Source organism: Prionailurus bengalensis, chromosome B2, assembly GCF_016509475.1.
Source record: "Prionailurus bengalensis isolate Pbe53 chromosome B2, Fcat_Pben_1.1_paternal_pri, whole genome shotgun sequence".
Classification (NCBI taxonomy): Eukaryota; Metazoa; Chordata; class Mammalia; order Carnivora; family Felidae; genus Prionailurus; species Prionailurus bengalensis.
The window spans coordinates 20,233,947-20,306,035 of NC_057349.1; the positions used below are offsets into that span (position 1 = coordinate 20,233,947).

The 72,089-nt window shown below is 38.2% G+C and overlaps 1 protein-coding gene and 1 pseudogene across 5 annotated transcripts; both read left to right on the forward strand.

Annotated features, from left to right (window-relative positions):
• The first annotated feature begins 32,183 nt into the window (after window positions 1-32,183).
• Window positions 32,184-60,206, forward strand: SLC35B3 (solute carrier family 35 member B3). 5 transcript variants are annotated; one of them, XM_043590849.1, is made up of 13 exons: window positions 32,194-32,268; window positions 34,064-34,189; window positions 36,406-36,545; window positions 37,090-37,200; window positions 38,050-38,343; window positions 40,821-40,942; window positions 44,537-44,691; window positions 45,970-46,077; window positions 51,085-51,182; window positions 53,151-53,243; window positions 53,653-53,764; window positions 56,989-57,058; window positions 58,386-60,206. In XM_043590849.1, exons 5-13 carry the CDS (start codon window positions 38,143-38,145, stop codon window positions 58,534-58,536), a joined length of 1,110 nt encoding a protein of 369 aa, XP_043446784.1. In that variant the 5' UTR covers window positions 32,194-32,268; window positions 34,064-34,189; window positions 36,406-36,545; window positions 37,090-37,200; window positions 38,050-38,142; the 3' UTR covers window positions 58,537-60,206. The 5 variants fall into 5 exon arrangements, with proteins under 5 accessions (XP_043446785.1, XP_043446784.1, XP_043446783.1 ...); XM_043590848.1 differs by lacking the exon at window positions 37,090-37,200; XM_043590850.1 differs by lacking the exons at window positions 34,064-34,189; window positions 37,090-37,200 and having other exon boundaries at window positions 32,184-32,268.
• Window positions 45,972-48,170, forward strand: LOC122489251 (annotated as a pseudogene).
• Window positions 60,207-72,089: the final 11,883 nt, after the last annotated feature.

Consider the following 72,089-nt stretch of genomic DNA (forward strand, 5'->3'; position numbering starts at 1 on the left):
TAAACATAAGTGCCAAGCTAGGAGAACATATTTGTAACACATAAAACTCAAAAGAAGTTATATAGAGAATAATTCAAAAACTCTTGTGAAATCAAGGTGAAAAACGCAAACAACCTAAGAAAAAAACATTTGGACAGGCACTTTACAGAAGGGAAAAAAATAGCAACAGATGATAGATAGATGATAGGTAGATAGATAGATGATGGGTAGGTAGATAGATAGATAGATAGATAGATAGATAGATCGACCAAAAAAGTGTTCATTAGTAATCAGAGAAATAAAACTTAGGCATAATGCAATATTGCTTTATACCCATGGACAGAAAAGCAATTTTTGAGTTCAGACAATACAGTGATGGCAAAATGTAGAGCCGCAACATCTCCCACATACTGCTGACTGGCACATAAATAGGTACAATCACTTTGGAAAACAGTTGGACATTTCCTGGTCATTTAAACACGTCCCCACCCTATGATTCAGCAACGCCACTAGTTAGTAAATACTCGGGAGAAAGTCTTGCACATACATACAGGATATGTATACAAACATGGTCATAGCAGCATTGCTCATAGTCGCAAAACCTGAAATGGTGTAATATCAGTCAACAGAATGGAAAAATAACGTGTTCTATCATATAACTGAATATTAGACAGTAGTCAAAATAAATTAACTATAGGTACTTACATTAACAGATAAATCTCAAGAACATGACACTGAACAAAGAGAGCAAGTTAGAGAAAATAACATCCAATTTTTTTCATTAGATAAATGTCATAAACAAGTAAGACAAAATAATATATTATTCACAAAGATAGGACAACTATAAAGAAAGACAAGGGAAAGATGAATACGAAACCTTGGTTCTGTTACCATTTAAAGGAAGGGAGAATGTGCAGCAAATGAAATCAAGGAGGATTATAACAAAAAGAATACCAAAGCAATATTTTACTTCTTGAACTGGATAAAAGATTCATAATGACTCTCATTATTATTCTTTACACTGGACATCAATTTTTATGTATTCTTTTGTATGCATAATATTTAACAATAAAAACCTTAACAAAAAAATAAGAAGCCAAGAACAAAAAACACATTTTGAATTTAGAAAAAAAAAGGGACTCACAATCAGACATTAAAACTTTTCTAAAATTATCAATTTTAGGAATAGGATTGGAATAGACAAACCGAAGGATTAGTACAGATAACCTAGGAATAAAAAAGAACCTAGAAACATGTATGTGGAAACTTGTGATCTGATAGCGGGGCATGGGAAATTTCTGAAAATAGGGTTCATTAATTAGAGATGGGAAAATACACACACAAAAAACAATGTTAATTTTTTTTTCTTGGCATAAATTACATCTCGTTCTGTAGGACAGGGAGAGTGAGTGGTTAAGTGCCCCATCACTGGGGTCAGATGGCTACATTCCAATCCCTCCTCAGGTACACTAGAATCCAAGGTCAGGACAGGTCACCTTGCCCCTCTACAGCTCACCTCACCCATCAGTAAAATGGAGATGATACAGTGATAGTACTCAACTCCTTGTCTTGTTAAGATTGAGTAAAATAATCCATTCCAAGTGTCTCCTTTGGATGAAAGCTACTTTAGCTTGCTTCCAAAATCATTTAACATCACGTTCCTGAAATTAAGAAGTTAATTTGATGAGGGGAGGGACACGGTTTTCAAAACCATTATTTGTTACTTTTCTGTCTCAATCAACAGCCTTTGAGTTTGAAGAGCTTGAAAGTAGCAATTATGCCTATTCAACATCATACATTCAGTACCTAACACAGAACTTGCCATGAGATAGATGCTTAATAAATATGCATTGTGTTGCGCTGGTTTGAATTAAGAAGTGAAGGGAAAGTAGCATTGCTATAAAAAGGGAAAGAGTCAACGTGGGTGCTGGAAAATGCCACAGCTTTTCAGGACTGTGTGGAGAAAACAAAGCAGTGTTTTAAAGGCCAAATTTAATGGATTCCCAAGGTTATGCTACTGTGAAATTATACTACTGTGAAACAGGAATTAGAATCAGTCAATCCAAAATGTAAAATACCATGGAAGATAAGGTAATAAAACATAGTATACTTTAAATGAATAGTCCAATTAGCCAAACACCAGGGAGAACTTAAATCAGAATGTAACTTTATATGAGCAGAACAAAGAGCAACTATTAATACTGACAAGTAAAAAGGACCAAAAAAAAGGGGCGGGAGGAGAGGGAAGTATAGTAATTATGTAATAATATGCCATCTCATAGGAAACCTAATCACCAAAGAAATAGCCTAATGCATAACATAACTCCTTCGCAAGATACTTAAATATATATAATCCATAATTAAAATAATTCAAATCAGCAGAAATCAAACCTACTGAAAAATCATATGTCAATTTTCAAAGAATAATATCTGTACTAAATTAGCAGGTGTCGTAGCAGAATAAAGTTCGGAGCTGCTTAATTTTATAATACGTTGATAGTCACCTATTTAAAGTTTTAGCAAAATAGGCATAAACGAAATATATCACTTAATTGGCATTATTATTGAAAATACTAAAGAAAATATTTTATTTTAAAATGGACATCAGAAACAGTGTTTCAGGTGACATAAAGGGTTTCATAATTTTTCATCTAAAAATGTGATATAAATATACCATATATAAAAATTTGTAGCAAAATTTTCGAAATACTTTGTCTTCTTTTAGAAATATATAGCCAAGAGGTTTAAATGTCAGGCGAATTATGATGAGATACTTCTTTATCCTCCAAAAAAAGGATATTTTCAATTTCATGACCAAGAAGAGATTCTAAAAAGCTCTGTTTCTTTTTGCTTTTTCATTATCATTCCAAAAATGATTGACCGTATATCAAAACTGGATCTTCCAAGCTATTACATTTCACCATCTGGTTAACCTTATCAGTAAAGCACTAGAAAACAAACCTCACACATTAGAATTTCATCCACTCTGCAGAGTTATCCTGATCATAAAGAGTTGCCCAAAACTGAGATAAATTATTATGGAGACCAGAAATGGGTTACATTAACTATACATGATTGAATTCAACTAGAAGAATGGCCCCTATAACAAACCCTAAGGTCTAATGCTGCTGGTGGTGCATGTGCAGAACAGAAATGCTGGTCGTTCAGCTCATGTTTACCCAATACAGCATAAGTACACTTACAATATATCCAGATACAAAGACATTTAGAGTTTTTGAGTTTTTAGCAATAATTATGCCTCATCCGCAAAGGCATCTCAATGTTCTGTACCACCCACACGCACTTCTCCAATGTTTCCAGACCAAATCAGATTAGACACAAAAATGATCATGATCCTAGAATTATGTCAAAACTAATGGCCCATAAGTAACAGCAACAACTCATGAAAACTGTAGAATTGAGTTTAGATTTAGGACGAGAGCCCAAAGCACTATCCACACTGCAGTCCTAGGAAATACATACTTTAGCCTGAAGAATTAATAAAATGGTCCCGGAAGATTTTACTGAAATTAAATGGAAGATAGCACCCAATATTCCTATATCATTTTCATCTTTGCCTGTATTAAGGTCAGGAAAGAAGTGGCTTTACAAGCGAAAGGTGGCACAAAGAAATTATCTGTGATCTGAAATATTCTGGGGAACACACACAAAGAAGGCAAGGTGCAAATGTGATAGTGAATGTCCATGTTGTTTACTTTGGAGAATGCAATTATCATGGCTGTGGTTATGATTTTTGGTAGTTCAAAAGCTACCTTATGATTTCCCTACACACAATATGAAATTAAGTTTGGTGTTTTGCCCACAAGAGTATTCATGTCACTCCTGACAGTTTTTTTTTCTCCTTTCATTCCCACAGAATGCCAAGAACTTCCAAAATGCATTACCATGCAAATGTCTTGGGTGACTTTACTACACATTTATATTGCAAGGTAATCAATAAATTATTATTTCAATATTTATTGGAATCTCAGAATAAGAAAGAAGATAGATTACACAAATTCATCTTCTGTGATTAATGGATGTTCCAGCAGAAGGCATACACTGATGGAGTAGGTCAGTATGCAGACTATATTACTGAATATTTCAACCCGGGTTGTAAATATAGTATCTGTTTCTCTTAGGGACTGTCACACTGAGTGCAGTATAAAAGGCAATAAATTTCAACAGATTAATTAACTCTTTGGTTACTGGGGCTGTGTGTCACCTATCCTGGCACCTAATAAAAATTCCTTTAATGCCAAGACATAAAGAAGGGCCTCTTTGGAAATGAGTTATTAACAGCATTTCGTGAATAGATGGAGAAATTGTAACCGAGCCATTTAAGTGTCATAAAGTGCAGCAAAGGCTGCTGGAGGCCTCTGAGGGACGCCAGGCAATACCATAACAATCAAATCTGAGATGGAAGAGGGATTGAGCTGTCCACTCAGAATTTTTATATTGTCAAAGAGCAGCGAGGAAATAATGTGATCAAGAAGTGAATTAACCTTGTGTGTGAAAGAAAGGGGATGATCTGATGGAAAAGGCAGTAAAGTAAAAATCACTCCATAATGCCTGCATTGCAGGCGAGTCATGAGGGGCTCCTAATGTCTGCAGGCTGTCAGAGAACGGATCCAGACCTCTAAGTACTCTAAACCCATTACCTGCATTAGCCTGTAATTGGAATACATTTATTCATGCTTTTTGAGTTCTTCAGGGTCTACGTCGTGTATACCCACAGAGCATTAATTCCTATAAATGTTCTATCTTTGCAGACTCCTGCAAACACGTAGACAGTCCTGGGTGGGAATTAACATTCACTGAAGCAAGAGAGGAAGAAAGTGCTGGGCACGGAGTAAAAGATCTGGATATACACCTTCTATTTCATACTATATTGTTCCATTTGGCACCTTGGCTGCCTCCTCCAAATATTCTTTGGATGTTTTCTGATGAACGGCCAGCTACCATGTTTTTCAGATTTTTACATTTCAAGGCAAGAGTTCCGACAAGCAGAAAATAATAAATACCAAGTACTAACCAGGTGTGTTTTTATTAACGTTTGCATAACTATCTTTCAAAATGTAAATTTCACCTTCTCACTTGAGATTGATTCTCAATATATGACACTTTTTAACAAGTTCTACAGAAAACCCAAAAGGCATATAGAAACAATGATATAATTTAAATCAATCATTTTCCCCCCTAAAGACGGCACCTTTATCCTAGGTTACTTAGTAGAACCAAACCCAGCAAATATCAGGAAGTAGATGCCCGGCACATAGAGCAGGCACTGCTCTGAACACCTTACATATATTAACTCAGGTCACCTTGAAGACCATCCTGTGAGGTGGGTACTTTTATTACTATCTCCATTTATAAATTAGGGAGGCAGAGCACCGAGAGGATAAGGAAATTCCTGAAGGCCACACAGCTGATTTGAACCCCAACAATTTGTCTCTAGGTGTCTGGATTCTTAGCCACTTTGCAAAATTGCCTCACCAAAAACCAGTCACTAGATCCAGCATACTACTTAAATGACTCTCCCCAAACAATGAATATCCTATTTGTACTATAATAATTAATTAAGCTTTAAATTACATATGAGTGTGTGTGTGTGTGTGTGTGTGTGTGTGTGTGTGTGTGTGTGTTGTTCTCAGGGATTTTACACCTTCAGCTGGTCTTCATTCCTTCTATATATCAATCATTCTCTTTTTCTATAAAGGAAAATTCCTATTAGCATCTAGATATCTAGATGTGCTCTAGTCTTCTGACTTTATCCTCTGTCTCCTGGATCCCACATCCCCTTAGCGCTTACCTTTGCTCCTTCGTGGCAAATCTTCTCTAAGGAGTTGTATTTGCATGCTGTCTCTACTTACTCATGTCCTATGCATTCTCCAACAGAGAGTTCTATTCCACTCCACAGACACTGCAGTGCTAAATCCAAAGGTCACCTTCATGTCTTGCTTTTCTTTGACCTTTTGGCAAACAGGACATACTTAACCATTCCCTCCTTCTGCCTTTGTGTCTTCTAGGACACCACTGTCAGCCCTCTCTCCTACCTCCTGCACTCCTGGGCTTTCTTGTACCCAGTTCCGAGATATTGAGGTTTTCAGATTCCCTCACACTACCACAAAAACCAAGCAAGAAAGAGAGAGAGAGAGAGAGAGAGAGAGAGAGAGAGAGAGACCACGTTCCATCTAGTTGCTTAAGCCAGAAATCTAGGTATCTTCTAAAGCCCCTGCTTTCTCCATCTCATTTGCCAGATGTTGGCTTAAGGGCAATATTTTATCCAGTTCTGGCCACCAAGTGTGAAGGAAAGATTTTCCATATCTAAAAAACGACACACAGGAGGAAATGAAAGACATCTCTCATCCAGGTGATGGCTGACACCACAGCTACAGCTTTGTGGTTCTATGAGGAGACATCACTGACACGACAAGGAGGACAGAGCAGAAAGTGGCAAGCACCTGGGTACTGGATTGTCTCAGAATTGACCAATCCTGGAGCCGCTCTACATCTGGGCATCTTCTTATGTACTACAACACAATCCTCATGATTTAAGACGGTCTTAGTTGGATCTTACGTTATTTGAAGCCAAAAGCAATCTGACCAACACATTCCTTCTCTATCAGTTAGCTGCATAACAAATCACCTCAAAATTTAAGGGTTCAAAACAACAATAAGTGTGTATGTCTCACAATTACTATGGGTTATGAAGTCAGAACTGGCATAGTTGGGTCGTCCTGGCTTGGGATCACCCATGAGGTTGTAGACGGATGTGATGTTGACTAGGGCTGCAAGTCAACTGAAGGCTTGGCAGGGGCAGATGAATCTAATTCCAAAACAGTTCATTAAAAAGCATCACATTCACAACTTGGTGCTGGCTGTTGGCAGGGGCCTCAGTTCCTTCCCAGAGGGAATTCTCCACAGGTCGCTGAGACACAATATGGTAGCCAACTCCTTTCAGAATGATCAATCCAAGAGCGAGAAAACCAGCCAAGTGGAAACGATTCTTTTCTCTTTTTTTTTTTTTTTATGACTATGCCTCAGAAGTCACATGGTATCACTTCTGCCACATTCTATTCATTAGACGAGAATCCCTACGTTTAGCCCAGATTTAAGGGAGGAAATTAGGCTCCATTTTAGGAAAGGAAAAGATATGCGGACATATTTTAAAACAATCACATGAACATTTTCTCACTGAATTCTATTCCCAGTGATTTTCTTTCAACTCCTAGGATTTCCTAGATTCCTTTCTACCTCAGAGCTCTTACACATGTGAACATGATTGCTCCTCCCTTGAATTTCTTCTTTTCAGGCCCTTTAGGCTGGCCATCTCTTTCTCACATGGCTTCCCCATCACATTAGATCCAGTCTTAGCCTTCATAATACTTTCCACAATTTATAATTGTTTTATTTGATTGCATTTACTTTTTTTTTCTTTTGGTTGGTCTGTATTCACTCACTGGAAAGTATATTTCCTTGATGGAAGGGATATCTTTGTCTGGTTTACCATTATACACCTCAGTGTCTAACACAGTATCATCTGACAGGTAGTAGGTACTCAAAAATGGTGAGTGAATGAATGAATACATGAATAAGAAAAACCTGGGTATGCATCCAGAAAATATTTTTAAAGAGTGGCATTAGTACAACCATTCACAGGAAGATGTCCAAGGTGACAAGGTGCTTAGGAAGTTTAATATGGAGAGAGACATTATAGCTACATTTTGAATATTCAGAGGACTATCAATGGGGAAAAGATTAGATTTATTCTTTATGATTCATGGGCTATAATTAGAACGAATGGGCAGAAATTATGGGAAAACAGAGTTTAGTTCAATAAAAGGAAGGCCTTTCCAATAATTAGAGTTCCCTAAAAAGTGAAACCCATGTACTTATAAGAAAATAATCTATCACTCCCAATGTTCAAACATATGCTCTAAGACCACTTGCCTTCAGTGATAGAGAAGAAATTCAGATATCAGACACCAACCAGACCAGGTGACAATAAGCTCTCATGGTACATTTTAAAACTCTGTAATATAGAACTTAACAAAATATATATTAAAAACTGTCATGTGGGGCACCTGGGTGGCTCAGTTGGTTGAGGGTCCAACTCTTGATTTTGGCTCAGGTCGTGATCCCAGAGTCATGGGATTGAGTCCCGTGTCAGGCTCTGTGCTGAATGTGGAGCCTGCTTGAGATTCTCTCTCTCTCTCTCTCTCTCTCTCTCTCTCTCTCTCTCTGTCTCTATCTCTCTCCTTCTGCCCCTCTCCCCCACTCTCAATCTCTCTCTCTCTCTAAAACAAAACAAAACAAAAACAAAAAAACGCTGTCTAGCAAACATTTTTTGTAAGAAGGAATAATAAAATAAAAAACCATAGAAAAAACTTTCTATCTATACTCTCATACTTTTGGAGATCTTGATTATGGAAAATGAAATCTTTAATGTTTGGTTTTATAATATGAAAGAGAGAATGCTTATTTTCCTTCTTTCAAGTGTTTATTTAAATTCTAGCTAGTTAACATACACGGTAATATTAGTTTCATGTGTAAAGTTTACTGATTCAACACATATACAACTCCCAGTGCTCATCACAACAAGAATACTCTTAATCCCCATAACCTATTAAACACATCCCCCTACCCACCTCCCCTCTGCTAACCACTGGTTTGTTCTCTAGAGTTAAGAGTCTGTTTCTTGGTTATCCTCTCTCTTTTCCCCGCTATGATTGTTTGTTTTGTTTCTTAGATTCCACATATGAGTGACTTATTCCACTTAGCCGAATACTCTCTAGCTCCATCCACATCATTGCAAATGGCAAGATTCCATTCTTTTTCATGGCCAAGTCATATTCCATTGTATATATAAACCACCTCTACTTTATCCATTCGTCAGTTGATGGACACTTAGGCTCCTTCCATAATTTGGCTATTGTCGATACTGCTGCTATAAAGATCAGGGTGCATGTATCCCTTTGAAATAGTATTTTTGCCTTCTTTGGGTAAATATCTACTAGTTCTAGTAGAGGATCAAAGATTAGCTCTATTTTTAACTTTTTGAGGAACCTTCATACTATCGTCCATAGTAGCTGTACCAGTTTGCATTTCCACCAACAGCACAAGAGTGTTGCCCTTTCTCCACATCTGTGCCAACACCTCTTGTCTCTTGTGCTGTTGATTTTAGCCATTCTAACAGGTGCGAGGCGACATCTTATTGTATTTTTGATTTGTATTTCCCTGATGATGAGTGATGCCGAACATCTTTTCATGTGTCTGTTAGCTATCTGTATGTCTTCCTTGGAAAAATGTCTATTCATGTACTCTGTCCATTTTTTATTGTTTGTTTTAATTGTCTGTTTTTTGGGTGTTGAGTTTTATAAGCTCATAATATTTTGGATACTAACCCTTTATCAGATATGTTATTTGCAAATATCTTCTCCCATTCCATAGGTTGTGTTTTAGATTTGTTGATTGTTTCCTTTACTGTGCAGAAGCATTCTATTTTGATGAAGTCCCAATAGTTTATTTTTTATTTTGTTTCCCTTGCCTCAGGAGACGTATCTATAAAGAAGTTGCTATGGCCTGTGTCAAAGAGGTTACTGCCTATGTTCTTCTCTGGGGTTTTAATGGTTTCCTGTCTCACATTTAGGTCTTTAATCCATTTTGAATTTATATTATGTATGGTGTAAGAAAGGGTCCAGTTTCATTCGTTTGAATGTTGCTGTCCAGTTTTCCCAACACCATTTGTTGAAGAGACTGTCTTTTTTCCATTGGATATTCTTTCCTGCCTTGTTGAAGATTAATTGACCATATAGTTGTGGGTTCATTTATGGATTTTCTATTCTGTTCCCTTGATCTATGTGTCTATTTTTGTGCCATTACCATTTGTAATATAACTTGAAATCCGGAATTCTGATACTTGCAGTGTCACTTTTCTTTTTAAACATTGCTTTGGCTATTTAGGATCTTTTGTGTTTCCATACAAATTTTAGGATTGTTTGTTCTGGCTCTGTAAAAAATGCTGGTGGTATTTTGATAGGATTGCATTAAATGTGTAGATGGCTTTGGGTAGCATAGACATTTTAACAATATTTGTTGCTCCAATCTGTAGGCATGGAATGTGTCTTTGTGACTTCTTCAGTTTCTTTTGTCAGTGTTTTACAGTTTTCAGAATACAGCTTGTTTCACCTCTTTGGTTAGGTTTATTCCTAAGTATCTCATTGTTTTTGGTGCAATTGTAAATGAGATTGATTCCTTGATTTCTATTTCTACTGCTTATTTTTGGTATATAAAGATGCAAAAGATATCTATACATTGATTTTGTATCCTGCCAGCAGGAGGAAGGAAATGATGAAGACTAGAGCATAAATAAATGATAGAGAAGCTAACAAAAGAAAAAATAGAACAGGTCAATGGAAACCAAAAACTGGTTCTTTGAAAAAATCAATAAAATTTATAAACCCCTAGCCAGACTTATAAAAAAGAAAAGAGAACATACCCAAATAAATAAAATTACAGGTGAGAGAGGAGACATAATAACCAACGCCACAGAAATACAAACAATTATTTGTATTTCTACAAATACAAATTTCTACAAAAAAAAAAAAACTACATGCCAACAAATTGAACGACCTAGAAGAAACAGATAAATTCCTAGAAACATATAAAGTATCAAAACTGAAACAGAAAGAAATAGAAAACTTGAACAGTCCAATAACCAACAAACAAATGGAATCAATAATCAAAAATCTCCCAAAAAACGCCAGTCCAGGGCCTGATGGCTTCACAGGTGAATTCTACCAAACATATAGAGAACAGTTAATACCTATTCTTCTCAAACTATTCCAAAAAATAGAAAAGAGAGGAAAACTTCCAAATTCATTCTATGAAGCCAGCATACCCTGATACCAAAACCAGATAAAGACTCCACTAAAAAAGAGAACTATAGGCCAAAATCCCTGATGAACATAGATGAAGAATTCTCAATAAAATATTACCAAACTGAATCTAAAAGTACATTAAAAGCATCATTCACCACAATCAAGTAGGATTTATTTCTGAGTGCAAGTGTAGTTCAATATTCACATAATAATCAATGTGATAAACCACATGAATAAAAGAAAGGATAAGAACCATATGATCTTTTCAATTGATGCAGAAAAATATCTGACAAAGTACAATATCCATTCATGATAAAAACCCTCAACAAAGTATGGTTAGAGGGAACATACGTCAACATAATAAAGGCCATCTATAAAAGACCCACAGCCAGTATCCTCAACTGGGAAAACTGAGAGCTTTCCCCCTATGGTCAGGAACAAGACAGGGATGTCTACTCTCACCACTGTTATTTAACATAGTACTGGAAGTCCTAGCCACAGCAATAAGACAACAACAAAATAATAAAAGGCATCCAAATTGGCAAGAAAGGAGGATAACTTTCACTATTTGCAGGCAACATGATATTCTCTATATAAAGACACCACAAAAAATTTTTAGAATACACGAATTCAGCAAAGTCACGGGATACAAAATCAACATACAGAAATCTGTTGCATTTTTGTACACCAATAATGAAGCAGCAGAAAAAGAAATCAAGGAATCAACCCCATTTACAGTTGCATCAATAACTATAAGATAACGAGCAACAAACCGAACCAAAAAGGTGAAAGACTTGTATCTGAAAACTATAAAACACTGATGAAACAAATTGAAGATGATACAAGCCATGGAAACACATTCTATGATCGTGGACTGGAAGAACAAGTGTTGTCAAAAATGTCTGTATTACCCAAGACGATCTACACATTTAATGTAATCTCTATCAAAATGCATGTTTATTTTCAAAATCTAAATATTGTCACATATTGATTTGATATTGATCTCAGAGCTAGAGATTTTATTTTTTTAATGGTTATTTATTTTTCAGAGAGAGAGAGAGAGAGAGAGAGAGGATGAGCAAGGGAAGGGCAGAGAGAGGAGGGACAGAAGATCCGAAGCAAGGACCACATTCTCAGCAGCCAGCCAATATGGCGGTCGAACTCACAAACCATAAGATCATAACCTGAGCCAAAGTCCGACACTCAACTGATTTGAGCCACCCAGGCACCCCAGAGCTAGACATTTTAACTAAATGGTTCACTATATTTTCTAATGTCTTTTGTTTCTGGAAGTAATAAATACACTAGCTATAGTTTTTATTCCTATATTTAATTAACCTTTAAACGTTGTATAAAGGAAAACAATATTCTTTAGTTTAGGCTCTCAATGGGTGAATAATGCAGTAGATCCCTACACTAGAATATTATTCAGCAATAAAAAGAAATGAGCTATCAATCCATGAAAAGACATGGAGGAAACTTAAATTAAACATGTTACTCAGTGAAAGAAGCCAATCTGAAAAGGCCACATACTAGTATGATTCTAACTATATGACATTCTGGAAAAAGCCAAAGTTTTGTGAGGGAGGTAAGGAGGAATGATTAAGTGGCACACAGGGAATTGTTCGGGCAATGACACTATTCTGTATGATACTGTAATTGTGGATACATGACGTGTCGTTATACATGTGTCCCAAGTCCATGGACACCAAGAGCAAATCCTAACGCAAACTATGGACATTACTTAGATAATGTATCAATATTGCCTCATCAACAGTAATAAATATATCACTCTATACAGGAGGTTAATAATAAGGGAAACTGTGGGAGAGGTATATAGGAACTCATTGTATGTATGCAAAAAATACAAAGTATATAATGTATAGCACACATATTATACACTATATATATAATATATATTATATATTATATATTATAATAATATTATATAAATAATATAAATATTATTATATAAAATATTATATAATTAATATATTATATATTATTATAATTATATATTCTATATATTGAATAACAAAAGATTGTAATAATTTAGTGTAAATTCTATGGCATTAAGTATTAAGGTATCTAAAGCCAGAGCAGGGAACAGACAGAGACAATGAGGTATACAAAAGCAGACCCCAAATGTGAAAAATTGTAGAACTTGGAGGAAAATTGATAAAAAGGACAAAGTGTCAGCCGGTGAAGCAAAACAAATGAAGATTTAGAAGGAGAGAGGTGCCTGGGTGGTTCAGTCAGTTGAGTATCTGACTTCGGTTCAGGTCATGATCTCACAGTTTGTGGGTTCAAGCCCTACATCAGATCTGTGCTGACAGCTCAGAGCCTGGAGCCTGCTTTGGATTCTGTGTGTCCTCTTCTCTCTGCTCCACCCCCCCCACCGCTTGCAATCTGTCTCTCAAAAATGAATAAACATTAAAAAACTTCAAGGGGGGCACCTGGGCAGCTCAGTTGGTTAAGCAACTGACTTTTGGTTGATGCTCAGGTTATGATCTCACAGTTTGTGAGTTCGAGCCCCATATCGGGCTCTGCACTAACAGCTCTAAGCCTACTTGGGATTCTTTCTCTCTCTGTTTTTCTCTGCCCCTCCCCTGCTCTCCCTCTCTCTCTCTCTCTCTCTCTCTCTCTCTCTCTCTCTCTTTCTCAAAATAAATTTTAAAAAATTTTAATAAAATTTTAAAATTTTTAAAAAGGAGAAACACTATTAGGAGTGCACTCCTACTGATAGTAAACATTGTAAACATTCATAGAGGATGGTGAAGAAATTGGCTTTGACTGAGCTTGTGATTTATTGATGTATTCAACAAATATTTATTTGAGCACCACTGTGATAGGATGCTACAGAATTTCCAGATGTATTAGACATCAACTCTGCTCTCAAGAAGCTTGCTGCAAACTGAGAATTACAGGATTTTGTTACCTAAAACTAGATCAGGAAACTAGTCTGCCCTGTTTTCCTACTCACTGTATGGGCACTAAGATTGGCATATACAGCCAAGTGCTTTTAATGGGGAAAATTATGTCCACATGGACTGTCCCTTTCAGCACAGAAATGGTCCTGTTTGGGTCTGAAATGTTTCTTACATTTTTCTATCGTTTTTAACACAAAGGACATTCTATTACACTTATCTGTTAGTATGTAAGAAATCTGTAACCATTACCTCTGCCCACAATTGTGAGCTGCTGTTGGCATTGTTGATCTGTCGGTATGGCTCCTTCTACAGGGACATGTGTGACCCAAAAGGAGCAGTCTTAGCCATGGAACAGCCCCAAGGGCTTGGCACTCTCAGGAGCACTGCTCTGGAAGGCAGCATGTCAGGGCTGGGAACTCCCATGTATAATACAGTGATCCCTTGTATAAAATCATCCCAGAAAAAAGGCCATTCTAGTCCCTGTTGTGCATTGCATGAGACAACCCATTTCATTTTGGAATGAGAAATGATGCATTCTATCTCTTAGTTCTAGGACTGCCTTCCAGAGCCACATAAGCCTAATTCCTTTTTCTGTAACAGACTTTTAATGATCTGAGGGCGATAACTGAATGCCCATTTATTTCAATGAGTCTGCTTTATGTCACAGTTTCTACACCTTCATCCACATCATAGTCCCTCTCTTCTTCATCAAAATTTTTGTTGAAGCCCAAAGTTTAAGCTTCTAAAATGCCCTCAGACGCTTGTCCCCTCCCTTCTTCCTCCCACAATCAGTTTGAAAAGAACAGTTGGTGAGGGGCCTGGGTGACTCAGTCGGTTAAGCATCCAACCTCAGCTCAGGTCGTGATCTCACAGTTCATGGGTTTGAGCCCCGCGTCGGGCTCTGTGCTGACAGCTCAGAGCCTGGAGCCTGCGTCGGGTTCTGTGTCTTTCTCGCTCTCTGCCTCTCCCCCACTCGCACTCTGTCTCTCTCTCTCTCTCTAAAAAATAAACAGTAAAAAAATAAATAAATAAAAGAACACTTGGTCATACGGAACATGTCATGATTAAGTGCATGATTACTGGATAGACCTAAAATTACAGGTAATGTAAATATGCATGAATAAAACATAAGTGTAAGAACCACAGATATAAAAAAATAAATATACACAAATAGACAGAAAAAAAAACAAGTTATATGTTTTATATATCCTGTGCCCCCATTTTGGTTGCGCCTAGGGAACCTCTAAGATATCACGGATGAAAAAAGCCAGGTGCATAAAATATATATGATACTACCACCTTAAGTTTCATAAAGGAAAAATTATGCATGTGTGTATACTTCTTCTGTATAATATAGCTGGAAGCATATTAAGATACTGGTGGCATTGGTTGCCTTAGGAGGGGGAACTAAGTGAACGAGACCCATGGCGTGTGATCAACTTTTCACTACATATGCTTTTGCAACTTTTGAAATGTTAACTCTATGGATATATATACAGACATAAATAACATTAAAACTTAAAGAAGGCAATAAGTAAAGAAATATTTAAAAAAAGAATCCCAAAGCAGCGCCTGGGTGGCTCAGTTGGTTAAGCACCCAACTTCTGTTCAGATGCTTCTGCTTCATGATCTCACGATTCGGGAGTTCGAGCCCCACATCGGGATCTATGCTGACAGCCTGGAGCCTGCTTCGGATTCTGTGCCTCCCTCTCTCTCTGCCCCTCCCCTGCTCACGTTCTGTCTCTCTTTCAAAAATAAATAAACATTAAAAAACATTTTAAGAATCCCATAAATGTCGGAATAAAACATGCCTGGGGCATTTTCTCTGACAAATAGTCTGAAGCCTTGCCTAGTAATGAACCACAAGGGAAAATGAAATAATCCGAGTTGAGTTCAATCCCCAAATTGCTGACTCTTTTCCAAGATTCCCTACATATACATGGAAACGTAGGAGTAAAGTAATCCTCTTGCTTGATACTCAAAATCACATTTCTATATTAAATATCATTACCTTTACATTTTCGTGTCTTTGTATATTTCAAGCACCCAGAATTACATTGTGCAGGTATGTCCTGGTTGGACGTTTCAAGAAAATTTAAAACTATGGCATTGCTGCCCATTTCAGCAACGTCAGTAACTAATGTGTTCAATAATTTAATGAGATTAACAATGAGATATACATGTTTAAAGACATGGCAAAATAATCTTCAGATTGTACTGTCTCATAAACCAGCTATAAAATAATTTCTTCCATTGTTGAGGTTCAGAATATGACTGAATGACTATAAAATATTCCAATTGCTCTTAGTAAGTCACAAACCAATGAATAATGCACTTCAGATGTCCATGGCCAACCCAGCCAATCCAGGAGTTTGTAATCTGAAATAATTCAATAATAGGTTTGGGAACCATTCACTCAACTACATGTATTACAGACCAATCGTATAAAGAACCATGCCAGCTACATATCAAGTTATACACGGAAGCATTAGGAGTCATTAAACATACTCCATCCAAACTTCCTCATATACAAATCTGTTAATTTAGCACATATTCATTGAATGCCACTATAAGGCAAGCACTGTAACAGGCAGAGACGAAAAATACATGTTAAATAATACGCCCTATGGTCACTGCCTTCTAAAAGCTCACAACTCAGTAAGGAATGGGGGGCGGGAGGAAGAGAGAGAGGCAGAAAGGGAGAAAGAGAGAGAGACAAGCACAAACACTGCAAAACACTATGATTTCTGCTCTACTAGAAACCAACAGATGTGATTCATAAGAATTGCAGTGGCCCAAGACAGGGAAATGTTCATCTACTTGGCAAAGAGAGGAAGGGTGAGAGATCTTTAGAGGATCTACTTCTCGCTGTTAACAGAACATGGGAATGGCAGAGCCTTCAATCAAATTGAAATCTCTGGAGGGGAGCCTGGGTGGCTCTGCTGGTTAAGCATCTGACTCGATTTCAGCTCAGGTCATGATCTCATGGTTTCATGAATTTGAGCCCCACGTCAGGCTCTGCCTGACAGTGCAGAGCCTGTTTGGAACCCTCCCTCTCTCCCTCTCTTTCTCTATCTCTCTCTCTCGAAATAAATAAATAAGTCACTTTTTAAAAAAAATATCTCTGTATTTCCAATAGTATTCATTTTCCACACTGTCCCTAACAGGATGACCAAAGATTATCAATACTTACAGCTGTAGCACACACACACAGGAGTGAGATTTAATGTAAGCCATGTTTTCAAGCTGTGTCTTGCTAACAATTACCTGCTTCATGGAATTAAAAAAGATCTTTTGAACAACTCAAACCTTTGCCAAAAGCGTTTATGACTTACACACGTGCATTGTGTGATATATGTTATGTGTGCACATGTAGTTTCACATAGAAGTTAACAGATACGCATAGCTAGCATTAAGTGTTATTTCAAACCACAAGTCCAATTCAGCTTATTTATAATCACTTTGGTACTGAAAGCTTATTAACTAACCAGCTGTCAGGCAGTGTTGCTACAAAACTCTTATCCCAGCAGGACGTGTAGATTGGAAACAAGGACGAATCTTTTCATTATTGCTGTGTCTCTTATTTAATGGAATGTGTTTCAGAGGGATTATCTGGTTTAATGGAGCTAATTCAATATAAAACTGAGTTGGCTACTTGGAATGTCCAAATAGCCTGTTCTCGTCAAATGTGTGCAAAGCAGTGAAAACCTCTGTTACATTTGACAAGAGGTGAAGTATAATAATGACACTATATTCATGTGTCGGAGGCATTAGTAATAATAATGGATGAGGGTCAGTGAATATTCCCACCCATGGTAATGAGAAGGTGAAGCTTGTACACGGCTGTTGGTATTCTCAAAGCTCCCATCAAGAATGGCCTTTAAAGACAAATACCATATGATTTCTCTTCTATGTGGAATTCGAGAAACAAAACAGATGACTATAGAGGAAGGAAAAAAAGAGAGAGTGAGGGAGGCAAATCATAAGAGACTCTTAACTACAGAGAACAAACTGAGGGTTGATGGAGGGAGGTGGGTGACTAGACGGGTGATGGGCATTAAGAGGGGCACTTGTTGGGATGAGCACTGGGTATTGTATACAAGAGACAAATCACTAATTTCTACTCCCCAAACCAATGTTACCACATATCTTAACTAATTAGAATTTAAATAAAACCTTGGGGGGGGGGGAGAATGGCTTTTAAGAACATTGAAGTATTATTTGTTAAAGTGATGTCTGTGCGTCTTCCTAGAATCAGGTATTCATCACAGAGGTTCTATTCAGCAGTGTACCCTTGGAAATGGGGCTTGTGTGTAATGTTTAAGCACATCATGGCGCTAACAAGGTTCATTCCTCAGTTCCTCAGCCTTTTACGCTGTCACACATGCGGATGAAACTTCTGTCATCTCATGAGCCTGATTTTATTCCATCATCTTTAGGAAACTTAAGACAAACATCAGAACAACAGTAAGGAAGAACACCATATTCTACATCACAGCATGCTAAAGTACAATAAGCCAAAATGCTACAATTTTTCTCCAAGCTGTGTTGGTCCCCAGGCTTTTTTATTTGGTGGATCCAATAGACTGTGGTCACAAGAAGCTGTCTAAGTAAATTTCTCTTTTCATATTCGTTCAATTGCAGATAATACTACAAGTCTAAATGAATGAAAGCTGGTCGTTTTATTTCTAAAAGAATTTATATTGCTAAGACCTAAATCACATTAAAATAATCATACACAGTGTAAGCAAACAGAAATATATACATAGAATACATATGAAATGAAAATTTAGTTCATGAAAAATTATTGTGATGAAATCAAACTCAAAGCCACTGAATCACACATAACTTAGTTGTGATGAAAATTAATTGCGGGGAGCCTGAGTGTCTCAGTTGGTTAAGCATCCAACTTTGACTCAGGTCATGATCTTGAGGTTCGTGAGTTCAAGCCCCACGTTGGTCTCTGTGCTGACAACTCCAAGCCTGGAGCCTGCTTTGGATTCTGTGTCTCCCTCTCTCTGCCCCTCCCCCACTCACACTCTGTGTCGCTCAAAAATAAACACTAAAAATTTAAAAAAAAAGAATAACAAGAGAGCGTATGAATATCTTAAGCAGATACCTATGTAGACCATGATGTTTTCAATACAAAAGGAAAATAAGGGGTTATAAATAAGGTTATAAGGTTAATAAATAAGGAAAGTAAGGTTATAAATTTATCATTTTTTTGGACTGCTTTTCTGGTCATTGATTATGAAATTTCATTTAAGCTTTTAATCCAAAAGAAGTAATTATTTCTTTAAATCTTATGTACAATATCTTAATATACTAAGGAAAATAGTCATGTCACATACGTCTCCAGACTTCATTTAATTATATTTATTTAACTGTAGAAACTTCTTCTCCGGAGTACAGAGAAAATAAAAGTAAGTGAAAACGTATCTCTCTGTCATGAATTGGTCCAATTAATACTAGTCATAAACAGAAATAGCATAGAATAGAAAAAGTTCCCCCTAGCTCTATGATTCTTTGTTTCTTTGAACTGCAAAAATACAGTGTATTTAGAAAGTACTTTTTATGTCAATTATACATGGGTATTATTTCATATATTATAATATTAAATATATCTGTATATTATACTATTAGTTTCTTGGCAGACCTTTGGAATGCATTTTGCATGCCGATTTAAGATTTTTACTTATTTCTAAGTATTAAAGGTAACAAATTGCCTCAAACCACAATTACAATTAGCCAAATATTAGCATGACTTTCACAAATCAGGCTAGAATAATAAAATCTTTCAACTTATTTATTACAGAAGTCAGTAGAAAAAAGATCTAAAATAACAAACCATAATAGAATTTATAGACAAATCAAGGCTTTGATACGAACTATAAACTTTTACTTATTCAATTGTATCAGTGAATCAAAACATCATTTCCATAAAGCATCTAGGGAAAAAACTGTTGATAAATATTTCCTTTTAATAGTTCTCCCCTTGATATGGGTACAAGACTAATTTGTCCGGCACTAGATTTTGCCAAGTAGCAACTGTTTTAACCCTGCTGGAATACTGTCTCCTAAAACAGCAACATAGGAGGCTCCTGAGTTGCACAATGTACGGTTGCACATATCCAAAATTCAAAGTTCTTTATATCTCATGAGGACCATTTCTACTGAATTCATTTGAAAATAGAAAGCAATCGCTTTAAGCCAGGAATTTAAGTTTACCTTGTTTGAAAATAACGTACCTCTAGTTGTTGAATGGTCACGATCTGTGTCCAGAAAACATAGATGCAATAAAAACAAAACTGCACAAGAATAACACCTATCTTTGGTATGTGGAATTACAAATTAGATACTTCATTTGTTTTTTTATTTAAAATTTTTTTATGTTTATTTATTTTTGAGACAGAGAGAAACAGAGCATGAGTGGGGGAGGAGCAGAGAGAGAGGGAGACACAGAATCCGAAGAAGGCTCCAGGCTCCAAGCTGTCAGCACAGAGCCGGATACAGGGCTCGAACCCACCAACTGTGAGATCATGACCTGAGCCGAAGTCGGACGCTTAACCGACTGAGCCACCCAGGCACCCCTAGATACTTCATTTGTAACTAATTCCTTCCAATGAGGTATCTATGTTGTTCCCACAGCCCCTTCTTAGCCAGATCATCCTCTCTTCTCTCTCCTTCCTCCCTTCAGCTCCTGAATTTTCTCTAGCACTTTAAACTCCGTTTCCCCTCCAAATATACCATCAGAATTAATTAAAATGCTCTAAAACTACTCTAATACAGTAGCCAACAGTCATGTGCTACCTGAAATGCAGCTAGTCTGAACTGAGATGTGCTGGAAGTATAAAATTGACACTCAGTTTTCAAGACTTTATGTAGAAAATATAATGTCCACCTAATCAGACCCCCTCCACCTCCCCCTAAGGGAAGGTGACCTTCTCTGAAAAGATCCTTTCTTTTGTTTTGCTAATAATTTCCTGGCCTGACCCTTCTTCCTATAAAAACCTTCCATTTTGTACAACTCCTCCAGGAGTTCCCTTCCAGGTGCTGCATGGGATGCTGCACAATTCATGAATGGCTTAATAAAGCCAATTAGATCTTCAAATTTGAAAATTCAAATTCAAATTTGAATTTCTGCTGAGTTGAATTTTGTTCAACAATATTGATTACATGTTGAAATGACACTCTCTTGTCTATATTGGGTTAAATGAAAAATTATTAAAATTAATTTCACTTTTTCCATTTCACCTTTTTAGTGTAACTAGCAGGAAATTTAAAATTGCATATGTAGGGGTGCCCGGGAGGCTCAGTCCATTAAGTGTCCAACTTCGGGTCAGGTCATGATCTCATGGTCAGTAAGTTCAAGCCCTGCATTGGGCTCTGTTGACAGCTCAGAGACTGGAGCCTGCTTCAGATTCTGTGTCTCCCTCTCTCTCTGCCCCTCCCCCACTCACACTCTGTCTCTCTCTCTCTCTCTCTCTCAAAAATACATAAACATTAAAAAAATAATAAATAAATAAATAAAATGCATATGTAGTGTACGTTATATTTCTAGTGGCACTGCTCTAAGAAGTAAAAGAAACTGAATATTAAAAAGACCAACCCTCTAGGGATGTCAGGGTAGCCTAGTTGGTTTGAGCCCCTTCTGACTCTTGATGGCTCAGTTCTTGATCTCAGGGTTTTGAGCGGAAGCCCCACATTGGCCCCCCACACTGGGTGTGATGCCTACTTAAAAAAAAAAACAAAAACAAAAAACAGACCGACCCACCATAGAAAGCATTTTAGGAATAATCTTATAAGGGTCTTATCAAATTACTTATTACAAAAAAAAAAAAAAACTCTGTCCAAAAAGGATTCGCAAACTAGGGGCTGAACAAGTAAAATATTTCTCCATCCCATTACACGTGTGAATTCTTCATGTACAATTTTGCACCACACAAATTATTAATGCTGAGAAAGAAAGGGTATGGGGGCCAATGTCCACAAGTGGCCCAGCTCTGCAAACCTCTGTGCTTTTGGGAAAGAGCAGAGCAAACCTTGTAGCCCTGGAAGTCAAACATCCTCCAGGGGAATTGAATGCATAACCAGAGCCTTATTAACATAGCCTACAGTTCCCATCACACCCTATAGCTAATTTTCTTATCATTAATACTAATCACACTGTAATTACTTGTGCAAGTAACTATCTCCAGCACAAGACTATGAGCTTTGTGAGAGCAAGAATCCACATCTGTCTTCCTCACGGACATGTCCACAACGCCAGGCAGCATGTATAATAAGGGCTCAATCACTATTTACTAAATGAATGTTTGGTAAAAATTGAATCAAGTAGTTTTTCTGTTCAGTGCACTGGAAGCCACATATCTACCAATGAGTGGCCTAGCTTGAAAATGCTATCAAAGCTTCTCTTTATGGCAGAGATAGAAAAGAGGCAACTGATAATAATAATACAGAAATGATGATATAGTGCAGGCAGCTAGCTAGGTATGTGCAGAGAACTGGATTCTCTGACCATGAAAAAGACAGAAATCACCAACTACCTCCTCACTGAAGTCAGGGAAAACCTGGGGGAGCTCACATGAGCTCTTCCCTATAATCGCTGCCCTAAAGTAACCAATAACTTCATTGTAATACATTTGCAGTGAGGTTTTGACCCTCCCTGCAGGGGATGACTGCTGTGACAATTCCAACAAGGACCATGAAGGGCCAAAATCTCACCCTCCCGACTAGTAGGAGAGATCTCTTAGATGACTGGAGGCAACCTCAGTCAGAGACTGCCCTAATTTGTACCCATAACCCATACGAGTATAAAAAATAAGACAACCCTGGGCCTGCCCAATCGCCCACTTTGAGAGCGCACTTTCACTCTGGCCACTATTAAAGGATTGCTTGCTTGCAAGTTTGGCTCTGAATTCTTTCTTGGCCAAACTCAGGAACCAAGTCCAGAGAACAGGACTCACCAGTAACAATGATATATTAATATTAATAATTAATAATTGATATAATATTTAATATATGAATATAATAATTAACAATAAAAGTGTTTTTTTAATATTTTTTTAACATTTATTTATTTTTTGAGAGACAGAGCATGAGCAGGGGAGGTGCAGAGAGAGGGAGACACAGAATCAGAAGCAGGCTCCAGGCTCCAAGCTGTCAGCACAGAGCCCAACGCAGAGCTTGAACTCACGAGCTGTGAGATCATGACCTGAGCTGAAGTCAGTCGCCTAACCAACTGAGCCACCCAGGCGCCCCTACGATAAAAGTGCTTTTAATAAAAATGATAATAGGGACACCTAGGTGGCTCAATCAGTTGAGTGTCCAACTCTTGATTTTGGCTCAGGTCATGATCTCAGGATCATGGGATCAAGCATCGAGCTCCATATTGAGCATGGAGTCTGCTCGGGATTCTCTCTCTCTCTCCCACTGCCCTTCTCCCCCATTCACTCTCTCTCTCTCTAAATAAAAAAGTTAATAATAATAATAATAATAAAGCTAACATTTACTGAGGGCTTACCAGGTGATACCCATTGTGCTAACCATTTGGCAACATTTCATCCTTTTTCACTTAACACTACAACTAACCAGATGAGTACTATTATCATCATTTTACACACTGGAAGACTGGAATTTAGAAGATTTAAGTAATTTGCCCAAAGATACCCAACAAGCAAGTACTAGTAAAAGGATATAAATTTAGTCTGATTCTAGAACTTAAGTCTTAACACTATGCAAGATGATTCCCAGGACATTTGAGAATCTGAGAAGCAAAACGCCTCCCAAAATTGTCCTGAGGGATAGAATGCAGGAGTATCTATCCATAGGTGTCCATCCCCCAATGGAGGGTCATTGCTCTGTCAGGCCTCTGCCGCATCAGAAAAACAGAAAGCAAAAAACACAACGTAAGCTTGAGGCCAGACACTGGCAGCAATAAGTGATCCGGTGAGATTGAGAAGACATATGCATCTCTACAGAATATCTAATTCCCAAGGCTTAGTAGAATCAGCGAGAGAACCCGCTGCAGCAACTTATGCTGAGGCCATAGTTGACAGCCATCTTCTTCCTCTTCCAACTTTCATTCTAGATATATTTCGCCCTTGGCCAGCACCACAGATGACTGCTTACCTAGTGGGGTGACTGAGACATTTGAGCCTTTAGTTGCTTTGCCCTCATGAGGCTATTATTGCTGTAGTTGCCTTGTAGTTGCCTTGTATTGCCTTGTAGTTGCCTTCAAGTTCCATGCCTTGACTGGGCATGGAAACACCAAGAAACACCTCAATGAATCCCCTAGCTTTGTAGACACAGATTCTCCTTGTCCTCACTAAATAGAGTAGCATTTGTAATGAACAGGTCTGAGAAGAATCCAGGTCTCTTCTCCACCTGTTCGCCCCACTAGTATGAGGTACCCAACTAATCAAGCTGTAGTTATAACTTCAGTTTCAGTGGCTCCTCTTATGGTCTCTGGTAGGAGAGTTCTTCTGTGGAGATTAGAACCTCTAGTAGAAGACTAGGAAGCAGAAATTCTGCAGTTAAGTCACTGGGAGGCAGTGTGAGAAAGGCCAATATTATTTCCACTTCTTGGTTCCCAGACTCATATATTCAAGCTCTTTGGGGGCACAAGATCATATCTATCAGCTGTTTTTGTTTTGTGCATGTAAGTATCCGGGATGATGGCCTTCCAATTCGATCAGGATTCCTGAGTGGGAGATATGATGGACCATGCCAATGTCCTATTAGGCCAGCTGCCTCCAGGGGATGCAATATACAGTAGGACCCATATAACCCATGGTCGTGTACCCATTGTGACACCTCTTTACCATAAAGTCGGTCCCTTACTCAAAGGCAATGTGTCAGAAAATCAGGTATCTTGTAAGTCCATCAGATTGTAGTGCTGGCAGAGGCATTGGGAACAGGACCAATCCATAACAAGGAAGGTGTCAATTCCTAAAGGATAAATCCCTTCACTCTCCAGGAAAGACGGGCTTTTCTGTAATCAATCAAGTGGCTGGCTGCTCTCCTTTCAGGATTTACTATCAATCTTTGCTGCTGACACACTGGATATTCCAAGAGCTATACAAGCTTTAGTAAGCAGGAGCTTTTGCTGTGGAGCCAGACATGCACCCCATCCTTAACATCATGGCTCCTCTGTTCATGAGAGTATCAGGCAAGCACTGAATCAGCTGAGGACAAAGGCTAACTAATACACATTGGACTTGCTTGCTGAGTGCCTCCTCTGTGATAAAGATTCTATATGGGGCATAAAAATAATATATAAAGGTTCATGAACTTTGTGCAGACACCCTTAGATCTATCCACATGCCTCCTCCAAAGCTCCTTGTCTCCAATCTGCTGATTTTGTACCATCTTCACCCCTGACCAGAAATAGACACTAATTAGGAGGGAGCGGCCATTTCTCCCTCCATACTAAGTAGACAATCAAGTGCTCACAGCTCCGTCCAATGGGGGCATTTCACCCAAATGTCTTCTTAGGGCCATCCCTGAGTAGGGCTACAGAAAAACAATACATTGTCAGCTCAAACCAAGCTATTTAGCCAACCAATGCATGTATAAGGTCTGTGTTGTTGCTCTTGCTATTGTTGTCTCTTTCATTACTTCATCTTCAGAAGCCTGTCCTAAAGCCATAGATGTGAGCTGACTGAGAGGCACTGGGGCAATAGAGGTAAGTGATATCTAACTTACTTTGCCCTCTGGACCTCCTCAGGCCTGATCCTTAATGTACCATTTTGCTCTTACAGCAGATTGCTGTTCTACTTGCCTAACCTTATGACTCAGTGGGTCTGAATTTGACAACAGCTAGCTCATGATGGGCACCAGTGCTTTCATAGCCACTTGATATCCCACAGAGATAACCCAGTCTCTACCAGCCCCCAGGAGTATTGCAGGAGCTTATCAAAATCAAGCAGTTTTCTGTAGTCTACACCTTGGATCTTCTATTGTTTTCCAGAGGTTCCAGTTAACATTGTTATCTACAATAGATGCCTCCAGCCCCAATGAATCTACTGGGTCACACAGGTCAAGTGCAGAAAAGTTTATACTTCAGTACTGCCTGGATCTGCTACAGAGCAGATCTGGGCCACATTCAGAGCTGAAGGTTTTTTGAGTCATCTAATGAATGGATTGAAGCAGCATTCCTAAATGTGGTATATGTGGCCTCCCAAATCAAGGAGTCATCAGTGCAATTTCTCTCTCTCTCTCTCTCCCTCTCTCTTTCTCTCTCTCTCCCTTCAATAGGGACTGCAAAGTGCAATACATTTTCCTTCACTTGAAAGGATGTAGCCAGTGCTTCTGTGCCCCATGACATGACATTCCATCAGCAAATCTCTGACTTAAGCCACAGCTTTGTTGAACATGTTTGTGGGAGCTCAGATTCACTTTTCACTTGCAATCTTTCAGCTCAAGCAGACTCTGTGAGTCTCTCTGCTTCCTGCCCCAGGGTCTCCCCTGAAACTATCGGTGTCTTTTAGACAGGGCTCATGTATGTTCTGAAATCCAAACTCCGGTCCTAAACACATTGCATTCCTGAGAGAACTGAGCGCTGTTGTCTGGAGCAACCACCTCTATATGAACCCCAGTACTCCCTCTCCTCATTCTCCCTCTTCCTCTCCTTCTTGTTTGCCCTCTGCTTCCTGAGATGGCTTTCCAAAGAAATTACCTGCACACAAGTTCTTGTCTCAGGTCTTATTTCAGGTGAAACCAAACTAAGAGAGGATGCCACCAGCTCCTAAATCATTAGATGCCCCCAAGTCAGGCAGATTCTAAATCCTCATAGGTTTTATCTCTCACTCTCTGGCACTCTCCCTAGAATATCTTCCTAGAATATCCAGCACTTGCCTCCTGTTATCTCTGTCCAATGAGCATGATGTCAATGATATAGATAGAGGACATCATGACAGTCAAGGTTCCTGCAGGACTCCATATTGACGGAAAGCAGAAAAGTTATCCTATCCCTGGAAAAAGACAGTGAATATGTACTTAAGTATTTTTCATAAAGGAGTGAAGTGCTTTTGTTCTGCTTTATGGATGGGACATTTGCCAGCTCAATAACCATATAACAAGTATGAAAGGCTGTTTTAGCTATTTTAATAAAAATATCACATCTGGCACAAGAGCAGCTGTTATTGGAGCTATCGCTTGGTTAAGTTTCCAAAATCTACCAAAATACACCATGCTACTACTAATTTTTTCAAATACCAAAAGATGAATTGAATGGGTTATGACAGAGATCATCATCTCTACATTTTTTAAGTGTTTACTGATGCAATCTCTACAACCCCTCTCGGGTGCAATAAGCTTCTGGTTTTTTATTCTGGTTCAGGGAGGAGAAATGATTTCAGGAGCTTTACCTTGGCCCTTCCTAGCATAAGAACTCTTACAACAGGTCAGAGAGGGATCTATCAGTTGCTAAGCATGTCAGTACCAATTATACCTGGGGGAATCCATAGACGCAGTGGACACACTATGACGCAGATTTAGTCCCTGTGTAATTCACTTTCCACAGTGTGCTTCTCCTTGGGAAAATGGCTTTTGGTCCCTTGGGGAATGTGTTGGGAACATTTATTGTAGGTAATTTGTAGTGGCATTGCAGGGTTCTTCCTCAAGGGACCTGGCTTCCCCCTCACTTGATGGGTCTGAATGTGAGGTTACTCGTATTAAGGCAGTTAATGTCAGCCTTTTGCTCACTACTTCTTCTGTTTGTTTTTATGGCTACTCAAGGTGAACAATATGCTTAAATACACATCTGCCTTACCGTTAGAAAGACTTTGACTGTGAGCCTGCAGACCAAGGCAACCCGATGCCACTCTGGTTTTGCTACTAGTTTTAGTAATTGCATCCACCTTCTGTTGGCTAAATGCTACCACAGGGCTTTTGCTCTTCTGGAATCCTCTCACCCCTGTCATCTTCCGCTGATTATTCGGGATCCTTGTTCCATGGAAGCATCTCCTACTTCAGCCTGGGCTTATAGAGGACCCTAAACTTCTCAAAGAATATTCATTATTGCTTTATTGAAGGCAGTGCCCACCTAGCCTTCCCAGGCAATATAGTCACATGTCGGGTTCTTTTTTCTCCCATTAAAAATTCACTCCAAAAATACCACCTCCCTGATTCCTTCCTCAATATTCTGTCAAGACCATTTTGCCAACCCTGTTTCATTTACTGGGGGCTTCCACTGCATTTAAGCTTCAATGAACCATCTCAGCAGGGCATGGGGACTGCCTCTAGTTGACCTTGCCCAGCTATTAAATTGAATCATGGAGATTACTAATATGTCATTAAACCCTCCATTATCCAGCCTGATATTTTGTCCCCTTTCCCTACCCCACAAAGTCCAATACCTGCAATAACCACTCCCAGATTCTAGCCTGTGTCCTCTGGATTGCTGCCGGTTCTTATCAGCTAGATCTAGTGATTCTTTGGGTGACAAAACCATTTCCTGCCAAAGAAGGGACTGCACTTCCCCACTAAGGCTATAATAAGAGCCCACCTTAATTTTTAGTCTGGAGGCAATGAGGAGAGATTGGAGCAGATCTTGATGATAAGCATGACCCTGTCAAGCACCTGTCTCTGATAAGGTCTTTTCATGGTCTTCAGGTGGGGGTGGGAGTGATTTTCCCTAAACAAGGGTGTGTGTGTTGGAGGTGGGGGGCAGGGGTAAGGGTTGCTTCTACTAACCCAAAGGGATTAAGGGAGTTTCCAGGTTTAAGGTTCCCAAGATCACCCACGTAACTTTCCCCTTCTTAGTCTCAGGATCCTTCTTCTCCCCTGACCCTAACATTAGAGACCCGTCAAAGATACACATTGGATTACCAAGCAGCTCTGCCACCCTTAGAATTAAATCTTGAACATGATTTTAGCACCCTGTCCTGTGGCTGCAAGAGATGAGGGTCTCCTTAAATGCTGATACATCTCCCAGTGAGCCCTGAGCTGAGAGCTGGCTGACCATGAAAGTTTAAAAAAAAAAAAAAAAAGCCAGCAAATTCTGCCATCTTCTAAGTGTCCTTATCTCTTCCCACTCAAATGCTAGAGCTACCATGCAGACCAGTGTTTTATCTTCACCTTCTGTCCACCACATCTAAGAAGAGCCTTAGTGATGGTGATACCCCAGCACACCCGGACGTATCGGTGTCGCCATCTGACTAGTGAGTCACCTGAGGGGCTGCATTTGAGACTTTCTTCCTACACTAACTTTCTTAGCTTGGTTTCCCTAAAAAGCGTAACCCAAGACAGCTGCATGTGTGTGCCCAGGCCATCTGGAAGATGATCCCAGTGAGAAGCAGTGCAGGAATGAAAGGAAGGTATAGGAAATGGTCTAAGAACGCAGTTTGAAAGTTGCTGCTCTGGGCAACCAGGATACAGTTTCCCCAGGACCTCTTGAGAAGCGCACAGAATGGCCCTCCAGAACTGCCTCACTAAAGGGTAAGAGCAGGAGGCTTTACCCATCGGGGACTGTCACCCGTTGGTTGAAGGACAACCCAGGAGTGAGTTGTTGTCATGGGAGTTAGCAAACTTTTAGAGGAGACTCCGGGCAGACAGCAAAGAATGATAGAGAAAGGAAGCCATCAGGGAAAAGTGACAAGTTTGCATGAAACCGACCCCACAACCAAGTCCAAAATTGGAGGTGATGCTCAGAACATGAGTCAAGACACCACAGGCTTTTGGCACAATAGGACTATGAATTTCTTAGGAGTCGACAGTCAGTTCATTGCTGCACATCTTCAGTTTCCCACGGTGGTCATCACTAGGGCATCACAATGATGTAATGGAGTCAGTACTTGTTAAAAACTGACTCAGTAACAAGTACTACCCAGTCTGTCATTCACCTCACATCTGACATGTAAAAATATTGCACTGGCTGTATTTCTTTGCTAGGGCTGTCATAACAAAATACCAGAGAATGGGTGGCTTAAGCCACAGAAATTTATTTCCTCAGAGTTCTGGAGGCTAGAAGTTCGGGATCAAGGTACTAGTAGGATTGGTGTCTTCTGAGGCTCCTCTCCTCTCTCTGGCTGTCTTCACATGACCCTCCCTCTGTACATGTCTGTCCCCAGATCCACCCCCCCCCTTTTTTTTTGACAACTGCTACATTTCACCTTTTCTCCTCTTTTCTGCTTTCTGTTAAATGATTGCTGTTCTTCCTTTAAATGTGTTTAGTGATTCCCTGAACAGTCATCCAGGTAGATAATATGCAAACCCCAGCTTGTCCAAGAAAAATAGCTATGAGTCCTCCACCAGCTTCCATAGCCTCCTGGATGCAGACCTCTTGATTCCCAATTCCCTGGGTTGTTTTTCTGGTTTGGTTTGGGTTGGTCTGGTTTGGGTTTTGAGGATGTCCAGACATTAAATTCCATGTCATTTTCAGTATTTTCTTTTTCATAGCTTAAAACAAATTCCAACTATGCTCTAAATGTATTTGCCAGTCCGTCTGGAATTGATAATAGCTAACGGATACAATCTAGGAAGGATGGAATTTGCTAGTAAAGAGGGAAATGATACATGAGCCTTCGGTGAGGCAAGGCTGAATTTTCACACACCAGCTATTAGCTGCTTTCCTGTCTTAGTTTTGCTCGTGGAGATCAGCATATTAGCATTACTGTAAATCCGATTACTGCCTGTTTAATGTCTCTGTTTATTTTGGTTGATTCTGCTCGGACTGCCTTCCCTCCCCTTTCCCCCATTTCAAAGCCATTGGAATCCTCATCATCTAGGTTCTTCCCTTTAGAAGAAGCCTTCATAAGCCATGCCAGCCAATACTTTACTTTTTCTGGATTTCCATACTCCTGTCCTAACCCTCATTTGGCACTGCATCTTGGTAATTCACTCAGCAACTGAGTGCAGACTGTACCAAGCACTCTGTTCTAGATGATGGCAATACAGCTGTGACTGAGACAAAATCTCTGCTCTCATAATACATGGGGGAGGCGCAAACAGCAAGCTGCTGAATGGAAACTGGAAGTAGAGAAATAAAGGGGAAGTAGAAAGTCCTGTCAGAAAGGCTATGGTAATTGTCCAGGCAGAAGTAGAGGGTAACTTATGATGTCCCTTGTACAATAAGTTGTTCTATGCTGACATTTACCTTTTCTTTTGTGCCCACAACTCCTTGAGGGCAAGGAACCCATACTTGTAATTTATGGATTATGTATACAAACTCTGCATATGCCCATTTAATAGGTGCTCAATAAAGAACTGTTGTTCAAATGCCTTTAAGTCCACATTATTCAGGTAACAGTATGGCATCGTTAATGGCTTTGTCATTTACTGTCTCAGTGGGAAATTAAAATTCTCTAAGTCCTAATTTCAACATTTATAAAATGCTGATAACACTGACCTTGTACCAGGTTGGTAAGGATTAAATAAAAATGCCTAGCCACACTCACCTCGCTTATACTAGGAGATATCTGCCAGTCTTTGATATAAACCCTCACACCCAAGACAAAATACAAATGTTGCCCTTTCTGTATAATGCCTGTGAAATTGTCAAAGCTGTGCGAAACTGACTTGATGTTAACATATACATTAATCCAATCCATCCCTCTATGGGTATCCAAATCATGCACTCAAAAAATGTTCTGGCTTCCTTACAGTAATCTTTGCCTTCCGGGCCACCTTAGTGTTACCTAAAGCTATCGCAGCTATCCCATCTTGGGGTTCATGTCATTACATCTCAGCGACCGCAGATGTAACCCTAAATGCAGGATAAATGTTTAGTGTTGATGGCTGGCAAAGCTACGGGATGTATGTACATTCTGAGCAGTAAGTGACATTGTGTTAACAATGCTGTCAACTTTCGTGTCACGTTGGAAGGCCTGGGGTTGCTGTAGCTACAAGGTGAATTATAACGTCAGAAGCAACCCAAGTGCGACTTCAGTCCGCTGTCACCAGAAAGCAGGTGCAAGTCAGGCAAGAACATAATAGAGACAGGGTGACTATGCCATCTCATCTGCATCAAGAGGAGGGAAGAGGAAACCCCAGTGTTTCTAATTCCGGGTTCAAGATTCTCCACTAGTCTTCCTTCCCAAATATCAGCAAAGGCCCATGGCAGTGGAAGTGGCCCCCAGCGTGGTGGCCCACGGGGGGAGGGACCCGGGAGTACGAGGCCGAAGCAACCCGGAGGCTGCAGAGGCTCAGAGACCAGCAACAAGCGAAGACCGATCAAAGGATAAGAACACTCTACCCGATCGGCGCTCCCCGCTCCTAAGCAAATTTTAGTGGGCGCAGGAACGCACTCCGGGCACCGCAGCGCCCACCTTGGCTGCGCTCTACCCAGGTTCCTGAGAAGACAGAGCATGCGCGAAAGGTAACCGCGCCCTCGCCGCTAGAGACCCCTGGCCGGCGAGGGGGCGGGGCCGCACAGCTGCGCACGCGCGCGGGGACACGTAGGCGGAAGTGGCGCGCGGGCGCAGGCCAGGCGAACACCTTGCGAGGAGGCGGCGGCCGCTGTGGAAAGTGCAGGGGTAGGCGGAGAGGAGAAGGAGGTGATGGCGACCTGGGGAGGGGGAGACCGCTCCGTCTGGCAGGCGCCACCCGGGCTGGGGTCACCTTTTCAGGTGGCTTAACGGCTCTGGAGTGGACGTGTACCCCCGGCTCTTCGCCGTGTTCGGGACCCAGACCCTCCCCTCCCCAGAGAACCTGGACACAGCTTATCTTCCTCATCTATAACGAGCGTGCGGCGAGGGGATTGAGGGCAGGATGGAGGGCGGGGATGACTTCCTTTTTTAAAGAACGGAAACCTGGCACGGTTTCTAGGGAGGAGTGTGTGTGTCCCTCCTTGTCCCCTTTGCGCCCTGCGGCCGGCTAGAACCCCCTCAGGCCCCGGTCTGTGGACTCAGGAGTGAGGCCACTTCCAGGAGGGCCTTTTAGACTAGTGAGGGGCCTCTGGAGAACTGGCAGTCGCCTGGGTTCCCAAGACTGCTTTTGAGTGAAGAGCTACTTCCGGGTTCTGCGTTAGATAAAGTACTTAGGGTCTTCTGCTGTCCATCTGCTTTGCGGTGCAAGGGGATCGTTCTTGCCAGGTTATTAAATTTATGTCATAATCTTCCACTAAAAGTTATGCAGATTCTCCAGTCTTTGCAGCTTAGTTTTCTCCCCCGCCTTTTTATTTTTCTTTTAAAGAAATACTGAAAGGAGGTGGAATGCTTTGGTGTGCTGACAGTGGGTTTTTTTTTTTAGTGTCGGGCATATGCATTTCTTCTAAGGTAGGGTCTCACATGTCGATGTTGAGGGTAGATTTTTGGATTCACGTTTTCCTAAGTGAATTGAGATAGTTTGGGCCTTGCAAGGGAGAGATACGGCAGCATTTGAAAATAATTTGGATGAGTGTTATTTGTACTTAATTTCTTTATATTAAATCCAAAGCTTAGATTTATCCCTTGGAAAAAAATAGAGTAACTGTCAAAAATGAGTACCCTGTTTGATCTTCGTGTAGTGAAGTGTGTACAAAGAAATGAGCCCCCTTTTTTTGTTTTATAACCATAACCCATAGGTGAACAATTAATAGAGTCCAGTTAATGTAGATACAATGGCAAGATTATTTTATTTGTAACAACGAGTATGGCAAAATACAGAGTAAAGTATGTTCAGGTTATTTACACTGTAATGTAATTTCCTCATATTCTACCCTTTAGTAGTGGGAAACTTTTCTTCTAAAGACTGGAAAAGAACTAGATTAAGAAATGAACTGAAAGATTTTTAACTTAAGTGGGTCATTGCAAACCAATGTAATTACCAGTTATTTATAATTTTTATATGTCACTATATACTGAAAATGCTGCCTTTTCCCATTTTAGCAGTTGCTTTGTACCAACAAGTAACTAAAGTTAAATATATGTGTTGACTTTAAGAACCGGAGAGGCCCCAGGCAGTGATTCACACCTGTGGGGTTTTTTGTTCTTAGTTTAAGGGTTACTGTGAATGTCTAAAGCAGAGCAAAATGTTGATCATTTAATTTGAAAACAGGTTTAATTCTATGCTGGATTTTATTTTTCCTGCATCGAAAGGACATTGGCCTAGGTTCTGTGGATATTGATTGATATCCATCATTAATATCTGAAACGGAAGGTTTCACACATTAGGATCACAGTTATTGGGTATCAGAGTTTACAGTGTCTTCCTTCATCAGTCATGTGATCTGACCAGTGATGTTCTGATTAATAAAACTGCATTCTAAATGCAAAGCTTGCAAGGCAGATTTTCTGGAACTGGTACCTCAAGTAAGCAAAAGAAATGAATTTATTTCCATGTTCATTTCAGATGCTTTGTGGGAAATTTCAGTGGAGATGTCAATATTTTGGCACAGATGTCCAAGAAGTGACAGTGCTGAAGGGATTTAACTCTACATGTCTGGCACAGATCTGCGGCTCCTAAGATTGCCAATAGGTGTGTTGAAAGTGGCAAATTGTTGGAAAGGAGCAGAATTCTGTTGATTAAATTGGTGCTTACTAGAGTGCAATAGACTCCTTAATTTCATATTTTACACTTTTGTTATGTGTTGAAACATAATGAAGATGATATCTTCTCTTCCCCTAAAGATTTCAGAAGCTTCTGAGGGAAGCAACCATAAAAGCAAAAAGTTATGCTGTTATGATTTAGGTATTTGTAAAAAATTTTATAAAATGCTATGAGAGTCCAGAGAATCGCCCAGCTTGTAATGTATAGGGCCTTAATCAGAGGTATAGCATAGTGGGTATTCATGTTGAGCAGTGTGAAAGAGGGATCAGAAAGGGAAGAAGAGATTATAAACAGTAATCTAGTGATGCCTAGTAATCTAGGCAAGAGAAAACAGCTGCTAATGGTAGGTTCAGAAACAGATTTTAAATACATTTACAGATGTAGAGTCAACAGGAACCTTGGCAAAATGTAAATTTGAGGAAAAGGAAAGAACCTAAGATAATTTACAGATTTTCCGCTCGATACCATAAGTGAGATTGGGAATATAGGAAGGGCAGGTTTGTTTGGAGGTGAACATAGTTCAACTTTGGACTTTTATTTATTTATTTAAGTTTATCTATTTTGAGAGAGAGTGAGCATGGGGGAGGGGCAGAGAGAGAGAATTGCAACCAGGCTACACACTGAGAGCATGGAGTCCAGTGTGAGGCTAGAACTCATGAACCCCTGAGATCATGATCTGAGCCAAAATCAAGAGTCGGAGGCTTAACTGACTTAGCCACCCAGGCACTCCCAGCTTTGAACATTTTTGAAATGAGGTGCCAGTGGAACTCATGAGTAGAAATGCTTTCAAAGATGCATTTGGAAATAGAGATCTGGATTTCAGAAGAGAAGTCGGGTTGGAAGTCCAGATTCATATTTCCAACTGCACATCAGAGGAGTGAGTCTCCCAGCAGCCGACCATATCGCACTAGCAGTAGTTCTAAAAAGTTGGGTAATAGGTGGGGCGCCTGGGTGGTTCGGTCGGTTAAGCGTCCGACTTCAGCTCAGGTCACGATCTCGCGATTTGTGAGTTCGAGCCCCGCGTCGGGCTCTGGGCTGACGGCTCAGAGCCTGGAGCCTGCTTCCGATTCTGTGTCTCCCTCTCTCTCTGCCCCTCCCCCGTCCATGCTGTCTCTCTTTGTCCCCAAAATAAATAAACGTTAAAAAAAAAATTAAAAAAAAAAAGTTGGGTAATAGTTAACATTGGTGGTCTTACTATATGCCAGATGTTTTTACATTTATTTCATTTAGTACTAAAAAAAAATTCTATGATAGGCACATTTTTTACCACTCCCCCTCCCTTTTAAAGATGTACAACCTGAAGTTCAAAAAGGTTAAAAGAATTTGCTTAAGGTTCTTCAGCTAATCAGTTAGCAAAGCTGGGTCATGCACTCAGATCTGTCAAAATCCAAAGCATAGGGAAAGCACCATGCTGTACTGCTTTCTCATAAAGGTAGCTATAAGTTTTTTGAGTCACTGCAATATGCCAGGCATTTTGCTAAATTACAAACATCTCAGCAGAATATGGTTGGGGAGAAATTTTTGATACTAACAAACGCAGGAAAGAGGTCTTCTAGAAGTTTTATTTATTCTCTCGTGTAAATATATAATCAATATTTGTACATCCTACTCAACCTGTTTTCCATAAGATTTTTAGTTTTGCTCACAAAGTTTGCCACCACCACAGTACATTTGAAAAATCATAGTCAGGTAGACAGAGTGATTGCAAGCTGGGGTTTCAGGACTTCCAGACGAAGGGCCAATTTATTTGGTTCCTTTTTAAGGGTGCAGAGTATGCCGGATCCCAAGAACAGAGAGATAAGTAAGATTTGAGTCTTGCCTTTTCAGTTCTGTTCTCTCCCAGCTGGGGAATTAGAGAGGGTATCACAAAGGAAGGAACGCTAAAGCTTATTTCAAACCCTGACCTAGAGAAAGAAGACATCAGGCTGAAAGAACATCATTAACATAAGGTAGAGGTGTTTGAAAGTCCATGGTCTATTTCTGGAATGAAATAGTAGTCCATTGTGGGCAGTTTGGGGCTTGATTGAAAGATGTGGAGGGAGGAGAAGCTTAAGGGGGATCAGATTTATTTGAATGGTACTCTGTATCCATGCCTACACATGTGGAAAGTAGTTACTCAGGTTTTTGTTTCTTCTACATTCAAGATCATTTGAAGCATGATTTATAAAGAAAGTCAGATCTCAAGGGTGTCCTGCAAGATGTCTTAAAAAGTCTTAACTCAGAGATGGCAGTGATTGAAACATAGTGTGGGAAGGAAGAACAATATATAAAGAAGAAGAAACAGGTAAAGGAAAAGAAATACAATAAAACTTTTTAAAATTATGCTTTTTCTCTTTAGAAATTTGGCGGGTGCACTGTAAAACAAATGTTCTTTGATGCCTGAGTATGGTTAGTTACAAGTTGTATTCAGAACCTGGATCCATATTTAAATTGCTAAAGATGGCCTGCTTAATCTCTGTGATCAGCAAAGGAGAAGTGATCACAAAGTGACTAAGTCTTGCCATTTTAAGCCATCAAGACAGTTTTGTCAAAATTATCCTTATCCCTCCTCTTTACTCAACTAGTCTGAATTTTAGTCCCCATTGGGGTTGTGAAAGACAGTCTTTTCTAGGATAATTTTTTCATCATAAATGTGCTTAGTTGTCCTAACTCTGCTCTCTCCTCACCCTGTACTTGGAATTCATTTTTCAGTTTATATAAATCCAAAGAGAAACTGACAGTCATCTACAGAGTCCTCATGACTTTTTTTCACAGACTAACAAAAAATGATGTTTTCCAGCTTTTTATAACCCCAAAGACTTCTTTATTTCCTTTTTTTTTTTAAACAGCTGTATTGAGGTATAATTTTTAAACAAAAAAAAACTACACGTTTAACATAACACAATTTGATGAGTTGGGACATATGCATATACCTATGATACCATCACCTAATAATCAAGGTAATACATATATCTGTCATCTCTACAAGTTTCCATGTGTCTGCCTCTGTGTGTGTGTGTGTGTGTGTGTGTGTGTGTGTGTGTGTGGTTAAAAATGTATAACATGGTATCTACCCTCTTAAGAAATTTTTAAGTGCACACCACCATGTTGTTAACTATAGGCACTATGTCCTATAGTGAGTCTCTGGAACTTACTCATCTTGTATAACTGAAACTTGAAATCCATTGAACAACTCCCCAAAGACTTTTTAAATTAAAATGATTTCCAAAGGAAGGAAACATCTTTTAACCTAAGAAATGCTGTTGCTAAAGCATATCATCCTTTCTATAGTCTCTGACAAATCTAGCTTTTTTAAAAGTAACTTATAGTTGTTTGAGTTTATTTTAAAACATCCTTAGCAAGTATATTTTAAATTGTGTTAGTATTTAAGGGAGCATCAGTTTTTTTGTGCAATTAAAGATCAACTTTAATGTTGAAGATGTTACTCATAGACTGTCATGGGCTTTAAAAATTATATCCTTTATACATATAAAAACAATAAAAGCGTATTTACTTCCTTGATAAGTAAACACAAAGATAAAAAATAAACACTAAGTTAGCTTTTGACGTTTGCTGTGGGAATGAGAATGGCATTATGTTTAGCGATATTGGTCTTTACCAGGCAAACATAAATTGGAGAGTAGACATTGTTTTTGGTTGCTTAGAAGTTTGAATAGAGGAATTACTATATTAATATCTAGAGAAAATGAGATTCGCCTGTATAATTTTTAAAGTGTGATGTGAACTATTACTTGGAGCATAGTATCTTATCCAAAGGTTTTGCTTTAATTGCTAATTTCCTTCTTTAGGACTTGGCTCAGCAAGCAAAAGAAACACTGAACAAAGGAGAGGAAACCAACAAAGATAAATTTGGAAGCACTGAATGCAGCAAAACAAGAACAATGGATCTCAAGTTCAACAGTTCCAGGAAATATATTTCTATAACTGTCCCTCCCAAAACACAGACAATGTCACCACACATCAAGTCAATAGATGACGTTGTAGTGCTTGGCATAAATCTCAGCAGATTTAACAAACTTACTCAGTTTTTCATATGTGTTGCTGGAGTTTTTGTATTTTACCTAATTTATGGATATTTACAGGTAAAAATATTTATTTACAAGATGCTAATTATTTATAACAGTTGAGGTCAATAAGAGCATTACTAATAGTTTTACCCAAGGTAGTTTTCTCCATAGGATACCAGTTTATTCACATTTTTGAGTTTTTTAAATATGGAAAAAGACTTTCTAAAAGTTAGTGTGCTCCTTTTTCCAGGGATCAAAATTTCACATTGAACATTTCAGATGGGAGAGGAACGGAGACCATCTTAAAAAATTAAAATTATGAACACAATTTGAACTATTTATTGTGTTTAACAAAATGGGGGTAATATGCACCCATGTGTTTGTAAAGAGTGATTCAAGTATTCGCTGATACTTTGGAACATAATTCTCCAATAAAATTGGATAATAACACAAAAGTCATATTCTAGCCCATGGTTGATTCTTGGAGCTCATTAGAGTGATCTTAAAAATTATTGTATTCTTTTTATTATCATATATAGATGAAATATAAAAGGAAGTATAAATAAAGAAGATGGTAGAATTGATTATTCCTTACCTTGTAAAAATGCTATGAGGAGTATTAGCGTGAAATAAAAACATGAATTAAAAATCTTAGTATTTATAATAACTAATTTCCCCACTAGAAGATGATACAAAAATTCAGATATCACAATGAAGAACAATGAAAAATAGTAAATTTTTTCACAGAAAGGTTGCAATTTCTTGTTAAGAAATATTTTATTTCTTCTTCAAAATACCATTGTTACCAAATAGTTTGGGAGCAGAGTTAGTCATTAGAAAGGAAAATGAATTAGAAGTTTGCTGTACAAATTTATATTAATCTTTTTCTGTTTGATTAATGAGCAGAGACTTAATAATCTATGCAAAACTTCTTTTAAAATTAGATAAACATCACTTTCACTTTGTGACAACTGATGTTGCTAGCATATTAAAATAGTTTAGGGGTGCCTGTGTGGCTCAGTTGGTTAAGTGTCCGATTCTTGATCTCTGCTCAGGTCATGATCTCACAGCTTATGAGATTGAGCCCTGTATCAGGCTCTGCACTGATAGTGCAGATTCTGCTTGGGATTCTCTCTCCCTCTCTCTCTCTCTCTGACCCTCCCTGGCTCATGCTCTCTCTCTCTTGCTCTCTGACTCTCAAAAATAAATGAAAAAAAGAAAAGCTTTAAAATAGTTTAGAGAAAATGGTGGGGTTTTGTAATGAAGTTATATATATATATATATATATATATATATATATATCTGAATGCTAGCATACTTAATAAAGCTATTTTCATGTTTTTTAGTTCATGTGCCAGAAAATTCCTAAATACCTTGCAGACATACTTGAACACGAAGTAAATTTGGGGAATTACACAGTATCTAGTTCAGAGTTTATGAGGGAGGGTGATTTATTGGATTAAGCTAAATAACTATTGGAATACCTCTTAATGACTTGTTAATAATGGCTTATTAACAATTAATATAAATGTTACTTCATGACACAACATTGTGTTTAGATAAGTACCCATTTACAAGGAGAAATTTCATAAAATCCATGGCCCAGATATTCCAAAAAATAACATTGGTTTGAACTGATTAAATTCCTATAGAAAAAACAGGTCTGAGATAATAAACTTCTAATGAAATATATTTATTGTATCATAAAGGAGTTCTTGACCCAGGGACCTTTCTCAATGTTTGGGGGCAATTTTTAATTTTGGCAATTTTTTTTTTTTTTTTAAAAGAGCAAAGCATAGGATAATGTTGCTTTATAGCCAGCCTTCCTCCCTTTGTTTTTCTCACTCAGTTCTTTGGAAAGGCCTCCTGGACTTCTCTAATTTTACCTTTGATGTGCCTTGTGATTTGGATGGTGTTTTGATTTTTGGTGGGTTTTTTTGTTTTGTTTGTTTTTTTGGTGGTGGTGGTGGTGAGGCTTGGTTTCTTTAAAAATGTTGTGTTTATAGGGGCGCCTGGGTGGCTCAGTTGGTTGAGCGTCCAACTGCAGCTCAGGTCATGATCTCAGGGTTTGTGAGTTCGAGCCCCGTGTCGGGCTCTGTGCTGACAGCTCAGAGCCTGGAGCCTGTTTCGGATTCTGTCTCCTTCTCTCTCTGCCCCTCCCCACTTGTGCTGTGTCTCTCTGTCTCTCAAAAATAAATAAATGTTAAAAAAAAAATTTAGGGGCACCTGGGTGGCGCAGTCGGTTAAGCGTCCAACTTCAGCCAGGTCACGATCTCGCGGTTCGTGAGTTCGAGCCCCGCATCAGGCTCTGGGCTGATGGCTGAGAGCCTGGAGCCTGTTTCCGATTCTGTGTCTCCCTCTCTCTCTGCCCCTCCCCCGTTCATGCTCTGTCTCTCTCTGTCCCAAAAATAAATAAACGTTGAAAAAAAAAATTTAAAAAAAAAAAAAAAAAAAAAAAAAAAAAAAAAAATTTAATGTTGTGTTTATAGGAATTTATTGTGAAGAAATTGGTTTGCCCAAGAACTTAACAGTATTCATGTATCTCTTGACAGGAATTAATATTTTCAATGGAGGGTTTTAAGTCCTTTGGCTGGTACCTAACTTTAGTACAGTTTGCATTTTACTCCATATTTGGCCTAATAGAACTTCAGCTTATTCAGGACAAAAGGAGAAGGTATGTAGTTTGTTTTTATTTTTTTGACAGTTAAATTCATTAGTAGTAGTTAAATTTTTTGTTTTGTGTTTTGGGAATATGGAGTATGTTATACATGCAATATACATATTTCCTATTAATAAAACATATCTAATGCCCAAGAATTTTTATCAGTATAATCAACTTACTAAAAAATACTAAATATATTTTCTTTGTACCCTGAAAAAAAGTGGTCTCTCTTACAGTGTAATGTTATCAGAAAAATGTAGTTTAGGCTCAACTTACAGTAAATGTATCTTCTTGAAACAGGAGAAAGTATCAAGTGTACATAAGTGTTTTTATAAATTTCACTGAAGTGGGTGTGATTACTGAAAGACTTACAGTGCTACTAAGAACAAAGTGATGAAATGAACTATCAATGCCACTTTTATAGTGGTCTTTGAAATGTACAGTTAATGTTTCGTGGGATATGCTCTGCTTAATATTGTTGTATTTGTAATGTCCAGGACCTGAGACTGCATGTTTAGACATCAGAGAAATTTCATAACGTGTGTTTTCATCAAAACCACAGGAGTTTGTTTAACAGTATATTTTAAACTGACCATCTAGATTTGAGAAATATCTCAAAATATTTTTAATGGTATACTGAACAATGTGCAATAAAAACCTGATTATATACAAGAGGAGGTTAGGAAATTGAATGTAACTTCTGTAAGTGTGGTTATCCTGTCATATCAGACTTTAATATGTGAACATTTCATGTATATATCGGCCAGTTTAAATGCAGTAAAGGAGCTATAATACTGACATTCGATCTTCATTGACACAAATGTTCAATCTTTCAGTAAAAATAGGATATTTTCACAGCTGCTATTTTTCTTACAAATATATTTTTGATATTTCTAAGAAGATAACTATAAAATTTTAAATATTTAAGTCTATACCACTGGTATTTCTTCATAGTCCTAATTCATAGTTCTCAACCTCTTTACTGCCAATAAATTTTTAGAGCAGTCATAGTAAAATGTTTGAATCTGAGGATAGCATTTGTATTATTTTAATGCTCTAAAACTGCCATTCTCAGTCACAGGTGATAGAATAAAAAGTAATTAAATATATCTGTCAAGACTAGTATGCAGGAAAACCTGATGATTCATTACCAATTGCAAACTGCTGGACGTCTGTTTTCAAAGTAAAAGAATCTAACACTGTCTTTCTTAAATGGAAAGTGATACCAAGATACGCCTCCCTGTCATCTACCCAAATGAGATGGGGAGTGTGCCTCCGGCCATGTTTATCCCTGCCTTTAAACCACATGACTGTAACATGTTTAAAGATAAAATCATTTCTCTTTGATTTAAACATAAATGAAGGAGTGTAGGAAAAGAATTTACAGATGAAGATAATTATGAGTTGAAATCTTTTCATTTCCATGGCACATTAAAAACATTTTTAGAAAAAGTCTTTAAAGGTATATTACAATGAAAATATGCTCAGTCACATATTTCTGAATTTATTTAAATGCCACTGTTCTCTAAATCTTGAGTCAGCCAGATTCTTTGCTTAGTTTTTTTTTTCCCCCCTTTCTTCCTATGTTTATATGAATACCTTGTACTTGAAAGAGAAAAGGATATGGAGTCAAAAAACATGTATTTGAGTCTTGGCATGGCCTCTAATTAGCTGTCCTAAGACCTCAAGGGAGTTTCTTAAGTTCTCTGACCTTTGAGGACCACTCCCTAATGTGTGGTAGAGCATATTGTAAGTTGCAATACCCTGAACCCGCTACTTGTTATTTTTCACCAAAGATTACCTTGTAACTTTGTTGTTACTTTATTTGAGTTTTTAAGGAAGATCTGTCAAATTGGTTTTGAAGGGGCTATTTAAAGTCACAATTTCCCCACCATGTCTAAAGAAGTAAGAAATTGAGATACTAAATAAAACAGACCCAGTGAGCACCCCAGAGGCAGGATGATGAATCTAATAACCTCCTGGTTTCACCAGTGAGCGAACACCCCTGGAGGAGGCTGGGGCCTTCATGAGTCTCTATGGCAAGTTGCTCTCAGAGTTGTGACCTTCTGAATATAGGTCTCCTGAGTTTCAGACTGGTTTTCTTTCGACCTGTGTTACGCTACTTTTTAATCAACATTCCTTATGATTTTTCTGACTTGAGGTTTTTTTTTTTAATTTTCTGGCCACTATTTGCAATTTATCTCTGAGGAAATTTGACCACTGTGACTTCTGTCATTACCTGGAAGAGTAGTGCTGTCCTTCCCTGGTGATGCCTCACTGAGGATTAGACCCCACAGACAGCATGTAAATCAGTGTTTGTGTTCTACACTGATGCATATGGGCATGCCACGTTATTTCCACACAGACTTTAAATGTTGACTACTCTATTAGCGGTTGAGTAGGAAAGGCCTGAAAATTGAAATGTAAATGGGAAGGATACATTTTAATTGAATTTTCCAGTAAATTATTTTGCCTTATATCTAGCCAAATAAAAACTATGGAGGAATTTTGTTGCCTTGATTTAATCCCAAAATGGAAGCTACATCTAAGTATGCAGCATAATCTAATTATGTGCATAGTACTTCACGTGTTAGTCACACCAGTGTACAGGGTTATTTTAGACTACTAAATATCCAGTCAAAGTGCACAATAATAGTGCAAAATTCTGAAGATGTCATATTAAAAATCCCCTTTAGGAAATTCAGATAGGACCCCAGGTAGTGATTTGGAATCATGAGGAGGGGAATCAGATACCTCATCTTGAAGCTAATTGTTTTAACATTTTATGGAATACAGAATTAGAGCTCACCCATATGACATTGTGGTGATAAAAATCACGTTCAGCGTTTTAAACTGCCATGTACTTTTTCTGCAGGTACTCTGCTCAGGATATTTTAGCAGAAGGGCTAGACGTATTTTTCCTAATGCTAGATGGGAACATTAGGAAACAACAATTTAGAAGTTGAAAATTAGTTAAGGTTCCTTTTACCATTATGGAGGTCAATGTTTTTTAAAACTCTTTTTTTCCAAATTTAGTCAAGATGGTTTTTATACGTAGGTAGAACTGCTGTTAAAAAACTTCTTACCGGGGCACCTGGGTGGCTCAGTCGGTTAAGCGGCCGACTTCGGCTCAGGTCATGATCTCATGGTCCGTGAGTTCGAGCCCCGCGTCGGGCTCTGTGCTGACAGCTCAGAGCCTGGAGCCCGTTTCAGATTCTGTGTCTCCCTCTCTCTCTGACCCTCCCCTGCTCATTCTCTGTCCCTCTCTGTCTCAAAAATAAATAAACGTTAAAAAAAAAAAATTAAAAAAAAAAACTTCTTACCAACGTTTCAGACCATCCAGAAGAATCTGCAGAACTCTGTGGTACACTGTGTTTCACACAGCTGAAAGTTCTCACTTGTGATCAAATAAATAAGGGTAAATTGTTGCTTTTACCAACATTCTTTTGTATGAATACAGCGTGATAACCTTTAAAATAGTGATATTTCACCAGTATTTGTAGAAATATTCATCAGAAATTAGACATTTACACATTGTAAACACATTATCTTATAATAGTGTAACTCGGGTCCCAAAATGAAGATTTTAAAAATTGTCTTTTACAGAATACCAGGAAAAACCTACATGATAATAGCTTTTCTAACTGTGGGTACTATGGGGTTATCAAATACTTCCTTGGGCTACCTGAATTATCCCACCCAAGTCATCTTCAAGTGCTGCAAATTGATTCCTGTTATGCTAGGAGGAGTTTTTATTCAAGGTATAGTAATGATATGTTTTCATACTGTTTGAAACTAAGAGGATCTGTTATGGCATCTAGCATTAGGAAAAACCTGAAACTCCAATTAATATTTTTTACTGAACATTCGAAATATCAGAACAATTCTGAGTGACATTGTATCAAAATAAGGTATTATAAAAACACTGATACTTCTGCAATATCCCCTAGTCTTTGCCGTCAGTAATTTGGACTGGGGAAAAATAAAAATAGTACTTTTTTAAATTACTTTTTCTTTTAGTCGGGAATCCATCACATTTCCAGAAATACTGCATTCATCTATTGAAGACGTAGCTCAGAAATACCTAGAAAACTCCTCTTTTCAATTCTTTCATTCTTCTGCTCTGCAGGGCTCCTCTCTCTACCTCCATCATACACGCGGACAGTTCTCACACTGAAGTAAAGGTTAACCTGAGCAGAACTGCTTTTTTACCAACTCTGCTGGCTCACTGACTTCCTAGAGCCCCAGCTAAATTACAGGCTATGTGGAAATAGGAGCGAAAGAGGAAGCAATGATAGCAAGTGGAACACATTTTTGTTGTTTCTATAACAGTCATGCAGAATATTCATGTTTTGACAATCAAGGGTTTCTATTTCACTAAAGTTCTTATACAGCCTGACTTCATTTTTTACATTAGAGGCCTTCCCACAAAAGCCCTTTGAAATGAAAGTATGGATGTCAGTTACTTCATGTATAATTTCAGGGTAACTGTTGATGCAGGAAAAAGTACTGATACCCTTCCCTATTAAAAACCACATGCATGTGTAATACGTCCTTAACAATCCTTACCAAAAAGTTACACTACATGATTTTATTATTTAGATATGGATCTACTAAAATAGGTTCATTCGCACCAATTCTGATTATGGTAGTTGCAAACTTAAACAGTTATGCAGCCTGAAAAATTGCTCTGGTTACTTTGTAAACGTATGGGCTGTAAGAAAATTCAGAATCTTCTAATATACACGAAGTAAAAAAGGCACTCATGTCCATGCACTTTAAATGTTCATATTTACTCACCGTAACAGATAAGGTAGGATCTCATATCTAACTCCTAAGGACATGTTGCTGCTCATTGGTAATTTAATTTTCCGAAGCCCTTCTGTGACTGTCTAAGGCACTGATCTAAGCATTCTTCGTATGTTTTTGACTTTGGATATAAAAAGCAGATCCTGCTATACTTAGTTAGACACATAGATCTAAAACTGTGTCAAGTGGGCGTGTGCATAATGAGGTTGGCTTACATTTATTTTACACAGGGAAGCGTTACAACATTGCAGATGTGTCTGCTGCCATATGTATGAGCCTTGGCCTGATATGGTTCACCCTAGCTGACAGCACGGTTGCACCAAATTTCAACCTGACCGGTAAGGAAATTGTTTGTGCTGCTCAGATTTTACAGGCAATTGGGTTTAGAATAAGAACTTTTATAATTTCATGAGAATTTTAAACGCTAATGTGACATCTATGATTTTCGTATCTGACATAAAGCTTTCGGACTTTCTGTATAAGATGTAGTAAAAATATTACAACCCTGCAAATGTAACAGTTCTTTTTAGTGCTCTGGTATCTTGACATGGCAAAAGGCTGTGCGGCCAGTCAAAACCTTCTGTGATCCAGTACATGATAGATGAGTTTCTTATGGCTGAATCGGAAGTATACACATTAGTTATAGGAGAATCACAGTAGTAACTTTTTATTCTTTTTTTAAAAAAAATTTAAATTGCACATTTACTTGTCATTATTTTAGCTAAAGAGGAAAAGTTATGCTATATGTTAACATAGAACTGTGTACTCTAAATATGTCTATAACCTTACAGTGCTTGAAGTTTCCACCATGAACAGTTTCCTCCTTGTGTGTCCCGTGGAATTTTGCAAATAAAATTTAGATTTTTCACAGGCAAAATAGGTATTCTGTATATTTAGAACTAAATAAGAATAAAAAATGTGTTATAATATTGTTTTTGTTCTAATGACCTTGAAGAGAAATTATTATATTATTATATACACAGTATTGTCATTCTTATTCTGTTGAGTTTTATTCATAAGCTTAGTATCATCCCATCTCCTAGCCTGACAAAAGTAGTATTTAAAATACTTACGTGTTCAGGGCAGGTCTCAGTGGCCGGAGGAGGAGTAGGTGCAGGTAAAGGTGGCAGCAGCCGAGGCCACGGACTGCATCATGGAGGTCACCTGGGGCCAGGCAGAAAGCAGCAGGAAGCCCAGTGCTGACATGCAAAGATCACTACTTTGATTGCAGTGCTCACTTTGGCATTTCGAAAGAGATGCTGAAAGATGGGCACTTACCCTCATGTACCAAAACTCCATGTTTCATAGCCGACACCTCTTTGTGGACAACATGGTACTGGACGTGGGCTCTGGCCAACGGATCCTCTGTATGTTTGCTACCAAGGCTGGAGCCCGCAAGGTCATTGGTCATTGGGATCCAGTGCTCCAGTATCTCTGATTATGTGGTGCAGATTGTCAAAACCAACAGTTTAGACCGTGTGGTGACCATCACCAAGGGGAAGGTGGAGAAAGTAGAGGTTCCAGTGAAGAAGATAGACATCATCATCAGTGAGTAGATGGACTGCCGCCCCTTCTACAAGTCGATGCTCAATATGGTGTTCCAGACAAGTGGCTGACACCTAATGACCTCATCTTCCCATACTGAGCCATGCTATATGTGACAACCATTGAAGACCGGCTGTACTAAGACTATGAAGATCCACTGGTGGGAGAACATATATGGCTTTGACATATCTTGTGTCAAAGACATGGCCATCAGAGAGCCCCTGGTGGATGTGGTGGACCCCAAGCAGCTGGTCACCAATGCCCGCCTCATGAAGGAGGTGGACATCTACACTGTCAAGGTGGAAGACCTAATCTTCACCTCCCCCTTCTGCCTGCAAGTGAAGCACGCCCTGGTGGCCTACTTCAACATCAAGTTTACTTGCTGCCCCAAGAGGACAGGCTTCTCCACCACCCTGAGTCCCTGCACACGCACTGGGAGCAGACAGTGTTCTACAAGGAGGACCACCTGACAGTGAAAACAGGCGGAGAGATCTTTGGCACCATTGGCATTCAGCCCAGGGCCAATAATAATCGAGATGTGGACTTCACCATTGACCTGGACTTCAAGGGCCAGCTGTGTGAGCTGTCCTGCTCTACTGACTACCAGATATGCTGAAGCAGCACCTGGCTTCTCCCACAGGCCCAGGGGCAACAGTGTTCTTAGGCAGTTCTTCTCTTCCCTCCCTCAGAAGGGCTTTTTTTAGGGCCTGGGCTGAGGGGCGGGGCACATCATGGCTATGTTTTTCATAATTTATGCTTTTATATGGTTGCATTTATTGCCAGTAGATCCTCAACGGGGGGGAGGAGAGTAAAAATAAAATAAAATACTGGGGCGCCTGGGTGGCACAGTCAGTTAAGCGTCCGACTTCAGCCAGGTCACGATCTCGCGGTCTGGGAGTTGGAGCCCCGCGTCGGGCTCTGGGCTGATGGCTCAGAGCCTGGAGCCTGTTTCCGATTCTGTGTCTCCCTCTCTCTCTGCCCCTCCCCCGTTCATGCTCTGTCTCTCTCTGTCCCAAAAATAAATAAACGTTGAAAAAAAAAATTTAAAAATAAATAAATAAATAAATAAATAAATAAATAAATAAATAAAATAAAATAAAATACTTACGTGTTCATAGGAACTCTGAAGAAAGGGAAAAAATTTATTCATGAGAAAAAGGTACTACATAATGAAGAAAATGATTTACATCAGCTTTGCTATTCCTAAGAATCAAAATTTTTCTTCATGGCTGTTCGTCAGCCTTCTTTATTTACTAACCTGGTTAACCAGGCTAAGTTAATGGGTTTAAATGTAACCAGCACAGCCTCTTGGAGTAACCCTTCAACAACCAAAAGATTCTGATGGAACCTCTTACAACATCTGTTTCAACTTTGCTCAGAGTACAGGTGATCATTACTTCACTGAGTTTTCCTCTGAGAAAGAAGCTTATAGTTACAGATGTGTCTGACATGGTGTAGATTTTTCAAGAACGCTTCGTGTCAGCAACTCTCAAAGGAAAATTATGTATGGAAACTGAGGTAATTGACTCTTTTACTTATTGAAAAAGCACTTTTAGAGAAGGCACAATTTGCAGTCAGAATCATGGCTTTAAATTCTGTTCAGATCACTTAAAATTATAACCCTGGCTAAAGTGCCAGACCCCTTTGTGCTCTCCCCTTAAAACAGAGATCATGATGATAGCTTGCCTCACACAGAGGTGGTGGGAGGATTGACTGAGGTGATGGAACAGTGGGTATGAATGAAAGCGCATGCGTGTGCTGAGGGTGAAAGTGACAATAAAGATGGGCTGAAGTGGTGTCAGTGGTGTCGGTGGTCCCACAACCTCTCAAGGTGACATGACCGCTGACCTTTTCCAACTCCCATGGAAATATTTTGTAAGAAAATTAGAACCTGGTCATACTTCATCATTAAGAATAACTGATGATGGGGCGCCTGGGTGGCGCAGTCGGTTAAGCGTCCGACTTCAGCCAGGTCACGATCTCGCGGTCCGTGAGTTCGAGCCCCGCGTCGGGCTCTGGGCTGATGGCTCGGAGCCTGGAGCCTGTTTCCGATGCTGTGTCTCCCTCTCTCTCTGACCCTCCCCCGTTCATGCTCTGTCTCTCTCTGTCCCAAAAATAAATAAACGTTGAAAAAAAAAAATTATAAGAATAACTGATGAGCACTTATCATGGTCTCTGATCTGTAATAATAATATTATCTAAAGGAGATTAGATTAACTGTTTAGGTAGTTATTTAAGATAGACATAAATAAAACTTTGAATGTGTAAAGTGAATATATCTGAATTTACTTATGCAGATAAATGTCTGCCTTTAAATATTCCCCTTAGAGTGTAGTTCAAGCATTTTCATGCTGTGTTGCCTTTGTTCAGAACATTTTTAGAATGTCTTTGAATAGCCTGCCGGGAGCGAGGATGTTGTATTCAAGTCTTCAACAATAGCCCGTCTTTGTTTCAAGGACAGGTTTCATATTTGAAATAAGTAAAAGAGCATTCAGGATCAAGTTTGGTGAATAAAAATGTATGATTAGGTAATAAATACCACAAAGTTAGATGATGAAAAGACAAACTGAAGAATAAGTATGAAAACTTGAAAATTCTCAAGTGCACACACATGCACATATATTTTTCTGCTCCGTGTAATTGCTTCTGCATTGTTTAAAAAAATGAAAAGGGGAAAACTCCCGTAGGTCCCAGCAGACTCGCAGACGTAACCAAGGCTGCTTTTTGTTCTTTCTGTAAAGCACATGGCTGGTGACCGGTGTCCTGAACACTTCAGGTAACCAACCGCCTGCTTCTTAGGTAGATGTGCCTATTCGCATTGGTGTGTTGATTTCCAGATTTGTACATGCCAGTTGTACTGTTACAACTAGGTAATAATATTGCTTGCATTGTGCAAAAATGAAGGACACCTGGGTGGCTCAATCGTTGAGCGTCCAACTTCAGCCTAGGTCATGATCTCACGGTTCACGAGTTCGAGCCCCACATCAGGCTCACTGCTGTTGGTGCAAAGCCCATTTCAGATCCTCTGTCCCCCTCTCTCTGCCCCTCCCCAACTTGCGCTCTCTCAAAAGTAAATATTTTTTTAAAATTATTTAAAAATGAGTTTGAAGAGAGAATTGTTTCTGTTAATTGAAACAATATGGTTGACTAGTCAACAGAATCATTGTTGAATTAGGTGTGGAGGAAACAACTGTAAAAATAGCAGGATATCATAAAAGCGTGAAGGGATTCTGCCCCCCGACTGTGTCCAAAGTTCCTGTGTTTTCCTGTATGCTTTTTAAGGAAAACAACTGGGAAATCATTAACGGTGTGTGTTATGAGTATGGTTTTCGTTAGGACACATATTCAAATAAAGACCTTGGCAACTCTGTGTATGTTTATGTGTTTTAAATGTTTTAATAATGTAGGTAATTTCTTTTATGATTTCCATCCTCATCTGATTTTTTCAATTAACTAACTACCAGTCCCGATAGAGCTCCTAAGAATTTCTTCTGTATGTGTTTAATAGAGTATTCCTTTCAAACATTTAACCTAAACAGAACTGTTATTTTATATAATAATGAAACACAGTAAGGTGACAACTTTAATGTAGTTTATTAGTGTCCATTACCTTTTTTTTTTGACGTTATCATCTATGCGCCCAATTATAGCTGGTTGTGGATGAAAATAATCCATTTTTACTGAGCAAATGTGATTTAAGATCTGCTTTGGTTTTTCAGCCAAGTTAAATCTCTGGTAAATCTTGAGTGTCATTCACATGTTTAAATAAGGAGGTTGTATTTTTCTGCACTTTCTTGAAGGTGTGATCCTTATTTCCCTGGCACTGTGTGCGGACGCCGTCATTGGGAACGTTCAAGAGAAAGCCATGAAACTGCACAATGCTTCCAACTCAGAAATGGTAAGTGCTCTGGTGTTTTTTTTCTCCACGATGGACAGGCTCAGAAATGGTGACGTGCTTCATTTTGCGAACCACTTCTGGTGTTGGAGACTGGCACGGCATTTTCCAACTGGTTTGTCATCATTATTTTCACAAAAGTAATCCATGCAAACGTTACAGGAAATGAAAAAGTAAAAATACCATTACCACTATGGAGCTTATTGTATAATATTTGATGAATATTTTCCCTATTTCTAGAGTTTTTTACATACTAAAAAATCCTTTGTTACATCACTTTTCTCCTCTCTTTGTATTTGGTATTATCTTCCATTTAGAAGCTTGTGATTTTTATATGGTTGATCCTTTCCTTCATGGCTTCTGGAAACATATTATGATTGAAAAGGGCTTTCCCATCTCTTAAGATTTAAGAATTTTACCCAGGTTGCCTATCCATTTTATGATTTCCTTTTTAATTAAAGCTTCGATCTAGCCCACACTTTAAAAGATTTTTCTTCCATATGGCTATCCACTTGCCCCAATTTCATTTATTGAAAGATCCACTTTTCAGCCTAAGTGCCTTCTTTATCATATCATAGTGTAATGTAGGATTCAGAATTATATTCTTTTGGATTTCTTTCTGCACCCAAACCATGTGATGACAGCAGCTTTGTCATACATTTACCATCTGCTAAGACTAGCCAGCAATGTTCCTTTTGTTTTTCAGAATATTACTACCATGGTTATTCTCGGGTGTTCATATCCCCAAATAAACTAGAAATCACATTGCTATTGTGATTGGTATAGCACTGAATTATAACTTAATTTAGGGAGAATGACATCTATACACTTGATTCTTTCAGTCCAAGAATAAGGTATGACTTTCCTTTTATTCAAATGTTTTTTTTTTCCAATGTCCCTTAGATTTTAATTTTTTTTCATATAAATCCATATTTCTTATTGAAGCTATTGTTAGGGGTTTCATCTTTTTGCTGTTGTTACTGCTAATAATGCTCTTTCTTTCCCTGTACCTCCTACCTGGTTGGTATTTATATATAGGAAAGTTACCATATGTATGTTTACATTAATTTTCTAACCAACCTCTTGCTAGACAGAACGTACTACGTTAAGAGTATATAGGAATGGTCTTTCCTGTTACTTTGTCAGCAGAGTGAGCATCTTAAAGGAGTCTTTAATCTCGGTCAGAAGTTTTCTTGATGATCGTCACCACTCTTCCTGGGTAAGGTCAAGATCAGAGAATTAAGGAAGTGTAAATAGTTAGAAGTACAATGGTTAAGAGCTTAGGCTCTGGGCTAAGATCACCTCAGTTTATATCTCAACTTGGCGAGCTCTCTTATTTGGGGAAAATGACTTACTGTCTCTAAGTTTTAATTTCCTCATCTGCAGGTTGAGGCGTAAGTGGAATTATTCATAGAGAGCATTGTTAACACGGTACCTGCAGCGTCACAGGTCTGTAAATTTGATGACGATGCTGCTGCTGACTGTTCTGAGAGTATACTAAACCGGGATAGAAAGATTGGTAGGAAAACTGGGAAACGAAGCAATAGATATGCCAGATACTGCTTATTTTCCTTATATTTTAATTTCTTTGCAAATTTAACGTTTGGGTGTTTTCATGTTTAATAAGTAGCTTTAAAGTTATTTTGTTTTATTTATATGTGTTTTTAGAACCCCAACAATAAAATGTGGTCTGAGTTCAGTAATTAAGCCAGGCAAAAAAATGAATATTATGTGACCATATATATGAAAGGATCAGTACTGCTGTGTTATCTTATATGTAAAAAAAAGCTGTAAACTTCGAAACAGGATCCGTCATCGTCTCCAGAAAGTTAGGCCATATTGAAATAATGATGTTACTTAAAAAATGGTTTGTTCTTCACATTTAATTAATTAAGCCATGTATTAAAAATCCTTCATTTTCTGCCTTTGGTTTGATAGCATTTTTTTCCACTATATTTTTATCTACTATAGGTTTTGTATTCGTATTCCATCGGTTTTGTGTACATTTTACTGGGATTGACATGCACTAGTGGATTAGGCCCTGCAGTAACATTTTGTTCAAAGGTAAACACTAATCATATTTTTAAAAATAAACATCTCCCATTAAATAGTTTCCTCTGTATTTCTTGTTCAAAAAGATTATTTTTATGTAATTTGATAACTCCTTTAATATAATATATGCAGATCAGAAATTATTTCAGAAATGAAATGATTTATATTTAAATTTATTTTATCCTCGCTCTACCCTATAAGTTAATTTTTAAGTGATGCATAATGTGTAAAAGTTGGGATTTTTAATTTCATCATTGTTTTTCCATTAAATCAGAACTACATAAGAATCTTTGCTTGACTGCATTGTTGAATGGCTTATTACTACTCAGGAGGTTGATTAAAATCTGTAGTTTTATTTCATTTGTAATACCTCAGGGTTTGTTTTGCATTTTCCTAACAGGCTTTTTTTTATATGTTGCAGAATCCAATTCAGACCTATGGTTATGCTTTCCTTTTTTCCCTCACTGGGTATTTTGGAATCTCCTTTGTTCTGGCTTTGATTAAAATTTTCGGTGCACTTCTTGCTGTAACAGGTATGAATGATATACTTGCTTAGATTATGAAATAAACATTTAAATTTTCTCTGACTCTCATTTTCAAAAGATACGGGCAGTGTCTACTCTGCATTAAAAAAAAAAATTGTTGCATTTCATCAATTTATTTTTTGGCTTAGGGTATTTCTTTAAAATTCTAAAGAAAATGATGGTTCCTCATAATATTTTATTTATTTGAAGGTTTAATTTTAAAATCAAATATGTATATATATATATATATATATATATATATCTAAATAGTAACTTTTAAATGCATTAAAAGAATTTTTTATTAAAAAGTGTGATGGGCTATGGGGCGCCTGGGTGGCTCAGTCAGTTAAGTGTCCAACTTCAGCTCAGGTCATGATCTCGCAGTTTGTGAGTTCAAGCCCCACATCAGGCTCTGAGCTGTCAGCACAGAGCCTGGAGCCTGCTTCAGATTCTATGTCTCCCTCTCTCTCTGCCCCTCCCCCACTCACACTCTGTCTCTCTCTCTCTCTCTCTCTCTCTCTCTCTTTCAAAAATAAAATAAACATTAAAAAAAAATTTTTTTAAAGTGTGGTAGGCCAAATACCTTCAGAGAAAAATGCTGCTTTTATATACACTTTTAATTTATAACAAAAATTCTAGTTTTGATGCACGGAAAATATGGCAGCTATATTTCAAACAAAGCTTTGGACCTTCATTCGTACCCTTTCTGGGGCATTAGCCAGATTAGCTTCTCTTGTCACTAATAATTATTATGCACCTGCTTTGTGCAGGAACTTTGCTTGACACTTTAGAGGAATGGAAGTTATATTTGTTATGCTTTGGAGGAGTCAGGAAAACAGATGAGAGGCTACAGGTGAAGCCCAGTGAAAAAGATAGATGATTCCATGTGCTAACCTCATACCATTTGCCAAGTGAATGGTCCAGATGACAAATGCACTCAGCATCTCCCATATGGAGAGAGCGCTGAAAGGAGCCCAGGATTGGATGCAGTGTGGCTGGTTTGGGATGTCAGAGAAGGTAGAACGTTGTCCCAGCTCAGATGCTTAATGGCATGTGGCCTGGAGAGTAATTCTTTCCTCTTCTCTGGCCTTCATTTCTCTCTTGGAAAGAGACTGGGTTGGACTTGAACATTTCTATCAGAGATTTGTAAGGTTTGCATCATAATGCACACACACATTAGCCATTTATAGCTGATTTTAACATTTCATACTTTTAAGGGAATAGTCTAATACTACAGAATAAATTAAGCAAATGGATTTAAATCCTAAACTTTCTCTTTATTTGCTCACATATGACTCTGCTGCTAAAGTTTGTATTGCTAATGGTAAACAGAGGGCATTTAATTGTAGGTGAGGCCATATGTATAATCTGTCAAGTTATCTCATACTACCAAGAAAGATTACAAATTCATATACTTAGCTCGGGTTCCAGTTTCGCTTAAAGATGATAACTCTTCAAAAGGGAATTGATATCAATTGATACGTATTATCTAAACCCTGTAGTTGGTATAAAAAAATATGAGATGCAGTCCTTGTCTTAAAGGTGCAGACAGGTTTATTTCTCTTCCGTGTAAAAGAAATGCGGTGGCAATAATAATAGCCAGCATGTATATAACCTTCATTATGTACCCAGAGCCATTTCACATACATTATTCATTTTCATCTCGCAATAATCCTGTAATAAAGTAGGCACTGTTGTTGTTCCATTTTACAAGGGGTAAACAGAGGCACAGAGAGGTTAAGTGGCTTGCCCGGTGGTCAACCAGCTAGTAAGTTGCAGAATCAGTATTCCAACGGAGGCAGTCTGGCTCTTGACCTATGCTCTTAACCCATATGTGATCCTGCCTCCTGAACTGCTGTGGTGGCTCCACGTTCATCGGGAAGCCGGACTCCTGTCTTCTCTGCCGGCTTGTCCTCATCCTCATTTCAGGCAGTGGGGTGGAGAGAAGATGAAGGACACACCTTTGTCTTCAGAAAATCTTCCTAGAAATCACACACCCCTAGAAACAGCACTTCTCACTTTTCACCGGCCAAAACCTAATCACATGACCACACCTGACTGTAGGAAAGGAAGGTATGCCCAGGTAAAAATAGAGCATAAAAAATAACACAGAAGGAAAAATAGATCTAGGGAGTCAGGCTCTGACACATTTCCAAAACTTTCTTCATTTGGAGTTCATTTATTCATGCATTGGACATTGAGTGCCAGGGACTGTAGTCTGGGGATACAAGGATGAGTAAGACAAGGAACTAAGTAAGACACACAGTCCAGAGAGAGGATAGCAAGTAATAATGCAAGGTGGGGAACAGGGCTACCATGGAGATATTTGCCGAGTCCTACCTCTACCTGGCTGGGACAGGGAGGAGGGCTTCATGCCTAACAGCAGACTTAAAATAATACTTGAAAGACCGGTAAAGGTTAATATAGCTATGTCAAGATTATTCATGGTCTTACCCAGACATGACCAGTAGTATTAGGATATTAGCTTACTTTATCCTTTACCTTACTACTTTCATTTGTTTATTTATTTTTAATATAATTTATTGTCAAAGTGGCTAACATAACAGTGTGTTCAGTGTGCTCTTGGTTTTGGGGGTGGATTCCCATGGTTCACCGCTTACATACAATGCCCAGTGCTCATCCCAACAGGTGCCCTCCTCAATGCCCATCACCCATCTTCCTCTCTATCCCACCCCCCATCAAACCTCAGTGTGTTCTCTGCATTTAAGAGTCTTTTATGGTTTGCCTCCCTCCCTTTCTGTAACTATTTTTTTCTCCTTCCCTTTCCCCATGGTCTTCTGTTAAGTTTCTCAAGTTCCACATATGAGTGAAAGCAGATAGCACTCCTAGGAATTTAGCTTACTACTTTTAAAGAATAATACCTGTTGTACCTAATCATACCTTCCTCGTGAAAGCCTTTCTTTCCTGCCAGACTAAGCATCTCTAAGGGATTGACATGCCCCACTAGTGTCGTGGCCTTTATCAAGTACTCATTACAGTTGTACTTTAACATTTAACTGTAGGATTTAATGTCTCTATCCTCTACCAGACTGTTAACTCCATAATCCCAGCAGCAGCTTTCTGTTTTTTGGTTTCTGTTGTTTTCTTAGCGTGTCATGTAGATCTCGGCACATAGCAGGCTTAGTTAATATTTGTTGAAATGATTTCCAAAATATTCTAAAAGATAGATATGAGTAGGCACATTCTAAAGCAACCTTTTTTTCTCCCTACAGTGACAACCGGAAGAAAAGCAATGACTATCGTACTTTCATTTATGTTCTTCTCCAAACCATTCACATTTCAGTAAGTAGTTTGTAATTCAACAAGTTTTTCTACTTGCAGGTACCTGGTTTCACATTTCCTATTTCCTTAATTTCTTTATAAAGAATCAGTTTTATCTGGAGCCATACTTTATTGACGTGTCTTCTGCTACTTCAGAAATGCATGTAATTATTTTGAAGAAATCATGTTGTACACTTAAACTGCCTAACTAGAGTTCCAGTGCTAGCATGACCCTGTTTCCAGTATAAGTGAACGTGAGTGATGTCTTGAGATGAAGGGATTCTGCCTTGCCCTAGTACAAAAGTATAAATTATATGTATGTAATACATAAATTATATAAGTTATATATATATATATATATATATATATATATATATATATATATATATGTGGTTTTTAAAGTTACTAAGTTTAGGGGCGCCTGGGTGACTTAGTTAAGTGCCCAACTTTGGTTCAGGTCATGATCTCATGGTTCATGGGTTCGAGCCCTGCCTCGGGCTCTGTGCTGACAGCTCAAAACCTGGAGCCTGCTTCGGATTCTGTGTCTCCCTCTCTCTCTGCCCCTCCCCTGCTCACGCTGTCCCTCTCTGTCTCTCAAAAATAAACATTAAAACAAAAAAATAAATAAAGTTGCTAAGTTTATTGTTCCCCTTAGAACAAAGATTTGAGGTAGAGATCTATTCTGTAAGTGTATTTAGTTTATGGCTTCTTATAAAGCATTTACTGTTTTCTTTATTGTCTGGTATACATTTAAAATTAGTATCCTTTCAATTTATGCTGCTTAGTAATTGAGAAGATTCAAACCTAGAAATTATCAATGTATAAGTTTAAAGTTAACCACAGATAAATTTCAGTTGGCGTATTTGTTTTCTGTAATTAGTTTCTCTTTGTGCATGTGCTAGGTATACATTATAGCAACCCATGTAATTCCCCTACTTTCTCAGGATGTGCCCCTTTTTACCTCTGTATGTCCTACCCAACTGGGATAACTGGGTAGATTGTTGAATTCCCAAGATGGCCACTGGCAGATTTATACATTCAGTGCTTAGACTCTTAAGACTATTGGTTAGGACATGGACTTGAATTTGCTATTATCCTCAAAATTCAAATGAACTATATTTAATATTTTGTAAAATATCTTCTCTGTACCTATACTTAACATAAATAATAGGAATTCTATCTAATCTGGTCTAAAAATACTGTTTTTTTTATTTTAGTGTCATGGTGGCCCTCCAATAACAAAATGTTTATTTTATTGAAGAATTATTGTTAACTCATCACCAAGTTCTGTGGTTAACAGTAAATCGTTACCTTGATATTAATATTTTTTCCTTCCTTCTTTTCTTAGGTATGTCTGGTCTGGTTTGTTAGTTGTCCTTGGTATATTTCTCAATGTTTACAGCAAAAATATGGATAAACTAAGACTACCAGCACTATATGATCTGATAAACAAAATAGTGGAAATGAGAAAGTCAAGGACGTTGGCACAAACCGTATAGTGAGTGATTCATCCTGTTTAAAACAGAACTTGAAGGGAGTAATCATCAAGTAATTAACTTTCCAAAGGGATTATTATAAAAACCAAAGGATCTGAAGGCATGCTACCCATTTGTGGATGGGTCACCTACGAAGTCAGCCTTTTCTTCAGGATACTTGTTTAACCGTTTGACTTCTGAAGCAATCAAGAGAGCCACATCTGGCACGCCTTAGAATCAAATGTCAGTGTGAAGGACTGACATTTCTTAGCAACCTGTTGAGAATTGCACTGGAAATGGACCATGTTGCAAAACTAATTGGATATCATTATGACATATCAAAGAAATTGATATAATAATATCAATTAATAGATTGTTTTGTTTTCATTCCATTTTGGTGGTGTTATTTAAATGATTCTCTGTTATAAGAGTGAACTGATGATTTAAAGTCTAGAAAGAATAACTTCAGTATAAATAAAAATTATTCTGTGATTTTTTTAAATAAATGTGTTATTAGAATTTTGTTATGAAGAGGGAAGTGAAGGTTGGAGTAAGTCTTTACAGAAACTTTAAAACTTAGGCTTTTCTCCGATAATTTAGTAGGAGTATTAGAGGAAACGTGCTTTAAGTTTTCTGTGAAATATAGACAGCATAATAAAAGGAGTCATCCTGCAACCTGTAAGTATGTGTTGCAGAAAAAATTGCTACTATTCATCAAAGAAGTGCTAAAAGATTTAATGATTTGGATTTTTTTAATTGAAGGGAAAATAATGCATGCCGTAAATTATAATAAAATAATAAAACCATCATAGTTTTTCTCATAAACGTGAAATTTAATTTGGCAGCTTAAAGATTAAATAGGGTAAACGTAAGAAACACAAGTAGATTTTGCCAAATTTGTACAGTATCTTGTTTGCACAGTTTTGAGTATAAACTCGTAAAGATTTTGGCTCTTATTTTGTAGCAGTTGAGTTTTGGAATTGCTTCCACTGTATTAAAAAAGTCCAATTAATCTTCATTTTCAGCATAAGTAATGCTAGTTAAAACAGCTTAGTTTCTGTGTTATTGGTGATATTTTGTGAGTATAATATACTTGGAATATTAATCTTGTTCTGAAAATTCCATTGTATTCTGATGGTAATTTTAACCTGTTATGTGCATATGTGGGTGTAACAGAGCCCGTGATAATTTAAGGGTCTAGCCATAAGGAATTCTGACTGAAAATCAGTTACATGTTAAAATACTCTGAGGGTATTTTTCCCCAAATGGTAATCATTTTTTAAGTTTTCGTATTTTAAAATGAAAGGAATCTTAATTTATATTTCATTATCCCTTCTTAAACTCTTAAGACGGTAAGGAAATTTGTGCCATTAAAAAAAATCAGTTTTCCCGAGTTCTTGATAAAAGATTATAATTTTAACTTTTCAAGGCATCCTTTTATGTACACGCTTTTCTAATTTTTTTTGTCTTTGCCTGTTAAGAATTCCTCACCCCACCCCCCAATTTTAAACAGCTGAGCACTGTTTAAAAATTGGTTTGCCAGCCTAACCCTTTTACTCCCATTTCCTTTTTTTACCTGCTATCAGATGGAAGCAAACTTCATCTCACTTATTTGTGTCCCTAGAGTACCCTTAGTGAATAGTTTGAAATACAGAATACTTTTCTATAGTAAAGGAAATCAATATTTGAATGTATACTTTGTGTCAGGTTTTCTAATAGCATTCATAAATATTATGTGATCCCAACAACCCACGTATAAGTAATATAATTAATAAAGGAATTAAAAATAATAATTACTAAAATCACTAAAATTTAAATGCTTATTAGGTGCCAGGCACTATTTTAAGTGAAATAGTCAACAGTTTATTTAATCCTCACAACAGCTCTATGAGGGCAAGTATTATCCTCATTTTACAGATGAGGAAGCTGTGACCAGAGAGATTAGGTGACATTTCTCACCTAGAAAGAACCAGAGCTAGAAAGAACCAGAGCTGTCTGTCAAGCAGCCAAGTCCCAGAGTAAGGCTCTTAGCCACGTTGCCTCTCTAAGTAGATGTGATGGTTTATGTTCATGTTTTGCAAATACAGAGGTTGAGGACCAGGGTAAGTACTCACTAGTTCACAGTTAATTGGATTTCAAGTCCCTTTCCATCATACCCCAAGGCATATTTTCTGAACCCCACTATGAGCATTTAGGTAACAAGTAACGTAATGATGAAATATTTTTTTTAAGTTTATTTATGTTTGAAGGAGAGCATGAGCACGAGTGGGGGAGGGGCAGAGAGAGAGGGAGAGAGAGAGATTCTCAAGCACACTCAGCACGGAGCCTGATGCGGGGCTCAAACTCACAAGCCATGAGATCATGACCTGAGCTGAGATCAAGAGTTGGACGCTTAACCGACTGAGCCACCCAGGTGCCCCAATGATAGAATATTTTTTAGTAAAGAATTTGTGAGACATACTTTAATGAATAGGCAAAGATGATTTGATTGGAACGTTAGTTCGGTGCAGATAGATGTATTTGTTTTAAGCAGTATGTAAATATAGATTGTTTCTTCAGCTGTTTTCACATTAGGTGCCTATCACATAGTTAGCACTCACTAAATATCTGTGTTATCCAAGACTAGTCCTCAAAGAATACCATGAGGCCAAAAACTATATTGGATAATATATGTTCTGAATTCTTCCAGCAATGTCCCTCTTTTTAGCATAATAGTCAGTGCAGCAACAAAATAATAGCAGACGAATCTGGCCAACTCATGTGGATCACTCTATTCAATCTTATGTACAGGTAAGCCAGCCTAGCCAGAATCCTTAGTAAGGCCAACTTATATGATGAATTTGGCTGGCCTTTCCTTGGTTCCTGGTAGGGAGTTTCCAATCTTTGGGATTTCCCAACTGATGGGCATGTCTTTGATATTCATGGTAGGTCCCTAAATAGTTCCAGAGTAGGGGCTGACCATGTTAGAATGACTAACCATGCAACTGTCTATGGAGTTGGGGTTTTGAGCCACATCATACCAGCCCGACCTCCAAGGATGGCAGAGGATTTGGGACGTCAGTTCAGTTGTATAGCCAATGATTCAGTCAATCATGGCCATGCGGTGAGGATCAATAAACACTATACCTGAAAGCTTGGGAGAGTTTCTCAGATTGGAGATGCACGTGGATGTACCAGGAGGGTGACAGGAGGATGTGCCAGAGGACTTGGAAGCTTAGTGTCTGTCACCCTCCGCAGACCTTGCCCCAAGGATTTCTTCTTTGGTCTGGTCCTGATTTGTAACTTTGTAACAAAACAAACATAGGAAGTATAGCACTTGCTTGAGTTCTGCGAGTTGTTCTGGCACATTCTCGAACCTGAGGGGATAGTGGGAACTGCCGAATTTGTACCCAGTGGGTAACAAGTACGAGTGGCCTTAGGATCCCAGGGCTTGCAGCTGGTGTCTGAACTGAGGGAAGTCTTGTGGAGACTGCCTGTGAAATGACCTAATCTGGGTTGTTACAATTCCATTGTGGGCTTTATTGCTGAACAAATGCTTGTAAATAACTATTAGCATTCTCTGCACTATTCTCAAAGCCTCTTGAGTTTTCTCAAGTGATTTTCATCTTCAGCCCACTTTACATTCTAGATTCCTCCTTGATCAAAGAGCATAGAGTTCTAGTAAAATTTGACCAATATTTGGGGCCAACAAATAATAGGGCTTAACATAATGAAAATATTTTTGCATTCCAATGTCATGTTTGTCCTTTAAACTACAGTTTTCCAATTACCAAGTTATGCCCAGAATGCTCAAAACCTTTGTATGCTTTCTTCCTAATTAAGCACATGACCTTTTTTTTCCCATTGTGTGTTTGAACAAAAACATTTTCTCCTGTTTTTACTTACTCTGCTTTTTACGTGTCCCTATTGCATGTCCTCGTTCTTGCCCATGGGGCCAACCATCTTAACCTTTTTAACAGATTGTGTAGCATCACTGACTTGACTACTCTTATTTTTACTTTAACATACTTTCCTCTTCCATTCTCACTGGCCAGATATGAGCCAGGCATTATACTAGATGCTGAGGATGAGAAAAATAATCAAATAAACCCTAACTCTTAAGGAGAACCTATTCTATAGAGAAGATTTGCTGTGATCGCTATGTAAAAATACATAAACTTCCTGTCACAGAGTAGCTTGTTAGCCTTAAGTTTTCAAAATAACGCCCCAAGGTGGTAGTGCTTCTAAAAGTTATATGTGCACGTAAGTCACCAGAGGATCTTCTTTTAAATGATTTTAATTTAATAGGGTTGTCTTGGGGCTGAGACTTTGCTCTAACAAGATGCTGATGCTCTGGTCTTTGGACCACACTGGAGTATCAAAGCCTTAGAATACCAGATCTGTGTCCTGCTCTTGGGGTCCAGACATCTTAAGCTATTTGAATAGCTTCCACCTCATTCCCTTCCATTTGCTTTTCAAACTTCCCATTCTGTGGGACCTACCTCACACTATGTAACATCTCTAAGTCTCTTTGTTCAAACTGAACAAAAATCTTACCATGTTGCAGAGTTGCTAGCGTAAGTGAAAAGAGTTCTTTAATCAGTGTAGGTGTATGAAAGATTTAATATTCATTACTTTCTCCATAAATGTGGCTTTTTTTTTAAATCTTCACGAAACTAAGATAAACCCATAATTTCCTACCAGTCATGGTCTGTTGTTTTAATTTCATGGCATGTAGTTAGAATCCCTTTTACACTATTTTGTAGTGACATTATGAAGAAAATGTTCACTTCAGTGATTTACTCCGGCTTCAGAATGAACTGTATTATAAGGGGTTCAGGAAGTAGGACTTAACACTTAAGGGATTCTTCTGAGACTTTAATCACAAAAATGTGTTTTATTAAATATCTTAATCCTATGATACCCCCAAATGTCTAAAACATTTCCATTTTCATCAGTTTCACACAATTGATAAGATTTAAATAGGTGAAATAGGTAAAGTGTGGATAATTATCACAATAGATAATGATAGAAATGAGACTTTGGAGTCTGATTATTAGAGATTTCCTTACAGTACTCACCTTCCATGTTTTCTCCTAACACCAGTCACAATGAAAGGACTAAAAAGCATATTTCTGACTCAACAGAAAACGAACATGTAGGAATTCATTTTTTTATACGTTATGAAAAATTGTCCATTAATATATATCCTATTTTTAATTGTGTAGGATTTGTACGTGTGTGTATACCCAGAGATGACTCATAAAGGTGGGTGATTATCTTTTCTCTAGTTTCTAACTACATATTAATTGACATAATGTTAATCTGCAATATATGTGCTAACCTCAGTACTGTTTTGGTATTTGGGTACCTCTCATGAAATGAAAAGTTGATTGAAATGTCTGCCCTTATGAAGGTTTGATCTAATAGGATGGGATGGGGCTGGGGGTAATTTCCTGTAAATACCTGTAAATTTCCTGTAAATACCTACAAACACATCCACAGTTCAAGCCTATCTTTAAACCACTAGGGATTATTGCAGGATCCAGGAGAGGCTTGCACCAGAGGAGTGTGGTGCCCGTGGGGACACAGGTTGGCTCATGGAGCTAGTGCACAGTTAACGGGACTAGTTCAAACGTGCCGACATTAGCTGACAGTCAAACACTGAATAAAGAAGCTCCTTATTTTTTTTTCTTTAAGGTTTATTTATTTTTGAGAGAGAGAGAGCCCGCGCGCACCAAGTGGGGGAAGGGTGAAGAGAGAAGGGCAAAAAGATCTTCAGAAGATCTGAAGCAGGCTCTGCACAGACAGCAGAGAACCTAATGTAGGGCTCGAACTCACGAGCTGTGAGATCAGGACCTGAGCCGAAGTCAGGCACTTAACCAACTGAGCCAGCCAGGTGCCTGGAGGAACTCATTCTTTAAGATGCCAGCTACTCAGATTCTCAAACTTAATCTTACTAAACATATATTTAATTATTCATTCAATTCTCGGCAGTCAGCCATTCTCATAAAACTGAGCCATGGGTAGTTTTTGTTTTTGTTTTTGTTTTTTCCCGTAATTCTCAGGGCTTATCTATTTACAAAATTTCTAAGAAGACCTGATAGTTTTTTGTTTTTGTTTTCTTTTTCTTTTGGTTTTGTTTTTGTTTTCTTTTCTTTCCCTCAAGGACTCCTAAGAGATGCCAATTCTACTTTTGCCTCACATATCCCTGAGCTGTTCTTTCATGGTTTCCAACTCTATATTCTTTCTTGCTGCTTCTAGGAGAATTTCTCAGTCTGATCTTTCTGCTTGTTCTTCATCCATTCAACCTATTTGTCCCATTCAGTGCAGTGTCATTTTTTTTATATCCCAGTTATTACATATTCATACCTAATATGTCCACTTGGATTCTTCTAATGATTTCTTGGTTCTGCTTTATGTTAACAATATTTTCCCTTATTATAGTTACCATGGTTATCTTAATTTCCTGGATTCTCTATCCTAATCATTCTGTTTCTGATGATAGATGTTTTTTAAATTGGTGGTCTTTTATTAATTATACACCTTTGTATAGGCATTGGCTGTTCAGCCCAGCCTTCTCGCTGCCTGCTATAACACATTCCCCCACATACCTGGCTCCCACACACACCAGGCCCCTCCCACACTGTGCTCTCTGGCACCGTGCTCCTCCCCCATACACTGTCCCCTCTGCACATTGCACTCCTTTCTCCACGCTGCAAGGCTTAAGACTGTCTTGGCCTCCCCAGGACGTCTCACTTTTCTGTTTTTCTAGAATCCATATGTCTGTCTCCCTATTGCCTTTATCTCTCTTCAGTAATTTCTCTGGGGTGGTTTTAGAAGAAGCCAGCAGCCTGTGCTAGTTCACCATTTGATAGGAACTGAAATTAATTAAAAAGGAAGCTCTCTCAATTCTGTCTCTCAGTGATTCACACTAATGATTCTCTGATTTGCCATTCCAACCCCTATAAGTAATAGTTTGCTGGCTGCTATTTTGATTCAGTGTATTTTACAAATACTGGTTCATTTAAATTGGTAAAAATTCAAATTTAAGCAGTAAGATTTATAATATTCAACCATTTGAAAGATTTCACATCTTTTGAAAGGAAAATTAAGTAATGGAAACATAAAATAGAATTCAGTCATTACAATAAACTTAAATTGTATATTAAAGTTAATTAGATGAGATTTTTTAATTAATTAATTTATTTGGGGGGCGGGGTGGCAGAGAGAGAGGGAGAAAGAGTATCCCAAGCAGGCTCTGCACTGTCAGTGCAGAGCCCAACACGGGGCTCAAACTCACCAACTGCAAGATTATGACTTGAGCCAAAATCAAGAGTCAGAAGCTTAACTGACTGAGCCACCCAGGTGCCTGAAGATTATTTTAATACATCTGCATAATTACTTGAGATTGAAAAACTTCACTACACTTAAAGCTTTAATTTTGAGATGATACTTATTCATATACCTTATAAAATTCTCCAGTTGTGCTGTTGTCTAATGCACAGCGAAGTAATCATCACTTGTACAAAATTCTGGGAACAGAAAAGGCAAAAATGATTTCTGTTGTGCAGACATGGAAACGGGTCTTGGCAAGACAAATGTGGCTAAAGTTCACATGTAGTAAAGAGGCAAAATGAAACCACACCCAGTGTCTTTCACTCTGTATCCTAATACCTGTCTGATAACCCACGATTCCTGAACCTCCACTCTTTCTAGCCACCACAACACCACATTCAGATTGGCATCCTCTCCATTGTTCCTGTGTCCGTCAAAGGACTTAATGCTGCCTTCTTTCTCTGTCCCACTTACACTGAGCAAGACTTTTTCCAAGGAAGGGATTTTATGGACAATTCTGCTTGTATATTACCTATTAACACATCTCAGGAGACTGGCCACTTCAGCCAGGTTTTAAGAGAGATACCCAGACAGTGGTGAAAGAAGGGATTTTCTGCCTTGTGTCCCTGAGCAGGTAAATCCACATATGCATCAGTGAAATTTTACAGGTAGGCACTTAGGGTAGGCTACCAGCAGGTAATAGAACCCAACCAGAGGAGAAGTTTTAGGGACAAGTGGAGGTAGGGAATAGAATTAAAGGACTAGTCAAGGGAGCCTGGGTGGCTCAGTCGGTTGAGCATCCAACTCTTAATTTCAGCCCAGGTCATGATCTTGTGGTCATGAGATTCTCTCTCTTTTTCCCCCACCTTCAAAAAAGAAAAGAAAAGAAAAGAAAAGAAAAGAAAAGAAAAGAAAAGAAAAGAAAAGAAAAGAAAAGAAAAGAAAAGAAAAGAAAAGAAAAGAAAAGAAAAGAAAAGAAAGAGAAAGAAAGAGAAAGAAAGAAAAAGAAAAGAAAGAGAAAGAAAGAAAAAGAAAAAGGGAGAAAGAAAGAGGAAAGAAAAGAGAAGAAAAGAAAGAAGAAAGAGGAAAGGAAGGAAGAAAAAGAAAAGAGAGAGGAAAGAAGAGAGAGAGGAAGGAAGGAAGGAAGGAAGGAAGGAAGGAAGGAAGGAAGGAAGGAAGGAAGAAAAGACTAGTCAGAATGTGAGTTTCAGCAGAAATGCTGAGCACAGAGCTAAAGTGTGGTCAAGGTTGAGAAGACATCACTGGAACAGAACACATGGCGGAAGCTTAATCACAAGGGAAAAAATAGAAAGTGTAGGTGCCAGGGTCAGAGGAAAATGAAATGGGATCTGGCTTGCTAAGCTGTGAACTCCAAGGTCTATTTGCCTCCCCCAGTAAGAGATCCAGAAGGGACTAAACGTAAAGATTAAAGGTTATCCACCATGGGAATTTCAAAAATATGGCCTGTAAGAGCAAGATCAGAAGTTATGCTTAATGATTTTGTGTGACTCTTCTAGGTTAGGTCAAGACAATGTTACCACCATAAGAAAGGGGGAGAATCTAGAATTAGGAATCAATACTCCTGAATTAGTGTCAGTAATGTGATGAGAGTTAACATAAATTGCTTGATTTTACTGTATTTTATCTGCTGCTTTGAAAAAGGGATGATTAAAAACACGTTCACCACAGAAGTGAGATTTCTTTCTTACGATAGTTTTGTTAATAAGTGGTATATAATTTGAAATTATAATATTCAAAATTCAAATTACATGATCTGAGCTTTTCTAAGCATACAGCTTCAATAGTATTATGATTTGACGATTATCTTCCAAATAGACATGAATATTCAAATGAGGTGGCTATAATGTCAGAAGGCTTCATTATAACTGCATGAACACAGACTTTTCCTGGAGAGCAGAGACGGTCATATTCTATTCATGTTCTATTTTAAAGTGACATTGACTCAAATTAATAGTGCCATCTGAACTGACTTTTCCAAAAGGTTAATAAATAACAATCCATAGACCCACATGGCCCCTCCGCTGAGAAGTATGAATTATCAGCAATTTTGATAAGCGATGAGAAAATAGTAAGCTTTTCTTTTTGGTTTTTTGATGAGATCCATTGACCCAAATGTCACATTGCTTCATCCATTCAACAAATGTGTACTGAGAAATTTGAAAGGCTCTCAGAATACATATTAGGATATATATAAATGCCGTAGCTCCTTCACTCAATTATCCTACAGGAGAGAGGCAGGCATAGAGTTATGGTATAATCATTTCTATAATGTGATAATAATTTCTATGATGTGAATACATGTAAGTGTTCAGAAAGACTTTCGAAGAGGAAGTATTTAAGAAAATCCATATAAGAAATTATGAGGACATAAATAAGTACTTGGAAATTGGTGCTGGAGAGAATGGAACCAATATGAGAGATATGTAGGAGGTGATTAATACAGGGGGTGGAAGGAACAGAAGAATTCCAGGGTAACTTTTGAGGTTCCCTCTACAAAATAACTGACCAGTCAGTATAAAGGTCATGAGAAACAATGAAAGATTGAGAAATTACCACAGGCTGAAGGAAACCCAGGAGACAGGATGCCATCATGGTATCCTGGATTGGATGCCTGAACAGAAAAAAATACAACAGTGGACAAACTGATGAAATCTGAATAAAGTCTGTAGTTTAGTCAATTGTATCATACTAGTGTTAATTTCTGAGTTTGATAAGTGTTTTGTTTGATAAATATGTTAATACTGGAAGAAGCTGGATGAAGTGCATATGGGAGCTCTCTATAACTCTTCATTAAATCTGAAATTAATTCAAAATAAAACTTTAAAAATAGAAGGTTGTTATTCATCAAAAGATACCACTAAGAAAATAAAAATATAAATTGTGGAGTGGGACAGTGAATTGACCACACACATAACCAAAAAAGAACTTGTACATAGGATATGAAGAGAGTCCCTTTAATGAACAAGAAAAAGGATAAACACACAAAAGCTGGGAAGAGACTTCAGGCATTTTACAAAAGAACATAGCCAAATGGCCATCAACATATGAAAAGGTGCTCAACCTCAGGGAAATATAAATTTAACCTCGATTGAAAATCTACAAATTTACCAGGAAGGATAAAATTAAAGAAGTCACAACTACTGCATATAGACAACCATGTGGAGAAAGAGGGCTTCTCATGCACTGCTGGTAGAAATATAAATTTATGCAACCATTTCAGAAAGCAACTTGTCATTATATCTAAAAAATTTGAATGTATGCTTCCCCAGTGACCCAAAAATTCTACTCAAATGCACATACAACAGAAATGTAAGCACATGTGTATCCAAAGACACAAGAATATTCTGAGCAACATCATTTGTAAAAGCAGAAACTGAAAGCCACTCAGATACAGCAGCCACCTACAGTAGAATGGGAAACAAGACAAAAACAAAAACAAAACATGGTATATACATATAAATGTAATGAAAATGGACGATAAGAATAAATTTCATATTAATGATGTTGGATGAAAAAACATAGTACAAAAGAAGAGAAATGTCTGATTCCATTTATACAAAGTTCCAAAAAAAAAAAAAAAAAAGACAAAGCAAAACTGGAATGTTTAAGGATGCATGTTTTGGTGGTAAAATTATCTAGGAAAGCAAAGAAGTGATATGGACTTTGTGGGGCACCTGGGTGGCTCAGTCGGTTGAGTGTCTGCCTTGACTCTTGATTTGGGCTCAGGTCATGATCCCAAGGTTGTAAGATCAAGACCTGTGTCCACTCTGAGCATGGAGCCTGCTTGAGATTCTCTCTCTCTTTCTGCCCCTCTCTCCCATCCCATACTCTCTTTCATAATAATAAAATAAAATAAAATAAAATACTACTACATTTTGGGGGTACAGAAGGCAGGAGGAATGGCAGGAGGAGGTTCATAAGGTGCTTGGCAGTTTTTTATTGTCCTGTGTGGTAATTTCACTACTGTGCCATTTCAGATAAAGCATCGAGCTGTATATTTTTTGGTACAGTTTTCTGTACGAGTATTACATTGCACAATTAAACAGTTCTCTAAAAGAGGAAAGGTGGGGGGGAGAACAGAGAATATATTCTTTAGAATATAAGATGACTCAACAGTTCTCTAAAAAATGGGGAATCTTAGGGGTGCCTGGGTGGCTCAGTCGGTTAAGCAACTGACTTTGGCTCAGGTCATGATCTCACGGTTCGTGGGTTTGAGCCCCACGTTGGGCTCTGTGCTGACAGCTCAGAGCCTGGAGCCTGCTTCAGATTCTGTGTCTCCCTCTCTCTTCTCCTCCTCCAATTGTGCTCTGTCTCTCTCCTCTCTCTCTCTCAAAAATAAATAAAATGTAAAAAAAAAAAAATTTTTTTTTAAATGTGGAATCTTAGACCAACCATGATTATTTCTATGTCTTAAGTCTCGTTTTCCTCTTTCAGTGAAAAGATCTATTCCTTCATTTTGGACTGAATCAGACATTTTTAATAAAACATAAAATTTTCTTTTCACAGTGCCTTCTCCTTCCTTATCAGAGTATCTTTAGCAAGCTAAAGGTGCTCCTGGAAAGAGTTGTTGTTCCTTAACGACAGCAGCTGATTAAATGGATGTAACTTACACACACATGCCTACCTTTAAATATGTGTTTATTTTTTAAACCTCCCTTCAAAGTCAGTATATTTGACTGGAAGGGATATATTCAGTCATTAAGATACTTTTTCATCACATATCGCATTAAGTGTTTTCCATTTAGAAGATAGATCTAAAACACTAGTCTTATCATTCTTCTGTTTGCAATTTAAGTATAAAATCCTGCCAGTGTTGCATTCATTAGAATAAAACAGTCTTGGAAATTAAGCACTAATTTCCCCCTCAAATGGCCATTTCTGGGTTTTTTTTCTTTCTAATTACCACTGTAATGAAGTGGCCAGTATTGTGGTAGGAAGTGATTTCAAAGGCAGCAATTTCTTATTATGAATCATATACTTTATTTCTTCCCTAATGTGAGTCAACCCCAGTTATAGAAAATGCACGTGCAAACTCCCATCTCTGCTGAGACTAAAATCGTTTTGGAATAGCAAATCATACTTTCAGCTCAAAGAGTTAGGCTTTCAAACATTCCACTAAAGCAAAGAGGAAGAAAAAAGCCATTATATTTTCGCTCTGGGATCATTTCTGATCACTCTAATCTATTGCACTCAGAAGCAGATTTTCAATATCTTAAAACACTGCTATGCTAATAACACATCTGGTAAGGCTAACTTGTATCAAAATAAATATGAGAAAACGCACTTTAAAAAGAGTGTTAAGTATGCACTCCATTCTTTGGTATTAGCACTATCAAATTTAAATGAGAGTGGCATCTAGAAATAGGTTAAGTGTGTCTATTTGAAAATAAACAGTGCTAAGCTTTGGACTCTCACAATTGAGATTTTTCTGATGGAAAAATATAGAATAATACTGACCATGACTGGACACCTGGTTGGCTCAGTTGGTTAACTGTCCAATGTTTGATTTTGACTCAGGTCACGATCCCTGGTTCATGAGATTGAGCCCCATGTCAGGCTCTGCACCAAGCGCGCAGCCTGGTTGGGATTCTCTCTCTCCCTCTCTCTCTCTCTGCCCCTCCCCCCCATCCTGCTTGCTCACTCTTTCTCTCCAAATAAATAAATAAGCATTAAAAAAATATTATGATGGTAATTGCCTAGATTGTGCACCAGATTATTTTATCATTGCCACATGTTAGAAATTGATAAACTCTTACTGAACTGTCATACATAGCTGCTTGCAATATGGTAATGGATAAGAGAAATCAGTGTCTCTCATGGGCATTTCTGGGTCTATCTGGACCCTCATTTCTTCCCAAGCATCTTTCTTCTTCCTATAGCTTGAATACATTGATCAACAATGTATTCACTATAGGTTCATGGGAGTAGAAAATGCAACCTGGTCGGTCCTTGAAAAACCTCTAGTGCTCACTAAAAAACATTCAACCTGTATTTACTATTTGTGCAAAATAATTTACATTTCACAAAGCTACTCTCTCTTTGTTTTAAGAAAACAGAGGTCTTGGGGTGCCCGAGTGGCTCATTTGGTTGAGCGTCCAGCTTCGGCTCAGGTCATGATCTCGCAGTCTGTGAGTTCAAGCCCTTCATCAGGCTCTGTGATGACAGCTCAGAGCCTGGAGCCTGCTTTGGATTCTGTGTCTCCCTCTCTCTTTGTCCCTCCCCCACTCATGCTCTGTCTC

What these genes read in the sequence shown, in the direction of transcription:
- SLC35B3 (XM_043590850.1), top strand. Translation starts at nt 38,143, where the DNA reads ATGGATCTCAAGTTCAACAGTTCCAGGAAATATATTTCTATAACTGTC. An exon ending in ATTCAGGACAAAAGGAGAAG is followed by an intron (nt 40,943 to 44,536) that starts GTATGTAGTTTG and finishes TGTCTTTTACAG; the next exon opens with AATACCAGGAAAAACCTACA. An exon ending in ATGCTTCCAACTCAGAAATG is followed by an intron (nt 51,183 to 53,150) that starts GTAAGTGCTCTG and finishes TATCTACTATAG; the next exon opens with GTTTTGTATTCGTATTCCAT.